Raw genomic sequence first — 72,089 nt, forward strand, 5'->3', positions numbered from 1 at the left:
TTCGAAGCTACGTTTGAATAAGATAAATTCCTTATTAGGATTTGGTTTCTTCATAAGAATTGTAGATATGGAAGTCTAGTTTCATATCGTTCAAGAATCAACCAATTTGGAGCAACCTACAGTGAGATATGAATTTTCTTCTATCAACACTCAATTCCGTCACAGCACTATATCTTGCAAAGATTAATTTATTTGACCTACTTATACTCCGAATTTGAAGTTATGTTCTTCATGAAAGTTGTAGGTAAGGATGTTGTGATTACCCAGAAATTTGAATCACCTAATTTGTACTAACCTATGAAAAGTTATGCCCAAAATACAAAGGCTGTATTATTTTTGTCGAGAATTGAAATACCGACATACAACATTTTAGGGGTTGTTACAATACGTAACAACCATCCAAACAAATTGTTAAGGAACAATAAATAAAATGATAATTTTATTATATCACCTTGTGAATATAATAAATTTAAAAATATATTAAAATATAATAATAGTTAATAATAAAGGTAAATTAGAAACTAAGTGATACATTATCTCTTAAGTCTTAATTTTGTTAACTATATAAGTGAAAATTGACATTTATTTTTACTATAATAGACGAAGGGGACACTGAAGTATGTAGCCTAGTGGTCAACAAAATGGATTGAAGGATCGAGTGTCGTGTGCTCTTAGATTCAAATTCAATCAGAGGTAAAAAAATACTAGGTAATTTCTTCTTATTTGTTCAATCTTGGTTAGTAATATTAATTATCCATTATATTACTATAATGATTTAACCTATATAAATATAAAGAGAGTTGAAATTTTGTACTACCTTTGATAAGATGTATAAAAATAATACGAAACAAAGTGCATTGGTAATGCTTGCATTAGTTTTCATGAGATTATTTTTATCCCGAATTCGATTTGGTATATTAAAAATAAAATGCATTGCATATTTTTATTAAAAAATATATATTTATTTATAAAAATACCCTCCACGCTTTTTAACTACCAACCCCGATTATGGACCTCCCGATCCCAACTTATTTTCATGGAAACATTTTCCAACTTATTTTTCATGGAAACATTTTCTTTCATATAGAACACACCTTTGTTATCAACTAATCTGTCCAATAAGTATGTTCAAATCGTAGTTGTCACTTGCATTAAGTTGTGTGATCATCCCATCAAAAAACTTAAATTATTAAAAAATTATTTATTTAATTGTATCTTCAACACAATCTCTTGTTTATGGGCTTGATTTTTTCATGAGCCAAGCATGTAATTCTTTTTTATATTTAGTGGTGGGTGAGAATTGAAACCAACGTTACTTTGGTATCACATATTGAATTGTGTAATCTATCTTATATAAAATCTTGTGTTATTAGGTAAAATATTTTTAATTACATAATTATATTTTCACTAATTTGAACACTAAATGAGTTTAAAATTTTGAGCTACCCAAATCCAACTCTAGGAGGAACATTACATTTATTCTTTGGATAGTTTGTTGAACTATTTGTAACATCCCCTAAAACGTTGTATACGATGTTTCAATTTTCGCCTAAACATAATACAGTTTCTGTATTTTGGGCATAACTTTTCATAGAAATATCCAAATTGAGGGATTCAAATTTTTGAGTAACCACAATATCATTACCTACAACTTTTATGAAGACCATATTTTAAGATTCGGAGGTTAAGTAGGTCAAATAAATTAATTTTTGTAAGGTAGGATGCTGTGACGGAAATGAGTGTTTATAGAAGAAAAATCATATCTCACTGTAGGTTTATCAAAATTGGTTGATTCTTGAACGATATGAAACTAGACTTCCATATCTACAATTCTTATGAAGACACAAAATCTTAATAAGGAATTTATCTTATTCAAACGCAGCTCCCAAAAAGAGTATTCTGTCAAAAATAACTCATTTCACCTACCATAGAAAGATCTAGATATATTTGACATCACTCATGACATAAATTGTCCTTCATTTAACATCATCCATGACATCAATATATTCCACTAAATTTTTAGATTTTTTTTATAATTATTTTATTTATTGTTAGGTCCCTCTTTCCCACCTATAAATACCCACCTTATTTCCTCATTTTATTCATCAAGCTTTCTCAAGCAAATCTTCTCTCTATACACTTCTTTACACATTCTCAAATATAGTTTTAGTTCTTAGTAGTGAAGAAATACTATTCCGGTGATTCATATACTCCGGGTAGTACACAAAACGTTCCGGCAAGGAGAAAAGCTAGGACTCAAGAGTGTTCATTAAGTCTTTCGGTACCAACTAAAGCTTCGGTTTCCAGGTAAGTAAGGTTTCAATGAGAGTATTCCTTCCACTCTCATGCCTAAATTATTTTGATTATATGATAAATTATGTTTATTTTCTTTATGCTTTACTCTAAGTCATGTGGGTGTTAATCCATGGGTTCTTCCACCCATGTAGTACAAAAATCTTTCAATTAAGTCTCTTGATTTTAAGTAATATTTTCTTATGGTAATTTTTATTTTTACTTAATAGTATGAATCATGGTTAAACTAATGATTATTGGTCTATTTTGATACAACATAATTTTATATGTATGAATTGATAAATTGCAAGTAATTTATTTATTTATATCTTTAAAGGTTCTTGAAATTCATGGTGGGTTGTCTAAAGCATGATTTTTAATTAATGAATTTTAAAGTATTTATGTATATTTATTTACATACATGTTTTCAAGTTGAAGTGATTTGAACCCACCTAGTTTTACTATGTTTTTAATAAAGTTTGACTTGAAAGCTTTGACTCCAAATGAATGTTTATAAAAAAAATATCTATGATCAAAAGGGAGTCTTATGAAATAAAAGAATGATGAAATGATATGAATGATGGATTCTTTATGCAATAATGAAAATTCTTGCATATTTGAATTACCAAATGTTTTAATGAGCTATTCTACCGAATATGATGTTTTGAATTCTCAAGCTATATGTTATGACTATTTTAAAGTATTAAACTATTCTGTGGGATTGACTTAGCACCGAATGGGTCATTGAGGTGGAATTCGGTAAGGGAATCCTAGTAGCAACCCCTTGTCTCATTAACTATGTGCCAACATAGGAGCCCTTGTAGGCTTAGGCTAATGGATCCATAAATAGCCCTTAAAGTTAAAGTTAAAGAAATGAATGAAGTTGACGGAGTTCTACCTGGCAAGTAGTCTCCCCGGCCAACGTAGGGGGTTATGTTGGATTCCATGTAATAGCTCGCATGGTCTTAAATGTCGGTTATGGTTAATTTCCCACAAAATGAATGTTTTAAAGGATATATATATGATTTATTATGCATACATTAAATTATGTTCCATATTACATAAATGTTTTAATGTTTCCTCAATGTTCATGCATCCTTACATACTTAGTACATTCAAAGTACTAACGCATACTCTTTTGCCTACATGATATCACCATGTAGGGATCAGTGCTCCTCCTCGTTCTCCTCCACGTGGCTAGTTGAGACTTCGTTTGAAGACTACTTTTGGTGAGTTCCCATGTTCCGAGAATAATACTCCTTTATCTTTCTAGCTTATGATATGTTAAGATATTTTATTATGGCATTTCTTCTATTATGATTGAGGGTGAGCTAGGAACTTGTCTTAGCCCCATTAAATCTAATAGTTAGAGGTATTGTTGGACATATGTAAGTTGAAGATTTACTATTATGATTTCCGCTTGTTTATTTATCATCATTACCTATGAAAGGCTAAAAGAATGCTAAGAGGCTTGATTGAGGTACTTTCGGGTTTCTCATTCGCCATGTCACGTCTAGGCCCTAGGCTTGGGTCGTGACACTATTACATTTTACTCATGAAAGCATACTAGCATCTATGACTAAAGAAGGATTTTCAGAGATGTGGTAACTTACATGATTCCAAGAAATTGTTCCAATGATTTAAAGTTTAAAATTTAGAACTTGCACCGTTCACCCTTCACCCTTCACCCTTTAAAGGAGAATCAATCTTAATATGATATATCTATTATACTCTAATTTCAATATTTATTATAAAAAAAATTTTGCAGAAAAATCATTAAAAAGAGAATGTTATGGAGATGTCTGAAGTGGAGCTTGTTGATCCGGATTTTTTTATGTGATGATGATTGATGTCAATAGAAATTATATGAATAAAGATTTGAGAGTCCGGGACTATGGACATATGATTTCTCATGAAATAAGACTAGAAAAAATTTAAAATTTAAGTTTAGGGTTTAATTTGATACAATTGTACTATGTTTTTCATTTGTCTTGTACACTTGTTTATCCATTTCTGTAGCACATTCATAACACTTATGCGCATTCAATTACAAACAAGCAAATATATTTGAGTCTAAAATAACAAATTTTAATAATTACATATATAGTATGACTTTCTTGAATTTTAAGAGGTAATTAAGTCATTTTAATTAGAGCACGGACTCTTTCTCACATATATCTTAAAAGATCCATCTTTAAATCTAACATGTAAGTTCTTTAGAAATGGACGGTAGATAAAGTGTCACTATAATATTCTATGTTGTCTTAAAGAATATTATGAAAACCTTGACTAGTATAATATATTAGATAAATTTTAACATATTAGGGTAGGATCTCAATTAAGCTTATCAACAAATTGGATTGAGCCCAACTCGAACCCGAGACCTGTTAGCTTCAAGCCGAATAAGCACAATAACTCTAGATTTGCTTAAGAATCTAAAGTCAGACAATAGACGTGTAATAACACCCTATGAAACACTCCACCAATCTATTTTTGATATAATAAAATTCATTGTTCTTATACATAAACTAAACTTGCATATTCAATCCGTTTAGGTGATAAACACCTTGAAACAAAATGAACACCTAAAAATAAGTTAAATAAACTGAATTAATTGTTAAAATACTATATAATATATTTTTTCTCTTTAACTCGTATCAATTAATTTGAAAATTTGAAAGCAAAGAGCTTCGAGAAAACATACTAAACTAGAATCAACGCCAAAATTCTAAAATAGATATCATCTAAAGATTTTTTTAAAACCATACAAAATTCAGAACACATGAATCGACTAGTTAAGGATAAAGAAATATACATCATTTTACGTTTTTAATCAATTTTCGAATTAGATCGATATCATAAACGCTAAAAGAACATGATATCTCATTACAGTGATCAAATCTATTGCAAACAAAGATGCTTGAATTGTATAATTATAATAGATAAATTAATAATTAAAACTTGAATATCATCTAAGCAGTACACACAACTAAATAATACGACAATCCATTAATAAGAGAAACACTAAATCTCATTCTATTCACAAATTTAATTTTTAATTTTCAAAAAAAATAAAATTATGCTTTCTAATAGAGTGTTTGCTCTTAAATCTTAGTTAAGCCATGAAATTAGAAAAATTAAATGACATATTTTTCATTAAATTTAATAATCTGAATTTTAATAAATATATAGAAGCACCAAACATGCTCAAAGATACTATATTAAACTTACCCAAACATTATGGACCATTTTTAAAAAAAAAGAATTGAGCACAAAAATAACTCGCCATCTGATTGAAACTCATCTCCCAACTTTAATTTAGATCCGAGCTTTTGACTCTAGCTGGGGATTCGAGTCCCAACCTCAAACTGAAACCTGATCCCACCACAAGAATGATAAGAACAAGGCCCCAAAAAGAGAAGAAGATTCGTATCTTTTGTCTTAACTTAAGAATCTCAAAGTTAGAGAATATTTTGCTTAGAATAATGAACGAGTATCAAAGTTAGTAAAAAAGAGTGGCTTCGGCGTAACGTACGCCGTGGTTACATGAAGGTATTCTCTCTCATTTCTGAAATGCTCTCGGCATAAGTGTTACTAACGTACGCTGCAATGAGTATGGCAGGGAGGAAACGATAATGGAGACCTAGGAAGGAGATCATCACATCGGCTGGGAGCACTGTAAGTAATAAGGAAGTTGGTTTACAACTGAAAGACCTTCCTAAGCAAGCTAGAGAAGCATCGAGCAGCAAAGGGAGTCCTGGAACGATGAGCAACGAATCCATAGGCACATCCAGGTCGATTCAAAGGAGTATTAACTGGAGCCCAAAGATCATTCAAAGCTTACCAACACCAGTTCCGGTGAAACCAGTAACAAAAACACCATCAAACACTGTTCCATTGGTTACTGTACCACCAAATCCAGCAGAAGAACAACTTGTGGGGAAACCAAAATTGGCGTAGGCTACAAAGAGAAGCATTAGGTTTAGAATTATCCAATAATTAAAACCACTTGAGATATATAGAGTCGATAATTACGGAGGTAAACTTGATTGTGATTTGTGGTAAGCTTTTATATTTAGTTTGCTCTAAAAGTTATTAATAATAAATAAATTTATATTCATGTGCTCTTATTAAATAATCGTATATTTTATTTTAGAAGTTGCCAAAACCTCTATAAATTTTTCTTAGCGACAGATTAACAACAAAGTTCATAAGTTGAATTTAATTTTTTCTACCATGTTTGTTATTAAATAAGGTTCCCACTTTGATATTGGATAAAATTATAATTATGTGTGAACTCTAATAATGTAAACCCAAATTTATTCAATTATGACAAAAATATCAACGAGCAGTGGTATCCTTTTGAATAAACAAAGAAGCATCAACGAGAACAATATCTGGTGAGTAAATTGATCTAAATGGTCTTTCATTTTTATCTTCTTTTTTTTTATTTATGAAGCATGACTTGGATTTTCTATTTCTAAAAAGAATTATGTAACGATCTATCCCCGTCATTATGAATAGGCCAATGGAGAAGGATTTCGGGCCAAAAACTTCGAGTAGTAACTTCGAAAAAATCTAGCCTACGCCAGACTTGGATGAATTCTGGGTTAGATGAGGTCTAGGGCGATCATGTCAATGGTGGGGGTTCGAATCTCTAATTTGAGTGGGTAAGCTGATAGCCAAGACGATATGGAGCATTTACGGCTTCGTGAAATCGTATTCAGGCTAGTAAAACTCCCGGAATTAGACTTGGCGTGAAGGGTATATTTTAATACGTCTTTGGAAAGGGGTATGTTGAGAAATGGGGGCTTGGACCTTAAACTCCGAGCTCACTGTTTCCGCATATCCCTCTAGAGCGGGATTTCTCCCACTAAAATGGGGCCACCAAAGCGGGATGGATCCCGTCAGAGTGGGATAGTCGCGACTTAAGTCGGGAAAAACCCTAGAAATGGTGTTTTTCTGCAAAAAAACAGTTTCTAGAACAACAGGAGGCGACCTAGGGAAATTTTTATTAATTTTCCACGGATTTTCATGCTTAAGATAAGGATTCTACTCCCTAAACTCATCAGTTGATTCCTAAAACCTAGAAACTATGGTTGGTAATCATTAGAGGAGGGTTTGAACTGAAACTAATGGTGAAAAATAGCCCTAGGATAGGGTTAGGATCATGGGTTTTGACCTATGAGGGAATTATGTTATAATTCTTGTGAATTAGGCTGTTTTATTAATCCTTGTGTATATGTGACTTGTTTTTAGACCAAGAACTAGCAGAAAGAACCCCGAAAGGGAAAGCTCTTGCACCTTAGAGTTTTTGAAGCTTGTTCAAGGTAGGTGATGGTTTTACTTTTCATACGTGTTTTATATACTTGTTAAATTACTTCATTATATGCATATGTGTATATGAATAGGAAAACATGCTATATTATATGTGAAATGATCACTTGCTGGCCTGTTTTGTGATGAACCTGTTCTTGGTAACTTGAAGTTGAATACTGAATGTAAATGTGGCTATTTGTATGTTGGGATCAAGTGTCACGTTCCGACACATAAATTGGATTGGGTGTCACATTCCGACACATATTTTGATCGGATGTCACATTTCAATACAAATCTTGAATCGAGTGTCACGTTCCGACACAAAGTTGAATTTTTGTAGGACCCATGAGAGGACCTTTATGTGAAGTTATATCATTTTGAAGTAGTGGAACTATAATCTTGCTAAATATTTTTTGAGACGACATTGGTTAACTTATTCTTTATATATGTGCTATTATGTTGAGTTTACTTGTCTATGATCCACTTACTGGCTAACCGTGTGATCTTACCAGTACACCATTGTTTTTGTGTATTGATATTACACTTGCTCTGTCTTTTGTTGAGTACAGGTCATATTCAAGCGGCTGAAAAGAGACCTCGTTTAGAGGAGTGATATTCGTTCGAGTTCAAGGGTGAGATGTTTCTTTCAAGCAGTCATGGACTCTCCTTTATTCTGGTCCTTTTTTTCAAGACTAAGATTTCAAACACTGTTTAGTTTCATAACTACGTTTTGGGAGTGCATTCCCTTTTCTTAGACTGAAATTTTGTTGGAGTTTTAGTACAGACGACTTTCAGTTTCTAGGATGTTTCTGCATTTCAGTTTGTTGTTTAGATTGTTTGCTGAGTTGATGGGGACTCAGTATTATTTCTTGATTTATTCCTGCTTCTGCAAATTTTTAACTGTTTTATCTCATAAGTCTTGATAACTTGGGTTGTATAAATGGTTCTCCCACTGGAGGGTTAGTATGTGTGTCAATCACGGCGGATCGGGATTGTGACAAATTTCTTCCGTTTGGCCATATTAATTGTGTTTATTTGAAAATAATAAAAATTTCAAAGTAAAAAAATGATAAAAATTAAAATTGTGTTTGACTATAAATATAAATTGAAGTTGTTTTGAATTTTTATGAACAATTTAAAATGGAAACAACTTTTTGGAGTGAATTTTTGAATGTACTAATTTACATAATTATTATTAAAGTTCTCATACGAACTAATGGCAACTATCTAATTTATCAAAATTAAAAGATGCCAAAGTTTTGCTAATTTACCAAAAGTTAAAGTAGCAACTTTTTAGCGGAGTTCAACCTAATCTGAACGTAAGTAAATTATTATTTATCTATCTGACTGTATATAAAAAAAAATTAAATGTAATTTGAATTATTGTCTTGAGTTTCCTTTAGTTGTTGCAGGCATATGTTTACTGTCAATTTAAGTTTACAATGAACTATATATGTTGGTACTTAAATTAATTATCATATTCTTGTGATCACCCAAAGAAAAAGCCTATGAATTGATCAATATTGTGATTGGATATGTGTTTTTCTCGCATGCGATATTTTTATTAACATAATATATACATGCAATACACGTATATTGAATTAGTTATTTTAAAATATAGAGAGATTTAATATATATGATACGATGTGTATTTAATTAGATAGTCAAACAACCTAAATTTTTCCTAAGAGCTGAAGTTGCATTACCTCTTTCATCTTTTTATTTAACAATACTTTTTCTAATTTTTCCTTCAAAGTAATTCATTGCCACATTAAAAAAAATAAAAACTAAAAATACAAAAGCAAAAAATACCACTAAAAATGTAATATTGTGACAAAAACATAGTATTATCTGGAGATCCGAATTTAAAAATCTAATACTTCCTCTAATTCAATATAAATAAATTTAACTGAATTGATGGAAATGTGGCAGATCAAGAAAAATGTACAAAAATATTAATTAAAAATGAATATTGTCCTTTCGATTTACCTCAAATTCTTCTTAAAAGTAGAAATAATTATTATTTAAGATGTAAAAATTATTAAAAACTTCACTAAATATAAATAATTTTACAATATATTCACGAACTTTGAAAATTTTATTTATATTAAATTAGAGTGGATAGTAATTTATTTATTTTGATAGGGAGCTTTATTGGAATATAAGAAAAATATATATATTTATACTATATTAAAAGCACCAAGACCCTTAAAATGTTGATTGAACTTTTTGTCCTTCATTAAAAAATTCTGCAATAGGCAAAATCGTCATTCACTATTTCTTCAAATAATTATCATTTAATTATTATCTTAATATTCGAGACTTTGAAATCAACTAAAAATCGAGTTGTTAAATTTTCCTTATTAAAAATGTGCAATGAACCATATTTATAAAAGAAAAGTAATAATTGCACAATAAACTCACGTTAGAAAAATTTCTATCACTTTGAGCTCTTTTAGATTTAAGAGTCTTTTTTTTATATATATATAGTACTATATTTAGTAATTTAAAATTAGTTAATAATGTACTAAATCCAATTTGTCTCCAAATGGGTTACGGTAGGACCGTAAAACATCCATCAAAAAGGTCTTCAATAAATTATAATATACAATTAGAAAAAATTGAAATATTTATATTTTTCTTTATATAGAACTTTGAAGGTAATTAAATAGGTGAGTTCTAACTAATACTAATAGATGAGTTCTAACTAATACTGCATATAATCTCAGTAAACTCTCATTTCAGGTGCATATATATTATATAGTTTGCAACTTCTTTGTTGTAAATTCAATTCTCGAGTGTATTATCCTTAAATTATGTGTTCTATAAAAGCATCTAAAATAAGTTTACGTCATTTTTTAGCAAATACTCTCAACCCTAAATTGGATTGTAGAGTACTACTTATATTTTTTTTATTTAACTTGAGATTATGTATAAGTTCTACAAACGTCAAATGCTCCTCTACGGCTTAATTCTCCTTTCTATCATTTTCTTTGGTAAGCATGAACTATTGATTATTAATATTTTGTGTTATTTTGAAGTTACGTGACATACATGTACAGTCTTTCTTCTTTATCTACTTCTTAGTTACGATTTAGGATATTAATTATTCAAAGTGTGTTCAATTAATCACCCTATGTTTGAAATAATTCGTTGGAAAAATAATAAAGATATTGATGAAGTTATTAAATCTTTGTGTTCTTTTGAAGTTACGTGACATACGTGTGATTCTATAATCATATATAGTCTTTCTTCTTTATCTCCTTCTTAGTTACGATTTAGGATATTAATAACTTTTCAAAGTGTGTTCAACTAATCACCCTATGTTTGAAATAATTCATTGAAAAAATAATGAAGATGTTGATGAAGTTTTTAAGGAATTGCAAAGAGAAACGAAGAATCACAATTTTATGGATGTGTTTCAAGTTAAGTTCTATTGGTTTAAATAATAATATGATTTGATATATTAGTTCAAAAAAAATCACTTTCGATTTTAGTGGCAAAATTCTAACTTTATGTTCAAACTATGTTCTCTGTGTTGACTTCTCAATTTCTTATGATGCTCTTTAACTATTTTTTTTCCTTTATATTTTTTGTTGTTTATATATATAACGTTTAATGGAGTTCAACTTAAACTTTTAAATTAAAACTAAATAAGAATACATATTTGTGTGTAATCTCACCTAAATAATAATTATTGATATTGATTAGTCGATATAATAATATTGGTGGTGATAATTGCAAATGACGGATAATGATGATGACGGTTGATTTTGATGATTGACGGTAGTAGTGGTTGTGGTTGGGCTGAGGATGGTGGTTGTGGATGATAGTTTGTGGTAATTGATGATGTTGATAGTTGTGGGAGCTAGGTGAATGTAGATGAAGTAGCGGTGAACAGTATCTTTGTAAAATATGTAATAGTGGATGTCAAAATAAATATCAGCCAATGACTTGCAACCAACAATATCGAACGAGAAGGATAAAAATATATAACTATACTTCTTTTTCAATATTCTGTACAAATTACACACAAAAGAAGATATAGATCTAGTCTAATTTAAAACATTCATAAAATTAAAATCTAATCAATTACAAAATACACAAAAAATACCATAAAACACGAGCACAAACATCAAATTTAATTAGAATAACAAAAACAAATATTAAAAAAGCATTACTCCAAATTATCACTTTAGGTTTATGCTTCAACAACTAATCTACATTGTTGGATTAAAACAATGGAAAAGAGCCAAAAATACTTTTGAACTTTGAAAAATAGTTTATCCATGCCCTTCGTTATACTTTAGAGTCAATTATACCCTTACCATTATACTTTGGGCCAAATATGCCCTTGAGTATAACGGAGTGCCACGTGTCGGTCTCTCAGTGGCCAACTTATTTTTTCTCTTTTTTTTTCTGGATCAAACAAATACAGATTCGACCCAATCAATTTAGTACCCGATCCATCAATAACATATCATACCCAAATAAACCTAAATCTAACCCATCAATAACGTTGTTCTCTCTCTCCTCTCTCTAAAAAAATGCATATCACCTCTCTCTATCGTCTTCAACCTCCATTTCATCATCAAATATTGTACATATATGCATTTATCTGCTGCTATTGTTATTCATAAGGTTCTTATTGGAAGAAGGTTCTTCATAAACTCCATAATCTTCGTTTATCTGCTAATGCTATTGTTGTATTTTCAATTTTTTATTGGTTTGGACAGGCTGGAAATTGTGGTTTTGGGGAGTGGCAAGATAATTTTGTAGACAATGCTTTATTGGAAATAAGTGATTTGAAGGATAAATTAGAAGTGTCTACGGTGAAGATGGACAATTTAAGAGAGTCGTTGAATGCGGTTAAGCTCGAAAGAGACAACTGGAAGAAAAAGGTGCATAACTTGGAGGCTATAAATAACTCGCAAGTGAACAAATCAAGAAAATTGGACGAGAAGATGTTGAAGTTGAAGATGTTGAAGTTGAAGATGTTGTTTATGATTTCATTGGCCGTATTAGTTGGATTTTTTTGTCGCTAATTTGGAATGAATTATGCTTGGTCTAGTAATAGAAGTGAAAGGCTTGTTTTGGTAGATGACGATGTTTAGGAGTAGAAGTGTTTGTTTAGGAGTTGAAGTCTTGGTATGTAAGCTAGTTTGTTGTTGTTATTGTATGTGTAAACTTACTAATTTAGTGTTGCTAATATTATGTGTAAATTTGCTTTTAGGGAGCTTTTTGTGTCTACGATTCTCTAAAGCTATGATGTTTTGTTTTTAATACTTGAATGAAATGCCTGTAACTGCTCCTATAAATGATATTATATGGGAACAAAATATATGTTTGCCTCCAATTGTACATGCTTATTTCTCTACTTCTTCTTTTTTTAATGATGAAAATTAATTGGTAGCACATGTTGGTTTTAAACAAAAACTCAAACCCCTAATTTAACAATGAAAATACAGGCACCTGTTGATATTAAACAACACAGTTTTGCACATTTTAACATAGTTTTTGCATATTTCAACACAATTTCTGCATATTCTAACACAGTTTTTACACATTCTAACACATTTTCTGCACATTTAACACAACATCTTCACATTTCAACACAGTTTCTGCATATTTCAACACAGTTTCTGCATATTCTAACATAGTTTCTTACATTCTAACACATTTTCTGCATATTTTAACATAATATCTGCACATTTCAACATAGTTTTTGCATATTTTAACACAGTTTTTGCACATTCTAGCACATTTTCTGCATATTTTAGCACAATTTATGCACATTTTAGCATAGTTTCTGCATATTTCAACACAGTTTATGCACATAACCAACATAGTTTCTGCATATTTTAACACAGTTTTGCACATTTCAATATAGTTTCTGCAGTTTTTGCATATCTCAATTTTCTACACTCCATACACATTTCAACTGCACAACTGCAGTTTTTGCACATTACAACTGCATATTTCAACTCAACAACACAACTAGACATTCATCAACATTTCAGTAAAACTAAACATAATTCAATTCGACAAAATAACTGGACATTTCAAACACCATAAATATGCTAAAGAAACTGTCAACCACAACACAAAATAAGTCAATAGTTATATGGATGCCACACTATAACCCCAAAAACTAATACACCCCAAGTCTTAAGCAGTAAATACATCACCATAATTTATAAAAAAATAATAACATTTCATAAAGCTAAATCAATTGTTAGGTCCCCTTCTTGGATTCAATTTCTCAATCCTTTCTTAAGCTTTAGCCTCCAACTGGCTGGTAGTAACTATATCATTCCCTTGTCAAGTTAAGCTTGTTAATGAGAATGGAAGATTGGTTGTCTCACTAACACCATTGTGGTCACCTCTAAAGCTTATTGCCCTTCTACCTGTTGGTTCTTGTGCTTTCTGCCTTATTTGAAGTCTTGTGGAAAATTCATAAATATCTATGGGCCTTAGAAAAGGGTCTTCATCATCTTCCTCAACTAAAGAATATTCAAAGTTAGGAAATAAGGTGCTGGTACTAGGCATAGGCTGACTGTCTTGGGTTGGTTAGGGGGCTGTTAAGTTGATTTCTTCTTCAACTTGGAAATTTTCATCTTCATCAACTAAGCCCTGAGTCTGCCTCTTTTTGCCCCTAGCAGAATGTCTTTTCTTAGCTTGTTGTTAAGAAACAGTTAATATATACTAATATTAGAAAATAATTAATTATACTAATATTAGATACACAACAGTTAATAGATGTGTTAATTTACCTTGCCACAACCCCTAACATTATGATTTGGCTCTCCACAGTTGCTGCAAGTCATCACTCTATCTTTTCTTGAAAGCTTTCATTCACCTTGCGTCTTAAGGGCCTCATCTTTCCCGATATCCCTCTTAATACTGGGTCTGCCGACAAGTTTGACCAAAGATAGTGGTTTCATGGACTGAGAAGGGTCAAGATTTCAAAACTGTACGCCCCTAACCGGTTGCAACTTGTGTTTGTATGCTAGCTTGAATGCCTCCTTGCTATGATACCAATATATCTCAGAAATAGGGTCAATTTTTTTGTGAATCATGGCCTTGATTGCATGTGGGCATGGGATTTCAGTAAGGTCCCATGTCTTACAAGTACACCGCTTTTGCCTCAAATTCACCATATGTCTATCATGCCCTTCTGTTACTCATATCCACTGTCTCCGTTGTCATTGACCTTGCACACTTGGGCTATTTTCAAATATTCATTATACAACTTTATTGTATTAGGACTGACCAAACCATACCACTTACTCACAAACTCATCATTTTCTCTCAACCTATTCATCACCTTAATCCTTATGTCATTCAATATCCCAATGATGGGCTTATACCTTGCTTCAAGAATTTAAGTGTTGAATGACTCAGTAAAATTGTTGTCCACTTCTTGATTCTTACAGACTGTATCAAAATAAATTTGCAGCAGGTTCATCCAACTGCTTCATCTTTTCAAGTTGGTCTCCAAACTCCTCAGCATAGGAGGATCATGCACCCCACCATAGAAGCTTCTTCAACTCACATTTTTTTTACCTTTTGCATCAATTTGCCTCAATGTGCTTTACACAAAATCTCTGATGTGCTTCAGGCAGTACATTCTTTACTGCATCAAGTAGTCCCTACATATAAGAAACAAACAATGCTCAATATTTATACAAATTTTAAAAAACAAATTTAAAAAGCAGATTTAAAAACAGATAAAAATAAATTTAAAAAACATATAAAAATCAGATTTTAAAAAATAGATTTAAAAAATAAATAAAAAATAGATTTTAAAAACAGATTTAAAAACAGATAAAAAGAGATTTAAAAATAAAAAAAAAATAGATTTAAAAAAAAGATTAAAAAACAGATTTAAAAAACAGATAAAAAACAGTGTAGTTTACCTTCTGCATGTCTGATGTGAAGGTTATTCCTTTGCCATTATGAAGTTCAAGTGAGTGTTGCAACTGCTGTAAGAGCCAGCTCCAAATCCTCTTGGTCTCTTTATCAACCATTGTCCATGCTACAGGGTAAAATTGATTCATACTGTCTTGACCAACAGCAATCAATACTTGACCCTTGGCTTTTTCTTTAAGGAATGTACCATCTAACCCAATGAATGGTCTTAAACCTTTCTTAAAATTCATTTTCAATGCCTCGAAACAAATATACATTCTTAGAAATTTCCTTTTATCTTGAGCTAGTGCCTCCTTGCACAAATTAATGACAACATCACTTTCTAGATTTAATTCTCTCAATTCATTTGCATAGGCCTTTATTTTTTTGTAATTATCTGTAAAACTACCTTTCAGAGTTTCTAGGACTCTCGTTTGGCTCTTTTACATTTTTCTTCACTTACATTTAAATCAAAAACTCTATGTAAGTCAGCCCACATATCTTTTACCTTGTATTTTGAGTCATCTTGTAACTTTCCCTTGAAATATTGAGCTATGATACTAGAGTTGATCAGTGGATTATCATACACTACACCACAATCACTATGAGGAATTAAAGTCTTAACAGTCACCCCAACAGTAGTGTCATCATCAGATATGTGGTATATAAATCGGCATCCTACAACATCACATGAATATCTCATCCTATGCGTATCACGTTTTTCAATAACTAACTTTTTTTTGTTTGTCAGTGCATAAAGTCTACAGAAATTTCTTGAAGGTCATGCCCTTAACTAACTCCCTAAAATCATTCAAATTTTTAGTGATAGCCCTTCTCTTGTGGGTAGCAAGTCTCTCTAATTCCTCACTATCATATTCTGGACAATCAAATGCCATAACATTATCATCCTCAGTGTTACTACAATCTGTCCCAACTTCAGTAACAAAATTAGGTACTAAAGAAAGTGATTCATCATTTTGTAAAATATTTGAAACATGCGCATCAGTCCCAACTTCATTAACAAAATTAGGTACTAAGAAAAATGATTCATCACTTTGTAGAATATTTGGAATATGCACGGCTATTTCACATTCATCAGTAGCAAAGAAATGAATGATATGATATTCTTCGGAGACAAATGATAATAATTTCCTAATACCTTCATCACCTTCTAATTCAAAGTACTTTTCAGATGGTCCAGCAATAATTAATTGTTGGACACCTACAAATTTTAAATGAAAAGTGTACTCATTTACAATGTCAATATAAGATAAGAGATCAGGATCATACTCTCTCCAATAGTGAACCCATTTTTTTTGATACAATACATGTGGTTCTCAAATTCAATCACCACCATGATGGAAGAATAAGTTGACTTTTATTATCTTAATAAGCTGTAATTAATTAGTAAGTAAAAATTAATGTAAATGAGTAGATAAAATAAGACTCTGGACAAAACTTATTTTTTAACTCCCAAAATGATCTAGCCTAAATAGCAAATGAAGTTCTCATTATTGTCTATCGCCAAAAATGAAAAAGAATTATTTTTTAAAATTGATTAAGTCAATCATAGGGTAACAACAAATGAAATTTGCGTTGCTGTCTATCCCCTTCGGAACCATATCAGAACCACAAAGAAAAGGGGGGAAAACAAACAACTGATAATAAACTAGGAATATAAAAATATTGGGCAAAATCCCAGATTTCAAAAAAAAATAAAATCAACAGCCATTAATGTTCAGACTTAACAATCCGCAACAAGCCAATAAAAAATTGAAAATACAACAATAGCAGTAGCAGATAAACGAAGATGATGAAGTTTATGAAGAACCTTCTTCCAATAAGAACCTTATGAATAACAACAGCAGCAGATAAATGCATATATGTACAATATTTGATGATGAAATGGAGGTTGAAGACGATAGAGAAATGTGGTATGCATTTTTTTAGAGAGAGAGCAGCGTTATTGATGGGTTAGGTTTAGGTTTATTTGGGTATGATATGTTATTGATGGATCGGGTACTAAATTGATTGGGTCGAATCTTTATTTGTTTGATCCGAATGAAAAAATAAGAAAAAAAATAAGTTGGTCACGGAGAGACTGACACGTGGCACTCCGTTATATTCAAGGGCATATTTGGCCCAAAATATAACGATAAGTAGGGGTGTACATGGATCGGGTTGGTTCGAATTTTTTACAAACCAAATCAAACCATTTGTGTCGGGTTATTAAATCTATAAACCAAACCAAACTAATAAAAATCGGGTTTTTCGATATCAATTTTTCTAGGATTTTTCGGGTTTCTCGAGTTTTTCATAGTATCTAATAAAAAGTACAGAGCAGTGCTTCTTAAAAAGAGTTCTAGTATAAAATATCAACATATAAGATGGAGGTAATATTGTTTGAAGTTTTAACTTTATAATATAACTTTATAAGATGGTTTTTTTTGTATATTATTTAGATGGGCTTTTCAAGTCCAAATCTAAATGTAAGAAAGAAAACAAAAATTATGAAAAAAATTTAAAAAATATTTATAAATTATATTTTAATAAATATTTTTATGTATAACATAATTTAAAAATAATATATCTATAATCGAATCGATTTGGGTTCGGTTTGACTTTTTTTAGTTAAAACCAAACAAACCCTATAATGGTCGGATTTTTTTTCCAAACACCAAACCATTAGTCGGGTTTTTTTCCCGATTTGTTTCGGTTTGTCGGTTTGGTGCGATTTATCGATTTGTCATGTACAACCCTAACGATAAGGGTATAATTGGACCTAAAGTATAACGAAAGGTATGAATAAACTATTTTTCAAAGTTTAGTGATAATTTTGATCTTTTTCCGTAAAAAAAAATAGAGTATGTTAAGATTCAACCAACAATATTACTTTGCGATTCACTAATTCAAACAACATACTAATAAGATTCAATTATTTTTCTTATTTTTGTAAATTTCATACCAAGTCAAAATCAGATAAATAAAATATAATGACTATAATACTATTTATGAGATTTTTAAAAATATGTACTCATTAAAGTAAAATATGCGTGCGAAACACATCATACACCAAAAGTATTATCTATAAAAATATTATATGAAATGCAAATAAAATAAATTGTTGTCTTAAATATTAACATATTATAAGTACAATATTTTTTTTTTATCAACGTGACACATATATACCACTAAACTAGTTATATTTAAATTTATGTGACACAATTTAATTTAATTTGATAGGGCATGAAATAATTAAAATTAGTTTAAAATGCGCAATTTGGGAGAGGCGGTTGCGTTCCGTCATGAGGAAGATTTTTGAGTACTAGTAAAAATATCAGATTGAGAAAAGTGTGGTGTGGATAAGATTAAGAAGATGATGAGGAGGTCATTCAGTAGTGGCGGCGGTGGAGGAGGAGCTAACGGCGGCGGTGGCGGCATGTTAAGAGCCGTTCAAAGAGCTGTGAGGACAGGTGGCACTATTAATGGTGCCGCCCAAGAGTCTTTCTCTCACTCAACAACCACTAAAACAGCAACAAGTAGTACTAGCGGCCACGCGTTTAACAACAACAAAGTGAGTAACGCTTCGTCCACCGCCCTTTCTCTCTCCTCTTCATCGCCCTTAGCTACTTTTCCGTTATCTGCTGCTGCCCTTGCACCGGGCACATGGGATTCTTCTTCCGAATCTGAAGAGTGGGAATGTTTAGAGGATAATAATAATAATAATAATAATAATAGTACTGGTAGTATTTTATTTGATGATTATATTCTGGGTCCTGTTCCATCAACCGAAGAGGTTCATCATGCAGTTTCTGCTCTTCATCAGTGAGTTCCTCATATACATTCCTTTCTCTTGTTTGTCCGTCCAAATGCATGTGGTGATAATTTGAAGAAATTTATTACTCCATTGGTACTATTTCTTCTTCATTTCCAGTGAAATAACACCATTAAAAACAGTTGATTGCTAATGTTTACAAGTCTATTTTTCATGGGATAATTAACGGGTAGTTAGTTATGTACGTACGTTTTCACATTTGGTATGCCTGGATATATTAGTATTTGCTGATTAAGTAACTCTCTTTCCAGGTCAATTGGAATCAAATTTATTTTTAAGTGCATCATGCGTGCTCTAGTCGTAAATGATACTTCCTCTACAAATTATGTGACAATGTTCAAATTTGGAGAGTTCAACTTTTCGAAGACTACTCCTTCATTTAATTAGTTTTCATTCAGGGACCAACTTGAATCAAATCTTAGCAAGTATTCTGATCTCTTTGTCCTTAAATTTTCTCCAAATAGACCAATTTTGAATGTTTTAGCCTTTTTACACCAAGTGGATACGGTAGACAAGAAGGGGTCAATGAAATGGTTTTTGAATTTCTCAAAGTAGATGGTTACGGTGATTTCCTAGATGAACAAGCCTTGTTAGTTAAATTGTGCCAGACTGCCAGTTACGGTCCCTTTACAACCTAATATATTAATCTGACATCGACAGATGGCTACATTAGAAGTGACTGGTGCGAACTGGTAATAGAAATCCAGAATGCCAAAACACATCAATTTGGTTGGGAAAAAAAATTATTTGATGAACTTGACCATGATTGTGTACTGTGATGCTCATCAGTTATTGATAGATATCAGGAAGTAAGAAGCTTCTATTTGCCAATTGCAAGCTGCTAGCCTTTGGTCGTAATCCTCCCAAATTTATGCAAGTGTCATTATTTATAATCAAGTTATTTAATTCGGTTTCAATTTCTTACCACCTGAAACTTACCTCATCGAGCTCTCAAACTAGAATGGAGATCTTAACTTATTTTAGAATCATGTGGAAACTCTGCTAGTTACTGCATTATTATGATCAGCTAACCTTGTCTGGCCGTAGCTCTTCCCCCTCTTTTTTTTTTGGCGGTCTAAATTACAACCTGAGAAATTCAATAATGTAGCATGTATTCCTGAGAAAGAGTAAGTGGGACATTCTGTTCACATCAAGAGAGTACAATGACTTTCTGTTTTGGATTCGACCAGGCAGTAATATCTTTAATTAGCTAAATGACTCATTGACAGACTACAAATTTGTTATGAGTGTATCTTTTTTTAAAATAAAAAAACATATATTCCAATAATTTATACTTCTCATATATTGCTGCAGATAATAATCTTTATTTTTGTCGTATTTATTGTAAATATTCACTTGCTTCTGTTTTATATTGTTGGACTTCCTAGGGTCCTTGAGCCAACCTATTTTGCCTATTCCACCAATGACGGTCTTGGTTACAAATCAAATGAGGATACAGCAGATGAACTTACTAGTTCAATTAACCTGACTCGTGAAGTACTCTCTTCCAGTGGATCTGTGTCTGATTGGATTGAACCATCTATGCATATCTGTAATTCAAAACTGTTGCAGTCATATGGATCTAACCGAGTATATGATGCTTTCCACTTGCTGCAGACTGAACCTTCTATTCAGGTACCTTAAGAGTGCACCTTCAATAATTTTTGTCTTTGAAATTTGTTAGCGGACACATGGATATCAGCAAGGATTGCTATATCACACTTTTGATTGTAATTGTTGTGTAACGACTAGTAGTCTAGACCTTTTAAAATAAAATCTTAGTCCTCTGTTTGATTTCTCTTAATAATTGAGGCATTCGGCTCAACGGACAACTCTTGGAGAGAGAGTAATTTCTCAGTGACTTTGTATTAGATTGCATGGAGCTATTGTTGTTCGTAACTTATTGAAGATACTAAGATATTGTCTGAATGGTACTAATTTTTTTGGGCATAATCCGTCATTTCATTCCATAATCAGCTCTTGATGACACAGAAATTCCCTCTTGATCTTTTTAGAAAATAGTCATTTCACTGTCATCTGACAAGGCTGTTTGGGATGCTGTTCTGAACAATGAGGCAGTTCGGGAAATCAGAGATTCACTGAAGCAAGGTTTGTACTACATACGATTTGCAGAGTAATTTATCTTTTGGAGTGCAATAGACATTTGCACACCGGTCTCCTCTGTTTATACTTCTAGCTGTTGAGTTGTCCAAGAAGATTTTCCACTTGCAACGACACCGCAGCATCTGTTTAAGCATGTTATGATGACATACTTTCTCTATTGAGATTTAAAGCATCCTATCCTTCACAAAACGTATACTAACACAATGTTCAATGATGCGTGCTGGCTATGATCTTTTACTTGCAAAATTTTGAATGAGAAAGAACCGCAAAATCTATATCAGTATTCATGGTTCAAAAAACCTAAGTACATATAACTAAATCACTGCAAGTGCTTCTGTTCGTATTTGCAGCAAATATAGCAGTCTTGGTGGCTTTTATGCTATTGAATGCAGTATGTTAGGATCTTACTAAGAAGATTAATGATTATCTATTAACACTAGCAAATTGAAAGCCCTTGATCCCTGTTTATAGCAGAGCATAATTCAGAATTGTCAATGGTGCAGTTGATTATATTTGACCACTCTACATTTTAGTTGATGCAGCTGATAATGGCTTACAAGCTGGAAGTTCTGAGGAGGGTATTGATAAGTCTGATTCAGACGGGACGGTAGACATAATCAGTTGGATTGTTGTGAACACCAAGGAAAAAGTGTTGGAAATAGTTGAGAAGATCATAGAGTTTGTGAATGAGTGGTTTCAGCCTCCTGAGGAGCAGAAACCATCAGAAGGGAATACTGATCCATTTGAGGAGAAGCTGAGAATTTCCTTCTTCCTTTCCGTCGTAATTGTGTTGGTGGTGGTTGTTGCTCGAGCACAATAATTCGACGACATTACAGTTAGTAGTCCCCCTTCTCTGTACTTTTGGAAGTGGGGAGTTGCAGCTTACTGTCTTGACACTATACTTGAGGCAAGAAACCAATGCAGGATTTTGTTGCGTACAGAATAAATGCTTTAACCCAGTTTTTTCCTTTGCTTTTGTGGTTTTTAATGATTTCTTCAATTTCACTGTTCTGAGCTAATTTGGTTAAGACAAATGAATGATTCTGTGTCACCATCCAAAACTTAAGGGTCGTGCAAGCACTTGGACAACGTCTATCAATAGGTGAACCCGTTTAAGGGATTCGTTTTGGTTTTGGGCATCTGTTGTGATTAGGTAGACGTAAGCTAAATTCAAATTTTATGGAAAACCAATTTACTTACATACATTAGGGATTACATATTGTGTCTCTACAATCTAATACTTATCTTGGCATTAGCTTACTAGTTCAATTATTTGGAACCCTAACTAAACATCCGATGTCCGAAGCCCATGAAGCCCTGAATAAATTCGGATCGCACACTGCAGGAGTTATTTGGAGGTGGCACTCCCAATAGGATTTTCTCCATACCCAAAGCTCGAACTCGAGACTTCTGGTTAAGGGTGAAGCAGTCCCACCAATGTACCACAATCCATGTTGGTAAAGTTACTATACTATATTGCTTATTATTTTGAGAAAATAGTCAAATGTTCCCCTAACCTATATTCGGATTCTCAACTACATATTTGAATTTCATGGGGGTCCTATCAACCCCCTAAAGTTTTTAAAATTAAAATTATTATCTCCGTAAATGCTTAAGTGGCAAAGTGGGTGCATTACACTCTCTTTGAGAGAGTGAAGCTCAAAAATAAATATTAAAACTTTATTTTAAATATTTTTTTTTATAAATATATGTATTTTTAAGTTTTTCCCTTATCTTCCGTATTTGTTTCTACTTTTAATTTATTTTCTTCTTCATAGCAATTAGAAGTAGATCATCAATGGCAGCCATCAAATTTCTTCACAACTCATCATTTTGAAATCGTTGCCATTAATTACTATGTTAATCTATACACCACAAATCATAAATAATAATTCCACCCATTCTCTACAATCAAGAACTATAGACCCAAAATCTTTCAAATCAAAATAAATTTAAGCTTGAATAAGCTTAATACAATGATACCCAATTGATTTTCTTCATTAAACTTTCAATACAAGGAAAATTTCTAATCCTATATTCAATTTCCAATAGACCCACGAAAACTCTAGTAATCACTAGCAATTTTGTGATTTGATTTCTCTCGGGTTGAAGCTCAAGTTCCGTCAATGGCGTTTTACATATCTTTCTCAAGTTTCAAATAATCAATTAGAGGATAAACTTAATTTCAGCTTCAAATAATATTCTTCAACTGATGTAGCAATTGATAATTTTTCTGCAAAACTAAAATGCAACTCAGTTCTTCATCTTCTTTAGAGCAATTGCTATAAATATTTGGTGCAAAACTACCTTAACTCTTCTTCAAATCGCCCCAAATTTTATATATAAACTTCTCTCAACGTTTTGATTATTTTGATATATTACACACTCAAAACGGAGATCATTTGTGGCAAGTCGAAATTAAAATTCAAGTTTTTGAACTAACTTTAATGGTGATTTAAGTTGTGCTTCACGAATTCAACCTTGAGCTTCAATTTTCAGCCACACAAAATTATTCAAACCATCAACGAAATCAGCTGCTCCCAATTCAAGAATATAGATTCAAAAAAAATCATATGGAAGCTTATCGATTTTCATGGAGTTCCGGCGTTCTTCTGAACCAAAAATCTCAGTTATGGACTCAATTAACTCAGTGTTTTTAGCTTCAAACAACTATCAACCAACATTATAATCAACAAGATTCAAATATGAAGATCCAAGACACAAATCTACAAATTTCGACCTTTTGACCTTCAACAATGTTTTTATAATGATAATCAAAAAGGAAAAAACTAAAAAAGAAAAGTTTTAAATAAAATTTTCACGTGTGCGTGTATTTCACTGATCAACATAAATGTGGGTGTGACTTTTTAAGGGTGTAATAATTTCAATTTTAAAAAATTTAGGGGGTGATAGGACCCCGTGAAATTCAAGTTTGTAGTTGAGAATCCGAATATAAGTTAGGGGGGCATTTGGCTATTTTCTCAATTATTTTCGTAGACAGGACACAGTGTTATTACTACAAAGAAAAATTCACCACTTGTCTTCTATCATAAGATGTGAGAATCCTTACAATTCTCTTTTACTAGGTTATTAATTACACCCTCTATTTCAAAATAATTAAATTGTTGAATCATTTTTCATATTTCAAATTAACTTAATTGTTCAATCTTTAAGAATAATTTTAGAATATTCTTTCATTTTTATCCTTAATTTAGATTTCTTATGTGATGAGTTCAAGAAACTTTAATTAATGTATAAATTATTTTAAAAAATAATTTGATAATAATTAATAAGGATAAAAATGGTCTAATTAATGTCTTGATATTTTTTTCAAGAGAAGGAATACTATATTTTTTTCACAAATATGACAACATTATATTCTCCTTGTGCTGATAGAATGACCACACTTTTTTTGTTTTCTTTTATGAAATGACCACATTGTGATGCTCCAATTTGTTTACAAAAAACACTATAAATAAAAGGGCCAACATATGTTAATGTATTCACATTATTATGAATAATGATGAACAATGGTGCACCCCATAGGAGTGTGCCTGAGAACACAGGTGCATTTTGGTTTTTTTTCAGTTTCTGAATTCGAAATATATTTGTGTTCTCAGGTCACCCCTTTGGGATCACCTTGCTTTTTTATTTTATTTTTCCTCCAAACTCTTTTTTTCTTGTTGACATTTGAATTATATTCCTCAATCATCATTCACTAATTATAGACCATGTGATTTCTATTCTTTTTACTATCGCCTTTGAATGCTACTCCATGGAGATAATTTTTTTAAATTTTTTTACTAATCTATTCATTTATCATATGCAGTTGAAAAATTCGTAGAGACATATTGACAAATTCTTTTTCCATCGAAGAATCACTCGAAGAGGTGGATTTCGTCAACTCCGTTACCGTCATGAAATCTTTGACATTTTTTAAGGTGATACTCCCAATAAGATTATTTTAACCCTAACTGTCTTAAATCTGAAATCTTTGATAAAAAATTAGAAGAATCTCAATCATCTTCTACCAAAACCCATATTAGATTATTTCAAAGATAATGTGTTTCAAAAGTATTTGGTGGATATTTAGGATCTTATGTAGTCAAGTTTATTTGTTTTTCTTTTCTTTGGGATGTTGAATTATATGATTGTTTCATCAGAAAATTAAATTAATGGAGAAAATGTTTTTTTTTTGTTGCCTAATTAAGTCTTCTATATGTCTGTAAGCATTAAAATTTTAATGAATTCAAATTCACAAAATAATTTGGACTACATTAAATTTAAAACAATATCCAAATAGATGTTACGCCTAAATTCATAACAGAACAACTTATTTATAATTCTAATTATATTTAATAATATATTTCAATATACTTAGTTTTGGATATACCTGATAGGAGGTGTAAATATAGGATTTCCGTAATATAAATGGGCAAGCATTTAATTTTAAAATATAGGAATGTGTATCCAAACTAAGTCACATTAATCGTTATAGAAGTGTTTTAGTGCAATTAACCCATATTGTAATTGATTAATTGTAGTGACATCAATTTTTAATTTGTGGTTGCATTATCATACAACTTTAGTCAGTGGTCTCTATTTGAGCTTTCCCCAAGAATATCAAGAAAAAGAGGAAAAGAGATTACTCTTGAAAAGAACCTTAAATACAAGTTGCCATGTTCAGTCACAAGTGCCGCTCCGCTCTGTCACTATTTATCATGTCATGACGAAATTTCTATTTGTTTTTTAAGGTAATAAAAAAGATGTGGCTCAAAAATGAGTCTATTATGATTTATGAATACAATTAACTTATTTATTCAGAAATTTCAACTATATAGTACTCGTCAATTGAGGAATACAGCAAAAAAAGAACCCAGCAAAAAATCTTGATTGCGTTCAGATGGAAAGCAAATGAAATATAACGCACAAATAATTCCAGGTTGAATCTGAATGTTCTAGGCTACCTCAAGCTGAACAATTGATCCAATTCTAATTTGAAAGACTACCCATTCATGAAACTTTTGACTCCAATTCTATTCTTCTCTTGCTTGGTGTAATTTCTTTCTATTTTGTTACGTCGTTGGCTTTCAAAAATTGTAAAAGCTTTTACAATCTATTTTACACTTGTTTAAATAAACGAAACTCACTTTTGCTTCTCCAGTTGTTCGAATCTTGGCTGCCACTTAGTTAGATGTAACTCACTACCTTTGTGAAAACATCCAACCTTCAAAGTTGATGAGCAATTAACTTTAGCTATGAAGATTTCAACGCCTCCGAAGCTGGCTATGACGCAAACTCTCTTTTTGCTCTGCTTTTTTTCTATAAAACTCCCTTCCTTTCATCTGAACTTTAAACTAACCCAACATAGCACTATCATTGAGATCAGAACAATAGGGGAACACCGTTCACAATATTACCACTGTATGTTCACAATGCTGCGCAACTAGACTTGTAGAAACAATAACCTGTCCCGCCTCCCCAGTTTTATAAGTCATCCTCTCTTTAGTTCAATTGTGTATGAAATTTTAATTTAGATGTGGGATATGACAGTACAACAAGCCCGATGCAAAATACTTAACCTGTCTTGAGAAGAATTTTGCTGCGTTATGTCAGATATTTGATCTGCAGTAGACTTTCCAGGCATGAAGAGCAAAGAACTCTATAGGACACCAACATCACTAAGCAGCACAGCAGCTAGCTTACTTACCACAGGAGAGAACTCAAGGTAGAAACAGAACTTCATTGTTTGGCCTCCAGTAGTCCTTATTTGCCATTAGGCACCCTCAAAATAAATAATAACAAAGTAGAAAATGTAGAAGAATTTTTTTGCTTCTAGAGACTTCCATTTACCACTCAGCTATACCTAGTCAAATAGATGATAACGGACATGTCATAAACATTGGCAGAATCATGCACAGAACTAACCGACAGAAAACAAATCAAATAACCAAATTAACACAAACCAGTGTTACCAGCTATTTGACAAGCTCCCACTAATTCTAGACAAAACAATGGACAAAGAGGAAATATTTTGCAATTAAGAACAAAGAAGTTTGTTCAACTACCCAAAAAAACAAAAAAAGATTAGGCATCCACCTTAAGGCTAATGAACTAGAAGCAGAGGATGTGACCACCAAAGATAAATAAGGACAATCATATTTACTCACAAACCAGTTTTGAGTAGATCCCGATTCATGAAAAGGAGGACGAAGACGAAAGAAAAAACATGCATAGTTGGGCAAAAACAACTAATAATTGGACCCGCCTCAAAAAGAAAAAATTGCAAGTTCAAATTCAACCTAAAGAATGCAAATGATTCTTTAGAACTAACAAGTGCCTAGATGAGCACTTCCTGTACGCCTAATATTAACTTGTCCACCAGTGAAAGGATGAATAATCAAGATACCTTCTGAAATGGGGAGCCATCCTGGTATCAGTACACACTACTAACAACCAACTTAAAGAAGTTAGTCTAAAACAGAAGGTTTAAAATGGAAAGAGAAACAAAACCATACAGCAATAGTAAGCCGATATCCAAAAATACCAGATGCCAAAATCAATACTCAACAGAAATACTAAGCTTCCACACATTATCCAAACATATCATACAGGGCTAAAGTTCAGCTACTCAACATCTCAACCCCAATAAAGCCCTAGGCAAAAATATGATCCACTACACGAGAAGCTTGAATGGTCCTACAATCTTAGCAAAGACATTTATCACCAAAGCAACAACTAGTAAAACTCAACCACAAGCAAAAGATAGGACACAAAGCCCAAAACTCAAATGACAAACTACCAATCACCATGACAAAAAGCTTATGATTCAAATAACATTTAAATGCTACTCATCCTCACTTCTCCCTGATGGGCTTCAGTTAATTCTCATTGCACAGAAAAATTTCTTGATAAACATCACCGAAAATCCAAAATAAAGTTCAAATTAAGATACCCAACAGAATAAGTGATTTTCAGACACAAATCAGTCCAGCACAGGATACCACATTCCAATACAAGCATTTTTTCCTGTCACAAGACATCTGGAAAATGTATCAGAACAAATAATAAAGTTAATCCATAGACATGTGAATGCAGTCATCACACTATCAAATTCACATACCCTGGGAACCTTCAAAATTTGAAGATGCATCACCTTTTGGGAGGAATAGCAGAGGCAAGCATCAGGCTGCTTTCTGAACTCTCAATAGTTAAATGACCCCAGAAAAGTAAAAGAGATGACCAAGTTAAAAGAGAAAAGCAAAGGAGATTAGTGGTGAAGAAGTCAAAGGAGAGAGAAACACACAAACTGTCAGTGATTAGTCATCAAGAAATTCCAACAAATCATTAAAATAAAAATTGAAAAACAATGCTGGAAGGCAATCCCCAGAAACGAATCCTACAAAAAGCATAATTAATATCCATAATCCACTGATTTAATGCTCCAACACAAGCTGAATGAACTGAATGTCTCATCTCTCTGCATAACAGTACAACAAGGTTAAAGATGTGAGTCTGAAACTTCCAACAACTAAGTCATGGCAAGAGGGAAGAAATCAGGTGAAATGCTCCAACGCATCAGCCTGCCAAAATATTACAATGTTAACAAAGGAGAAGCGTTAACAATGGAAATTATCAAATAACAAATAAATTATGAAATGCTCACTGCTTCAAAAAAAAAATAGTGAGCAGAAAGGGGGAAGAAAAAAAGATGAACTGAAAAGCAACCAAGTATTTGTGGGGAGGGAGGGCACACGCTTTGAATATAGATACTTGCAATCAAGAAGAATCTCATATCTTTCAAGAATTCATGAACATACAAACCAATACACACATATTTATAGAGTTAGGTCACTGGAGAACAGGGCCGGCTCTATGCCTTTGAAAATAAGGCATCCAAATTTGAGGGGCCCAATTTTTAGTAATAATAGAATTATTATAGAGTTTTTTTAAAAAAAAAACTAATATATAATTGTACTGCCCCCCCTTTTTTTTTAGAAGGGAATTGTAATTGCTCATTTTAATTTATTTGTCTTACTTTTCTTTTTAGTTCGTTAAAAAAAATGTTTTTTTCGTCAACTTTATAATTTTGACTTTCCATGTGACAAGTTTAAGATCTCGAGACATATTGGTGTATGATACATATCTTAGTTTAACCATAAGATTTGAAAATCTACTTTACCTTTTAAAATTCCGTGTTAAGTCAAAATCCAACAAACAATTGAAACGGATAGAATACTATATATAGAAAAAGTAAACCTTTTCATTAAAAAGAAAGAAATAATTTTGCATCTCAAATATAATCTTAAATCTATTAAAAAGTTAAAAAGAATCAAGGTTTTGAGTGTTCTTCACATAAAACACACTCATTGTCTTTTCTGGTAAAAAATGGAAAACTAATCATTTATGGAAGTTCAAAAAAACCCTTAAAACCCTGGTAAATTGGTTAAGAAATCTCACGTGAGGATGAGGATGTATACATGTGTAAATGCCTGAAAAGTGAACAACAAAGAGCATAGAGGAGACCAAATAGCAAATTTGGAAACAGACTTGGTAAGAATTTTCCAACCTAATAGTGCAGGGTTATACAGCAATTGCATCATGACTTCATTTCTGACATGAACTTCTCATATTCTGCATCCGCACCATAAGCAGGCTTCTCCACAGATGATGGAGGTGCATGAGTTGGTGGATTTGGAGCCCAGGGAACATTGCTCATACCCTGAGAGAAGTTCCCATTGGACTGGGATGCAGATGGAGGAGGAGGTGGTGGTGCGAAACCATAATAAGATGGATAGCTGTATGATGTTGTTGGGTATGCAGGTTGAGCATTAGGTGGCATTGCAGTAACAGAATTGCCATACACATAAGTAGGAATCGAATGAGCAGGTGCACTACTCTGAGATTGCATTCCAGGAGGATAGCTTTGCTGTGTCTCGCCAGGAGATGTATAAGTTTGTTGGTTTTCACCGGAAGAAACAGTCTGAGCAGGGGCACCAGAAGATGCTGCCGGAATTGGAGGAGGATACTGCATTCCATATGGAGGGATGGGTTGACCTGGGACAGGAGGATACATGGCTGCACCAGGAGGAGGAGGTGGGTACTGGGTATATGGCGGAGGCACAGGTGGTCCCCATGGAACTGGAGCACCAGGTGGGGGATAGCTACCAGGGGGAGCATTGCCAATGGGACCACCAGCTGCATACTGCTGGGACGGATATGCGCCCATGCCCTGATTAGGAACAGGGTATGAAGGCATTGCCGGAGCAGGTCCTGGAGGCACAGTAGGCTGAGGCGGCTTACCTGCAACTCTCACAGCAATGGTTCTTCCGTCAAGACGGTGGCCATTCATGCTAGTTATAGCACTATTAGCTTGTTGAACATCTGCAAACTTTACAAATCCGTAACCTTTACTAAGACCATTTAGACGATCCTTTATAACTTTAGCCATCACAATGGTACCAAATGGAGAGAATAAATTGATCAAACCATCATCTTCAAGAGTAGGTGGCAAGTAACCGATGTACAAGTTTGTCTCGTCAAACTCCTTCGGCTTTAGTATACTTGACCCTAAGCCAGGATGTGAAGTGGCACCAGCCCCACCATTATTATTGGTTGCCCAAGGAGGATTGCTGCCTGAGTTTCCCACGCCAAGAGCTAGCATTGCTGAGTTTTGCTTTGTTAATGATTCAGGAATGGTACCTCCCAACTCTGCCAGAAAATTCTGGTACTCATCATCCATTTTCTTGCCGGTAGTATTTTTCACTGGACAGTCGATAGTAGGATGTCCCCCATCACCACATATCTTACACAGAACTTCACTCTTAAAGGTGGTGGTGCGAGAAGGACATGCATACTGTCTATGCCCTGGTTCACCACATAGCCTACAAAACTCCTCATCTCTAATTGTTCCATTCAAAGCAGCAAGTTCCTTAAGCTGTTGCCTCTTATGTTCATTGAGCACTTCATCAACAGGCTGCAAGAGCTTCTCTACCATAGCAGCAGCAGCTTCAAGTGATTCCTGGTTCTCAGCTTCCACTAACACATGTAAATCTTCATTCTCCGCCGGGTCAGGTTTTAAATTCCCCTTTTGCTGGAACCTACCTTCCTTGATCGACCCTTTGCCTCGAATTACAATCTTTGCTCCCGTCTCCTTTTCCATCCTCTTCTGAGTATTCCCTCTTGGACCAATAATCAGCCCAATAAAATTATAACCAGGGTACTCCTTCATGGGAATGTAGAGCTTCTTTTGAAGCTTAGGAGGCCTATAATCAGCAGGAGGCTTAAAGGCGGGGTTCTTCTTAATGATTTGTGATATAATCTCTTGTCTCTCCCTATTCAATTTTTCCCGGGCGCGATACTCCCTGGTGTTTATACGAATTCCCATATTATCATATATAGGTTCAGGCGAAGGGGACCTAGCACCTTCAGGTCTATCATCCAAGGGCATACCCGATTGCAATTTCCTACTAATTTCAAGTAATCTACTATTAAGAGCTTGGATTTCTGGATCAAACTCAATACCTCCAGTGAAATCTTTCATGAAATCCGGCAATTGAATCACGGGTTTGGGCTCATCGTCGGCCCACCTCGACTTCCTCTTTCTTCCAGTCCCACTTCTATCACCGCCGCCTGTCCCATCATTGGTTGATTCAGTGGGAGGTGGGTCCCAACGGCTCCTCCGTCTCCTTCTACTGCTGGTTTCTTCCTCACCGCCTGATTGGTCCCTGTCGGTGCCGCTGTGAGTGTTTGTCAATCCGTTTTCCGACAATAACGGTCTCTGAATCTCGCGCTTCAGAGTGGATTCACCGACTTTTTGCTCCTCTGATGCTTGATTTGGACCGGAATTGTCCGACGCCTGAAGTTGGGCATCATGGTTATGGTTTTCCTGAGAGTTCTGATTCGTTGAATCATGCGAAGCTGGAGCTTGAGAAGGGTTTTGCAAATCTGAATGATTTTGATCATAGGAAGCTAGGTTTTGTGATGAGTCGTGATCTAGGGTTTCTGAGGAAACAACAGAGGGAGATTGAGATCGGGAATCCATTGCGTGACAAGAATAGAGATGCCAATTGTGGAACAGGGCATTTATTTATAGACTGATTCTGTGGTCATACAAGTAGGTTTAGGTTTGGATAGTATTCTATTTGAAAAGAAAAAAAGAATTGAAAAAAATCAAACATTATTTATTTTACGGGAAAAAGGCTGAATATACCCATAAATTTTCAAAAACGATATCTATATGACCTCTGTTGTACTTTACGATCGTATATACTCTTTGCCTTTATATTTTTGGACCCTTAAACCAAACAAACAAACATATGATACCATCTCAACAATTTATCAAATTTTATTTTATTTTTATCTAAAATTAAAAAAAATCACCCAACTATCCACCAAAATACCTGATTAAGATTCAAATAAAAAATTCAAACCTCAATTATACTCCAAAATGAGCATGTCCACCATACTCAAAAGATCGCTTCATTCTTCCTCTCACTAGCACTCCAAATCCTAGATTCAATTTGATCTTCTCATTTGAGAGCTTTGTATTTATGTTTTTTCTCCATCTACGATCTTTTTTTTTTAGGTGTTTATTGGTCTAATTTTATTTTTATTTGAATGAAAAGTTTTAAAGAATTATTTGTATGCCCAAATTTAGATGGTATTGTTAATTGAAGTGTGCTATTGAAGAATTTTTATTTATTGTTGATTTTACATTTGGGTGATATCATTTTTTTAGGGTTTACTTTGAGAAACTTGTTAGGGATTTTTGCACTTTTATATTAAAGAAATATTCTATTTTTCTAGGGTTTATTTTATTGCGTTTTTCATACATTTGTTAGGAGTTTGTAAATTTTAGATTTAAAAAAATATTTTGATGCATGAATCATGGATATGTTATACAATACTAGGTTTAAGTTTATTGTCTATTTAAATGGCCTATTCATATATATTCTTTTCGTTTTTGTTAAACTGACGAAAAAATGCTTTATTGTTACTGATAAAAATATAACGATCAAATATAAAATTGAATTAAAAATTTGAAATGTAACTTGTCGACAATGCCACCATCATTATCTCGCGACTAGAGATGTCAATAATAAATTTTTCACATTTCTTTACTCTACAATATTGATGCATCACTATTTTTTTTAGCTAATGAATTTTCATTTCTCTATCTTTTTGTTGTGAATTAATTTTTATTTTCAAGTAATTAAATTCCTCAAATTATTGTTAGAAATTTGTGCACATTGTTAAACAAATATTTTGATTCATTATCTTATATGCTAAGTACTGAAATATGTTCCCTTTTGTTTGTTCTTTATGGTGTAGTCAGAGCTTTTATTGTATAATATTTATCTTTTGTTTGATTGTATGTAAATATGTGGGGGTTTTTTGTTTTTTTTTGCATGTAGAAAATATAAAAATGATATCTTTTTCATGTGTTTGTAACTTGTCCTTAGGAAGAAACCCATTAACTTTTTTCTATAAAGAGCCCGTTTGGATTGGCTTTAAGTTGGTCAAAATTAACTTAAAGCCTCTTTTTAGCTTTTGGACATATTTGCCTAATGCTGACTTTAAGCCATAAAGTTCTTAAAGTCAGTCAAAAATAAAAAGTTAGGATTCCTAACTTTTTTTTTCCAAAGTGCTTAAAGTCATTTTCTTTGACCATGAAAATTACTTTTATATCCCTTATATTTTAACTAAATTCCCAAACTACTTTTTTTTATTCTTTTAACCCTAAAATTCACATCATAAGCACTTTTATCCAAACACTCAACTGCTTATTTATAAAAATAACTTTCAGCACTTCAAAGTTCTAAAAGCACTTCATACATAAAAGTTACTTTTTTTAAGCCCATCCAAACGGGCTCAAAATCCCCAAATGAGGAGGGCTCCCCTAAAGCTGTCTAGAAGTTCTACAACCTCACTAGCCACGTGTCTGAGAACGAGCACTAAAATCTACATCATAAAAAATACATCATAGAGAAAAATATGTGTCAGTAAATAGAATATACTGAGTATGTAAGGGACACAAACATACTCGTATAAAATAACATTTATAGGAATAGTGAGACAAGGTTTCCAAAAATCATAATTATAAAAAGAAACATTTGAGTACACCAATATATCATTTATAAACACTATCACGAATGAATCCAAGAACGGCTTGAACACCCCATTCATTAAACTCATGAAAGCTTCAGGTGCATTAGTTAACCCAAAGAACATTACTAAAAATTCATAGTGCTCATACCTGGTCCTAAAAGCTGTTTTGGGCACATCCTTAGGACTAATTTTCAACTGATGATACCTAGACCTGAGATCAATCTTTGAGAAGACTGAAGCACCTTGTAACTGGTCAAACAGGTCACTAATACGAGGCAAAGGGTATTTATTTTTGAAAGTGAAATTATTCAATTATCAGTAGTCAATGCATATTCTCATAGTACCATTATTTTTCTTGACAAACAATACCAGAGCAACCCAAGGGGAAGCATAAGGACGAATGAACCCCTTGTCAAGAAGCTCCTAAATTTAAGCCTTAAGCTCTCTCAACTCTATCGGAGCCATACAGTATGGAGGAATGGAAATTAGACGGGTAACCGACTCTAGGTCAATACAGAAATTTATTTCTCAGGCAGGAGGCATGCCAGGCAAGTCTAAAGGGAAAACATTCAAAAATGCACACATTACTAGGATAGATTCAATAGTAGGAGACTCTACCTCCGCATCCTGGATATGGCCGAGTAAGCCAAATAACCCTGTCCCACCATTTTTTTAGCTTGGAGAAATAATATGATCATAGCTGGCTTAGGCTTGTACACTCCTTCTCACTCTAACCTTTCCCTTCCCGGGATTCTAAAACCACAGTTTTTGCATTACAATTAAGTATAGAAAAGTAGGGGGACAATCAAGTCATGCCTAAGATCACATCAAAATCTGTCATGTCTAGGATCACTAAGTCAACCCAAGTCTGGTATCCTATAAACACAATAGAACAAGCACGATACACATGGGTAACTATGACTGACTTTCCACAGGGGTAGAAACATGAATAGGGGAATCCAATATATCACACAGTGCATCAAAACCCAAGGCATATTTCACAGACACATAAGAATAAGTGAAACCCGGATAAAAAAAATAGTAGTCATTCGGTCATAGACAAGAATAGTACCTGTGATAACTACGTCAGACACCTCTACCTCAATCTTATTAGGAAATGCATAAAACTGAACCCGATGATGGGATACCTCCCTGCCTGGCTGGGCTTCTCTTCTACCTGCACTACCATTACCTTGTCCCCCACAGTCTTTCGAATTGCCTCCTCGCATAATCTGTGGACGTCCTCTACTATTGCTCTCTCCAGCTGTTGGGACCACTGCTCTGTCCTGCTGGGGTGCTGAAAATGTCCCGCAGAGGTGAGGGCACTCCTTCTGTATATGGCCCGGCTCTTCACAATTAAAACAATTACGATCAAAAGATGAGCGGCTACCTAGGAATGATACTCTCTGACCCTCATGGGTCGGATGGTGCAGTGGAGTACCTAAAAAACTGCCAGTAGAAGCGGGAAGTGCTGACTGAATTGGCCGGGGTGCAATCACCGGCCTGTCTGACCCTCTGGAATATGATCCCTGAAAGTTACATGTACTCTTGGGCTTCTTAGCCAAAGCTTTGGCTTGCCCATCATTCCTCATACCTTTCACCTTCTTACAAAAGTCTGTGACTTCATTGAAACTCCTACCAGACAAAGTCATATGGACAGATAGTACTTGCAACTCGGGGTTCAACCCTTTCACGAACAATTTGATCATCTCCTTCTATGTAGTGACCACCTGAGTAGCGTACCTAGACAATACATGAAACTTAGCCTCATAAGCAATCATTGATAAGCCTCCCTGCTCAAGGGCCATAAACTCATTCTTCTTTCTATCCCTCAAAGTACAGGGCACATACTTTTCTAGGAATAGAGCGTGGAACTGAACCCAAGTAAGTAGGGGAAACACAAACGAACGACACTCTACATAAGCCCTCCACCACTGCTTAGCCTCACCCTGCAGCTGAAAAGTCACAAATTACACTCCATATTGATGCACTATACCTAGCTTGTGCAACCTCTCATAGCAATCAAACATAAATTCATAGGCATCTTCATTTTTAGTACCATGGAAGACTGGAAGTTTGAGCTTGAGGAATTTGGTAAGCATGTCATGCTCAGTACCAGTCATCATAGGACCCATTAGTGGCCTGAAAAATGCATATGTTCCTACCACATCATTTGTTAGCTAAACTGCAATAACAAACGGATGAGTAACAGGAGTAAGTGCTGCAGGTATGGTGGGAATGGCGCCAGTGCCAGCCATCCCACTCAAAAAGGTCACGATCTTCTAAGCTAATATTGGATCCAGAGGGAGAATACCAACAACCCTAGTTTGGGTGTACTCCTCATGTTTTTAGCTTGCTCTTGCTCTTCTCCAACTTTCATCTCTCTCTCGAACTCATTCTAGGGAGCAGGAGGGGCCTCATCTACCAGCACCTCCTCAATAAGGATCTCCACTCTAGCAAGTGCTACTTTCCCCATGCCCCTACCTTGCCTCCCTCTCCTACTTTTTCCTCTGCCACTCCCTCGAATGACTGACTCTTCTTCTGGCTCTACTGTAGCTATGGGATTGACACCATTATAGCGATTGTTTATCATTTGTGGACAAGAGTGTGAAAGAGGTTAGATATCAATTTGGATCGCCAGATACCAATTGGAATCAAGTTATAGCATAAAGGAAAGAAGGCGATGAAACTTTTCCTAAAATCTTATAGCCACTCGAAGCGTTCTGCAAGACTCTCCTAGAATCATTTTGTTACGAAGAGATCAATAAACCTAGGCTCTGATACCAACTTTGTAACGACCCCAAATCGATGTGACTGGCACCCACAATAACGCTTCAGTAGGAGAACCATTTCCTTCAGCCCAACTTATCAAACTTACGAGATAAATAGTTAAAGACTTGCGGAAGCATGAATAAAAATCAAAATAAGACTGAGTTCCCATAAACTCAGCTAGCAAATTAACTATCAAAAGAACTGCAGAAACATCTTAGGAACTGAAAGTCGTCCGTACCAAAACTCTAACAAAATATTTGAATAAAAAAAGGGAAACACTCCCAAAAGAAGTCTTAATATTAAAACAATGTCAGAATATCTGAGTTCCGAAAGAAGGACTGAGACTAATGAGAAAGTCCACAACAGCACAACAGAATAGCTCATCGTTGGACTTTGAACAAGCTTTCAATCTTCCAATTGAGATCTCTCTGCAGCCGGCTGAGTATGCCTTATACTCAACACAATGGCAGAGCAAGAGTAGTATCAGTACACAAAAACAATGGCGGTTAGTCAGTAAGCAGATCATAGACAAGTAAATTTCACACAATAGGCATATACATATACAAAATAAGTCAACTAATCTCAAGTTCAACTATATTTTGCAATATCACAACTCAATATCTTCCACATGATATAATTTCACAGAAGGGTCCTCTCAAGGGACCTACAATGATTAACTTTGTGTCGGAACATACTCCTGATCCAATATATGTGTCGAAATACGACACCTGATATGCATATGTGTCGAAAAGTGACACCCAATATAAATATGTATCAAAACATGACACTAAATCCAAGCATACCACAAGCATAAATACATTCAGTAGTTATAATATTTATATCACCAAGAACAGGTTCATCACAAAAATAGGCCAGCAAGTGATCATTTCACATATAATCTAGCATGTTTCCCTATTCATATACACATATGCATATGATAAATCAATTTAACAAGTATATGAAACACATACGGAAAATTAGACTATCACCTACCTCAAATTCATGTTTCAACAACCTTACAATGCAAGAGCCTTCCTTTTTTGGGTTTGTTCTTCTCGTTCTTTATCTAGAAAACATAAAATACATATAAAGGATGAACACAGTGACCTAACTATCATGAAATATAACACAATTCACACCCTAGGCCAAACACCTTATCCTAACCCCATCCTAGAGCTATTTCCCACCATTAATTTTTAGTTCAAACCCTCCCTCAATGATTACCAACCACACTTTCTAGGTTCGAAGAATAAAAGTATGAATTTAGGGAGTAAAATTCTTACCTTAAGCATGAAAATCCGTGAAAAATTCATAGAATTCGTCATAGATCGCCTCTCAAAGTCTAGAAACTAATTTTGCAGAAAAAAGACCATTTCTGGGGGATTTCACGACTGAAGTCGCGACTGCCCCGCTAGCTCTGGTGGGATATGTAAAAATAGTGAGCTCGGAGTTTGTGCTCCAAACCCCTATTTCACAACACACCCCTTTCAAAGACGTATTAAAATATACCCTTCACACCAATTTTGATTTCAAGAGTTTTACTGTCCGAATGCGATTCCGCGAAGCTATAAATGCTCCGTATCATCCTGACTATCAGCCTATCCAAACAAATTAGAAGTTTGACCTACTATCATTCACATGATCATCCTAGACTTCACTTGACTCAAAATTCGTCTAAGTCTGGCTTAAGCTAAGTTTTTCTGAAGTTACTAGCCGAAGTTTTCTAGCCTGAAATCCTTCCTCATTGGCCTATTCCTAACGACGAGGACATGTCGTTACAATAGTAAACATATGTAATAATAAAGTCACAATGTAAAGGTTCAAAAGTCTTTTTTTAAGAAATCAGTGTTTGCATAGAGGATCGTACTCCTACAAAAGATAAAGAAAATTAAAACAAAAAATAATATTTTCAACTTAATACAATAGATTATTATTTCAAAATGTAACCTCTAATTATTTCATTTACTTCACCACTCATATATTCTAATTTTTTATTTTATTATGTACATATGAAAGGTTTGTACTTAAAAAAAATCAAAAATTTCTATTTTGCAAATTAAGAAAAATGAATGAACTATCATATCCAGAATGAAGACAAAGATCTATATTGTATTATCTGCCACTAATCTCTCTCTCTCTCTCTCTATATATATATATATATATATATATATTTAAAAAATAAAATAAAATAAAATAAAATAATAATAATAATTTTTTTTCTGATAATCACACGAAGCGCGGATAGTTTCAGTAATTTGAATACATATTTACTTAAATCGTGAATACTGCTAATATGACAATAATGTCGATTTGCTCATCCTCCTCGAATTCTTAAGTAAATTATGTTCAGATTGGGTAGGTAGGTGAACAATTAACTAGTTTTTAAGTAAAGTCCAAATAAATCTGCCGACGTGTGACTCTTTATGGAAAGCAAGTGAAAAATTGTCACGCTCAAATGAAGGAAAAATTACTCCCCATATATATTTAAGATACTATATTACCTCCTATAAACCTATTAATCAATAATTAATAATATAACAAAATTATTACGACTGATAACAAATATGATTTGATCAATATTAAAAAAAATATATATTTAATAAAAACTTAAGAGAAAAGATAGGTGTGCCTGTTAGAAGGAGTTACGGAAATGTAGGGATTGAGTATTATCCCCAAAAGGAAAAGATCACAACCAATTTCTTTATCCAATTTTCAAACCTCTTCCATTATCTTCTTCAAAAAGGATTTTCATTCTACTTCATGATCATCAACCAATTTTTCTTCTCCAATTTTCACTCGTAGTGTGCTTCGTTTTCATCAAGATTATTTTCTTCTTTTTTTGTTTGTGTTTTTTGATTCAATTTTAAATCATGAACAACAGATCGGATTCTCACTGTACTTTCAGAAAAAGTCTTAGATTTGCGAATAATTATGATCCAATTGTTCCACCCAGCTTTAATAGATTCACCCAAACTCCTGAGGAAGATATTAAGAATGGTATAAAAAGTGGAAATACTTCCATAGAGATCAATTCTACAAAATAATGTGACAAAAAGAAGGTTCAAGAATATCACATCTTTTCCGTTTGAAGATTCCAATTCAGATTTTGTTCATGACAAAAGTAACATAAGGAGAAAAACTGTTATGAAGGCTGATACTTCAAAAGTGAATAATTCAAAGGCTAATGTGTGTGTGAAGGAATCAAATTTTAAAAGAGGAAAAGTTTTTTTGAAGGTATTAAAAGTTCCATCTTTCTCATATTAAGTTGATTTTAATTTTCTAAACTTTGCCTATTTTTTTTAGTTTTTATTTTTGAGTGATATTTATCCCACATAAAACATTTGTTGTAAGTATTAGTTATGAACTCGAAATATGTTTATTTTTCTGCAAATTTTGACATAAAGTATATTCTTATTATTTTTATCAAAAAAAGCTGATTTTGTACCAAACTAATACATCAATAATATTTATGATTGTTGTACACGAATATGAAGGAGGTTTAAAGAGTATATATTTTTTAAGTTCAGAACCCTTCCTGAATAAGTTTTAAATAACCCTAAATTCATTAAATTTGAACTTGTTACCATTTTTTATACCAAAATTCTATAGTTAGTGAATATATTAAAATTTACTTAACAACTTAATAATTTGTTGGGGTTTGTGTGATTTCTGAAAGATATATTAAAAGATGTTTCTATCCCTTCCGCAAATTGATTTATATACCAGTTCATCGGTTGTTATCAACTTATGTACCAAATGCATATAATCAGTTTATATTCACATATTATATACAAATAGTTATGTCACTAGCATTGTCTTATTTTAATTTCTTTAAATTTGCTTTGTCTAAAAGTAACTTTTTGTTAATTCAGAAAGGAAAAAAAAGACATATACCCACTGGTGTTCCTACATCAATATTGAAGTTTATGATTAACTTAGGGAATGCCTCAACGACCAACAATTTCAACAGTTCTAGAAGTCTTCGTTTGGATTTTTTTCAATAATTGTGACTTATACACATGGGTCTTTGCTGAATACCAGGTCAAAATTTCAATTGAAAATTTCACTATGGTGCATTATTTTGGGAGTATGCAACATCAAAATAAAGTGACGGTGCAATCAACGAAAGCAAGGTGATCGGCACTTTTGCAAGCAAATTTGGTGAACCAAGTATTAAAAGAAAAGTTATTTCTAATACGCAAAAGTATCAGAGGCCCAATCCAAGATCAAGAATAAACAAATAGATGTTGAAGACTGTTAAAATTACCTCAGAGATAGTTAATTTTTTGAATACTTTAACTTATTAAGTATGCAATTATTTGAATTGGTATTGATTTTGATATGACATTGGGGAGAAGTGATTAGACAAGACATGACGCAATTACAGCTTATCGAGGACATGACCTTAGATAGGAGTGTGTGGAGGACCCGCATTCGGGTAGAAGGCTAGTACATAGTCGCGTTATCCTACCCTATTAGTAGGCGCATTAGCGCACTATAATTTCCTTTGTGGAGGACTCAGATTAGGATAAAAGGCTAAGTGATTCATCATTTGCACCATAGTAGTTGTAGTTCTGCTCATTGTTTATTGTCTTTTGACTAATGCATTGTATTGCTGTTTATAGTTGTGGCGCCGATGTACTTTGACTGTCTTACCTATCTTATCTTATCTTATTTATTTATTTATTTATTTATTGTAGTTATGCCTCTTTCTTCCCGTACCACTCTACCACGACTTTCCCTTTTGCTATTCCTGTTTCATCTTGTTTTCTATATGTTTGCCCCTATCTGACCTTTTATCTTGTCCTCTCTTAAAGCCGAGGGTCTTTCGTAAAACAGCCGCCCTACCTTTCAAGGTGGAGATTAGGTCTGCGTACACTCTACCCTCCCAAGACTCCACATTATGGGATTATTCTGGGTTTGTTGTTGTTGTTGTTATATTTAGGCACTGCATTATTTTTGGGTATGACATTGATATGTAATCTGTTTTTAGGTATAATATGACATTGATATTGAACTCTATTTTTTGGGGGTATGACAATGGTATAAAATCTATTTTTACGTATACTATTGGTATGAAACTTATTTAATAATGTTCTTTGGTATTTAATTCTGTCTTTTGAGTATGACATTAGGATTAATTCTGTTTTTAATTATGTTTATTTAGGTACAATATTATTTTTGGGTATGACATTGATATGAAATCAGTATGGGTATAATATGACATTATTATTGAATTTTCTTTTTTGTTTTGGTATTGGTACAAAATCAGTTTTTATGTATGTTATTGGTATGAAACTTATTTGATTATGTTCTTTGATATTTAATTATGTTTTTTGAGTATGACATTGGTATTAATTATGTTTTAATTATATCTATTTAGGTACGATATTACTTTTGGGTATGACAGTGGTATGAAATCTGTTTCTACGTATACTATGAAATTGACATTGAACTCTATTTTTTTGGGTGTGACATTGGTGTAAAATCTTTTTTTACGTATGATATTGGTATGAAACTTACTTAATTATATTTTTTTTGTATTTAATTCAGTTTTTTGAGTATGACATTGATATAAAAAAAAATCAGATATGATATTAGCATGAAACTTATTTAATTATGTTTTTATGAACGATATTTGTATTAATTATGTTATGACTCTTATTTTTAAAGTTATTATACATGATGAATCCCAACGATCTTCGTGTTGAATCAAAATCTAACATAAACTACTTTTCATGTTGAAATTAACAACAATAAAAAATTATGCAGGTTGCGAAAAAAAATAAATTATGATACCAATTTGAATTAATATTTCATGTTATCTATTTCTGTATTGAATTAAGATTGAATGAACGCTACCATCTTTCATACTGAAAAAAAGAATAAACTTTGTTATTATTCAAGATTTATATAAAAATAAATAAATTAAAACTCATGTATAGAAGACAAATAGGGAAGAAGAAGAATGAAAAAAAAATCCATATGAAAAAACTAAGAAAAAAATCATGTGGATGTATTTAAAGGAGAAAATTGTGTGAGAGTATCAAGGAAGATATTTTAGGAAAAAGAGAAAGATTTTTATTATTTTTTTGCATGAATTATGGAAAAAGATTAGGAAGAGAATATTGGAGAGAGATAATTTAGGAAGGAGAGATCTTTTTGACCAATTGACTAGGAGAAAATTAGGGAATCAGTACATCTGCAAGTTATAAAATATTATATCTATGGATAGTATTTTAGTTAATTAAATACATTAGGAATTTTTTTTAAAAAAATATTTTCATTTTTATTTTTAATTCATTATTAATTGGTTAGATATTGATAGAAATATAATGTTTTATACTGAAAACTGGAAAGTCCTGTTAGGACTAATAATTTATAATCTTTAATATGCCATTTATTCAATTTACTCATTCGAATAATTATCACTTTGGTCTTATTTGTTTTCAAGGTCTGAATTTTAATCATTCATATTTCATTCATTAAGTCTGTTTGTTTCAAGGTCTAAATCTTAATCATTCAAATTGTAATCATTAAGTGCATTTTTTTTTTAATTTTACAACCACTTAATGGGTCTGAATAGGTACATACAATCATCATCATTAGTCATCACCACCAATAATTGTCATATAAGAATATTAAAATTTTTTATTGATATAATATTAGATTAATTCAGCATTTTATTTGAATTTTATATTTATTATTTTTTAAATAAAGACAATTTTTATGCATTCAGATATTTAGAAAACAAACAATCTTAACTATTTAATATTCAGATCTTAATGTAACATCTTAATATTCAGATGTGTATTCAGATTCAGACTTTTAAATCTTAATACACGTCTTAATATTCAGATGTGCATTCAGATTCAGACGTCTTAATCTTAATACACATCTTAATATTTAGATGTGTATTCAGATTGAAGCGTCTTAATTTTAATGAAAACAAATGAGGTTTGTCTCTCGTGTTGTATTCTCTAACATGCATTAGAAACTAGACTGTCACAAAATAGCCTAATTTTCAGAAATTATTCTAAACATCAGAGTATACACCCTCATAATTTATAAATGTACTCCCTCCGTCTCATATTAGGTGGATATTTTACTAAAAATATTTTTCTCATAATACACTTACTAAATCAAGATAGAATTAATTAAATTTTTCCTATTTTACCCCTACAATTAATATGTCATTTTGAATGTAAATAATTTCTACTACTAGCTATTTCTATACTCTATATATATTTTATTAATATAAATAAAGGGCAAAATGGTAAAGTTTTTCAATATATTAATAATTTTTTAATCACCGTGTAAAGCTGGAAGTGTTCCTAAATAAGAATGCGGCCCCCTCAACTATGGAATATAGAGCAAAATTGCTTTTATTTTAATTTTAGTCCCAAAGATACACATGTCACAGGTGAATTGGTTCAAATCTGTTCCTCAAATCTCAACTATGAGAAATAGAATAAGTTTGTCCAAATTGTGCTAATTATAAGTGAATTAGTTCATATTTACCTCTCAAAATTAATAGTTTTTAAAACTCAACCCTTTTTTACAAAGAAAATGATGTGAATTAAAAGGAGAAGAGAGAGAAAAAAGGAAAAAGCCTATTGATTTTTTCGTACAAGCAGCTATAGAGCCCGTTTGGATTGGTTTTAAGTTGGTCAAAATCAACTTAAAGCCCCTTTTTAGCTTTTGGACGTGTTTGCCTAATGCTGACTTTAAGCCATAAAGTTCTTAAAGTCAGTCAAAAATGAAAAGTTAGGATTCCTAACTTTTTTTTTCTAGAGTGCTTAAATCATTTTCTTTTAAAGTCATTTTCTTTGACCATGAAAATTACTTTTATATCCCTTATATTTTAACTAAATTCCAAACTACCTTTTTTTATTCTTTTAACCCTAAAAAAATTCACATCATAAGCAATTTTATCCAAACACTCAACTGCTTATTTATAAAAATAACTTTCAGCACTTCAAAATTCTAAATTCACTTCATACATAAAAGTTACTTTTTTTAAGCCCATCCAAACGGGCTCATAATGATACGGCCCCAATATTGGGTTTATAATGGAGTGTGCTACCACTCAAGTCTTAATTTGGAGATCAAAGAAAAATGACGAGTCGCCACTTCTTCTTTGATGTTGTTTTCACTTTCTTCCTTTCAGCTCATATTGTTGCTGGTTCATCTGTAAGTCTTACTTAATTCCCTCTTCCTGTTTAACTAATTTAATTCTTTTACATCTCAACTCCATCTCTCTCGATTGATCGAGTTTCATTTTTTGAGTTCACTGTAATATTTATTGTCGCCTTTTTGCTTTTCACTTATATATTCGCTATTTTTTGTTTCTCTTTTTCTTCATTTTAGATCAACACGTACCTATTTACCTGCTCCTTCAGATCTGAATCTGTACTATTCATGCAACTATTTCCCTAATATTGGATTTTTGGATGCTTTTCACATTTTCTCCTTCTACCTAGTAATTATTATTCTCTCTGTTGTTTCAAACTAATTTGAGTTTAAAATAATTTGTCTTGATTTACCTATTACATTTTCGTTTATAACTAAAATAGTACTCCTGTCACAAAATAAGTGTCATTTAGCTTAAAAAGAAAAAAAATTATTCCAAAATATTTTTCCTATAAGAATTCAAGACAACAATTAGTAATTAAAATCATTTATACTCTTGTATCAAAAAACCACTTCTTCTTAATAGAAACATCTAATAAATATGAGCAATTTAGTAAATCATGCTTGTATTTTATTTTTATTTTACTTGATGGACTTGAAAAGAACTAAAATGACACATATTTTGGGACGGAATATTTATAGATGTCTTGGTGATGAAGGAAGAGTGTGTGTATACTCTGTATGTTCGAACTGGCTCAATCTTTAAGGGTGGAACTGACTCCAAAATCAGCGCTACACTTGGCGATGCTACCGGAAGATCAGTATGGATTCCAGATCTTGAGAAGTGGGGTTTAATGGGTCCAAATTATGATTACTACGAAAGGGGTAATGTGGATATCTTTACTGGTAGAGGCCAATGTCTTAACCCACCAATTTGCAGACTTAATGTTACTTCTGACGGATCTGGAGACCACCATGGATGGTTCCTAGATTTCGTTGAGACCACTTTCACTGGGCCTCACAAACAGTGTAGTAAGACCATATTCTTTGTGGAACAATGGTTGGCTTCTGATGCCCCTCCTTATGAGTTATCTGTTTCTCTTGATGGCTGTAGAAAGATGAAGAATAATGGGCTTGGTGGACATGCTAGGCGTTTTGTTGTGGGTAAGCCCGCTAGGTCTGCTTCAGAATAGTTTGGTTTGTTGGAATTTATCATGGAAGATGGTCAAGGTCAACTGAGAACTATCATGTGTCTCTTTTAATTTTGTCATAACAAGTATCCACGAGTTATAATATTGTGTGTTCCTTACAACTTGATTGAAATAAAGGTTCTTGTTTGAGCCTTCCTTTCTTGTTTGTTTAAATTAAGCCATCTTTGATTTGTTCTTTGGTAATTGCAGTCTTTTAAACTTAAGTTGAGAAGGATGTTCAAAATTCTGGAATACTAAATAATTATGGCAGCGTAACGTCACAACCTTAAACTTCGACCAAGCACACCGTACCATACTTGGCAACTCGCTCAAGGCTTGCATGACTTACTCATTCTTCTTGATATGTCAAATCAGTCCAACTACACTCGAATTTTTTAAGAGAATGTTAGATAAAAAAAGACGAGTGATTTAACAAAGGGCACTTTTATATTAGGCAAAACTGCCTAATTAAACATATATTCATACTATATCTATTAATTTAATTTATACTATCAAATAATTACTTATTATTCCATTATTTATTAATTATGTACTACATTAGGATGAGATACATCAGTTATTAAAAATAGCCAAAAATAGATTAATTATCTCCCTAAGTTACTCTTTCACTCCAAATAGCATTTTTGAGGAGTTTCTCTAACCGACATGGTCAGAGTTATCCAGTATCTTATCATGGTAAAGGACGAACTTAACTAATGGATCCAATCTCTGAGCCCTTATCAAGGGCTTTCTGAGGAGTCGTTCGAATCAACGACACGATCCTATCCTATATTGACGATGCAATTTTGGGGTTTGGATTATTTGAACCCTCGCCCAACTTGGTGCTCAATACTACTCCAAAAAATATAAATTGTGCTCAATAACTGTAAAGATATCCCACTTGAGAGAAAAATTGAAAATCTGATACTTTGAGTCTATGCTCAATTATACTTCTTTAAAACTAAACTAAACAGAACTTTAAAAACTTGACTATGCTTATCTGAAAATCTTACTATGCTTTCTCAAATTTGAGATATGCTTTCATTAAAGATGAACATGCTTTTCTTAAGAAACTGTCTGTACTTTCTTTCTAAAAATATGCATCTGGATGCAAAAATATACTTTCTTGAAACTCTTCTAAAATAATGCACTTAAAACAGAATGTACTTTCTTGAGATCTTCTAAAATAATGCACTTAAAGCAAAATATAATTTCTTGAAATTCTCCAAAATAATACACCTGAAACTAAATATACTTTCTTGAACTCTTTCTCAAAAGACTTCTTTAAAATCTTGAAACTTACTTTATTCATGAAAACGATGCATATGAAATACAATGACAAGATTTTTAAATAACTTTAGCTAGAAAGGAGTCCATGTGGTATAATAAGCATGAACTACAAATTCAAAAAATAAACATGAACTATGAATTAAAGATCATTAATGATATGAATTACCATAACTTTGATTAAAAAAATCAAGAATCAACTATAGGAGATAGAGAGAATTTGAAATCATAAAATTTGGGGATAAGAAAATCTAGCTTTGATCTTACTAACTGATATCACATGAGATGTAGGACAAGAGGAAGAACTTGATTCATCAGTATTATAGGCTTGCATACCTTAATTGCTCCACAAATCTTGAAAAAGAACACTAACATGATGAAGAACGGTCAAGAAACCCTTTCTTGAAATTCTTGGATTCATTTCTTGAAAACCCTATGTTTTGATGGTAGATTCTTGCATAGGATACATAAATATATGTTATAATCACTAGAAAATTGTGAGAGTACGCTACCTTGATTTGGAAGGAAGAATTGAGTTCTTGATTTCACTAGATATAGGAAGAAAATTTGATGTTGGAATCTTGTAGAAATTCTAGGATTTATATGGTAAGATCATAGAGAATACTTACCAAGACTTAGTAGGGTTGAAGAGAAATCTTGGGGCTGTTGGGATCAACCAAGGGGTGAAAAGCGAGAAGAGAAACTCAAAATAGCATTTTTATGAAATCTAAAAAACCAATATATGCCTGATATATGAGTCATATACATGATATATGGACCTTCTACGACCCATGAAATGATCCACGACCTGTGGAATGCTTCTGTGAATCAGGTGAAAATCTCAAGTGTCTGAACCTATTCCACAAGTTGAAATCACAGTCCATAGACACTTTCACGGCCGATAGTTTCCAGTCGTAGAACCTGGAACAAAATTTCAACTCGGAGTGTATTTAGTAAAACGGTCATAACTTGTTACTACGAACTTGGATTAACAACCGATCGATGGCGTTGGAATGAATACTCATAGACCTTTAATTTTATAGGTTATAGGTCATCTAACTCTTCATATTCTTCCAAGAGATATGATCATTTGAAGTTGTCTCTTGCATGATCTCATGGAAAAACTTAATCGGTAGAAAAACTTTGAACTCGACTTAGTGTTAGAGGTTTCTTATGACCCTAATTCACATCTAATTACACTTATAATACTTAGGAATTGATCTTATCACATATATACAATTAGAAATTGTCAATTTTGAACCTATACGCACACGAAGAATGGTTCGGATCTTAATTTAGAAATTTTGGGGTGTTGCATCTACCTCTACCACGCCCTCTGCCTCTAAAAGATCCTCTGCCACATCCTTGTACTTCTTGTTCTAGTGACTTCTCATTCTGAATTGAAGGCTCTTCCTTCACTTGAAAAGCTTGTTCTTTAGTCCTCTCTATTGACTTATTGATCACCGACTCATGAGATTGCAAAAAACCCATTAGTTGATCAAATGAAAATACAGATAAGTCTTTTGATTCCTCTACGACTGTAACTGCATGATCAAACTTTGAAGGTAAAATTGTTAAAACTTTTGAGACTACAATTTAATCACCTACCTCTTCATCATATGATTTCATTTGACTTACAATTCCGCTAAAATATTGATATAAAAAAATCTTACACAGATTCATTGTTTTTCATGAACAATGTTTTAAAATCTCGATGAAAAAAATTGTAGTTTCATAGTGATTATCTTTGAGGAACCTTGAAACTGTGTTTTCAAAATCTTCCAAGCATCTCTTGAGGTATTAGTCGGTGCAATTGTTGAGAAAATTGTCTCATGAATGTCTTGCTGAATAAAGAACAACGCTTTGATGTCATTCTTTCTGATTTCTTTCAATCTCCTTTCTTCCTCTGTATCCGGCTCTTTCACATCAACGACCCATCTTCGACTATGTCCCACAATTCTTGAGACCTAAAAACGATCTTCATCTTGATACTCCAAAACTCATACTTCTGGCCATTGAAGACGGGTATGAGAGGTTGTGAAGAAGAGGACATACCATTTGCTGCCATAACTCCTTTTTTTCTCTTCTTGTATTTCACTCATTATTTATTAATCGCTTTATCGTCCAGTCAGAGACCGAATAGTTGCTATGATACCACAATATAGGAAAAAGAGAGTTTATTCAACTAGAATAGTTATAGTTAAGCGAAGAAGATGAAGGAAATTTCTTTTACAAGAGCATACTTTTATTAACTGCAAGTCTCCGCCTTTTATAGGCTTACAAATACCGAAAGATCATAGACTCCACATGACTAAAAACTAGGAAACATACCAAAAAATAGCAAGACTCTTACAGCTTTAGTAAAACTTATCCTAAGCAGTAAACTTAAAATACAGATTTTGAATCAATTCTCAACACTATCTTTTAATGTTCGTATCATTGAAAGGAAAATTAAGCAGGTTTTATTTTTCGTACAATTAATGAAAATGATGCCTTCTTCAGTAAGTGAAGTTGTGCATTTATTAACATGGTTTTTGCCCCTTCTGAAGATGAAATCTAGCAGTTAATTAAATTCAATTACTACTGCTACTTTGGCACTGAAGGGTACTTGTTGGTTTAAATGACAAATTTATTGCCATAAAATCATTACGTATTCAATTTTGTCAAAGTGTTATTTGGATTCGAATCAGCTATTTCTTCTACTGTAACTCAAGGATAGATATGAAATGCTCGACTTTTTTTTTCTCACTTCCATGCAGCTTTACATGCCTCATCTACCTGTTCAACCCAGCAAAAAAAAAAAAAAGATGCCTTGAATACCTTGTTTTCGTTATTTCCGTTAATAATAATCTCATCATAAAACAGTTGAGACGTAGTGTACTAGATAGCTGTGTATTTTCACCAATTCAAACTTTGGAAAGAAAAAAACATCAGATCAATTTTTCCTATTACTCGGGATAGGGAGCACGAATATACTGAGATTTAAACATACACTTAACGTGTGATATTGATTCCTACCGATACCATTAGAAGGTATGCAAGCATCCACTGGAAAAGCAACTCAACAAAAAGTAGCATCTTCAACTTATGCTTAGAAACAAAGACCTAATAGTCTTAGTTACTGCTACTAGTACTCTGTTTAGTTCCTCTAAATGATGGACTCATCTGAGGCTGTGTTTCTTGGAGTAGCCAGAACTAACCAACTTGCAGATCCCTGGGGCAAGGATGTGGCAGATGAAGAGCAGCATTTGCTTGCTTGTTGCTGACCGTACTCCTTCTCACTGATGCTAACCTGGCTAGCGGTGTCATTCCCTGAATCTTGCCGTGCTTTACTCATCTTGACTCCCTTCACCGGAGAGGACAATGTCTTGAGTACATATATACATACAGAATTAAGGCGGCAATCAATTATCAAGAACATAATTACTATTAACTAGATGGAGTGCAAGGGGTTAAATGATACTCACATGAGGCATGACAGTAGTTGTTGTGGTTATAGTTTGTCTTGATGTTGGGGTTTGGCGAAATCCTTCACCAGTGTTATGAGGGACATCATTTAAGTTGATGAGAGTAGTTGTCTTGTTTTCAGTTGAGTAATTCATCATGTTATCCCCAGCTTCATAGCAAGTTTCACTAGAGATGGTGGAGACAGTAACAGTGACTGCTCGTCTTTCAGGGACAGGCTTGACAGGGGAAGCTGGGTGGCTGTTATGAAAATTATTAGTGTAAGGCAGCAATGAAGGAGGAGCTATGGCAGTTGAAGAAGAGACTGAGGGTGGTGTTTGGACCATATGAAGATCTTCAACCTGGACCACAACCTGAGGGGACATGTTACAACCACTACTCTTGCGGACCATGTTTGGCCAAAGGAAGCTACCCTGGGGTTTGCACAATCTGAAGCCACTCTTAAGCCTTTGTATCTTTGCAGCTTTTCCCTCAGCAGCTGGGGCAGTAGTTTTTGCTTTTCTGGGGTTAATTATTGAAAGCTCCTTGCTCTGATCATTTGATCTCTCCATTGCTACGTCCACTGCTTGCACTCCCTGTTTGTCACTTCCTTGTTCCAATTCCTTTTTCTTAACTTCAGCTAATTGCTCAGCCGACAACATTAGTGTCGTGATCGACCTTTCTTTTTCTTCCAGTTTAGACATCAGGTTCAGAAACTTTTCCTGTATTCAACACCCAATTAAAATTTAACAGTCCACAGAAATTATTAGTACTAAAAATATAACGACTCCTACAGCAACATGCATATCCTACAGTACCATGCATCTCTACTTCCTCACCTAATCAAACATAATTAAGCCCCACCTCTCCCTTTTCCCTTCAACCTAAACCAGAAACAAAAACTCAGAGAACCAGAGAGGGGAAGTAGTGCATTTTTTATGGATTTAGGAGACATCAGAAATGATTGAGTTGGGTATCTCAAATGTGAGTTACAGAATAATATGAAACTATGGAAGTGTGAGCTGCATCTAATTCCACATGCAAAGCAATATATAGGCTAATTAATTAAAATACCTCCATTTTTGCCATAAAATCTGAATTAGCTATCATTAATTGTTTCTTGCACTTTTCCTGCCACAAAAACAGAACATGAAGTATAATTACCAAACGGGTTTATTAATTCGGAAACCATTCAAATGACAAACTTTTGGCTTTTAGAAATAAATACCATTGATGGAATAGCTGTCCTTGAAGTCTCAATAGCTTTGGTTTCTTGTTGCTTCTTCTTCAATTCAAGCTCCTCAATCTTTCTGCACAAATAAAAACACAGCCATAGATATTTATACATCACCAATGTAAAAGCTTAAAATTACAGTATAGAATCATCAGTACATTCACCTTTTCAGCTTTCTAACTTCTACTTCCAACTGTTTCTTGGAAAGCACCATCTCCTCCCAGTCTCTGTTTTACGACCAACATTAACAGATATAACAAAATCATCAGAGCTCGACAAGAACAACCATAAACAAACTTTTTTTTTCTGGGACATGGACATGCACTTTGAAAAACTAGTGTATTAATTAATAGCATTTTCAGCTAACCTTTTGAGTACAAAAATCTCATTTTTCAGGTGCTTAAATTCCTGGGTACAGACGGGGTGTTGAGTGGGGGAGTCTCCGAGCTCCCAACCAGGTGGGGGAATCCAATAAGGATCATTAACACCGGCCTCCTTCCTGATGTTAACTAGGTCAGCACTCTCCAGCCAATACTCCATTGCACCCTCAGCATTGTGGCGGCGACGAAAACGTTCATTTCCTCCAGGTGCAATATTACCGGCCATGTGCTTGAGCAAATGATCCAACAGGCCGGTATCTCCAATGTTCTTCCGTGCCTCTGCTCTCAACTCTGGCCGGAGAATTGGGTTATTAGCTGTTGCACCCTTTGCCTTCATCACCTCCATTAAGTTCTTCTCCGCCGACTTGTACCTTCAGTGAAGGCATTAGAAGTTAAAGAGAGAATTGTTTTATTCCTGAAACTACAATACATAAGAGGGATAACGCAATGGATTATAGCTTTACTTACCTCTCTGTAGACCAACGGTCTTTGGGGTCTTTGTATACTGTCAACTGCCTGCATTTGTTTTTCTTGGCAACTTTGTTTTTCTGCCTTTGAGTCTCAACCCTTGTTTTCTTTGCCTGTTTTGCTGTAGTTGCTCTTAAGATATATCTTTTTCTCTTCAGGTTCCTGTTAGTCTTCTCTGTTACAGCTTCCTCCTCCTCATCGTTCTCCTCTGTTTCTTCATCTTCTTCCTGCTTTAATGATTCAGCGCCGACTTCATCCTCTTCTTCACCTCCTTCCTCTTCATCCTCCTCCTCCTCATCTTCTTCAGATTTTGCAGGTACTTCCACCTTTGGAATTTCATCTCCTTGAACGAAACTGGAAGAAGACTTGGTGTTGTTGCTTTCTTCGTGTCTCCCCAGAAACTTGACTTGCCTGCGTATCCCCCAGGTAACCATTCCATTGACCTTGAGCTGAGAGAAGCAGGTTCCACTCTTTGGAGGAACAGCCAAATTAATGGAGTTGAGCAACCAGAAGCTATGAAGATGCTTCTTCTCGGCAAAGTCGTGTGAAGGAACTTGACGGAGAAGCACTTTATTAGCGAGAGCTGTTCCCATGACGAATTTTTCGTCAAAAGCTGGATACATCTCCCGGGTGCTATTGCTGAAGTATGTTTGTAGTGACTCCATGCTCGGGAATCTGACTGCCACATTCAATGCAGTTGTCTCGCTCACCTCATCATGAAAAAAAAATTCAAAAAAATGAATATATAGCTGTTTATAATTCGGGACGTACCATAAATTACATATATATTTTTTGTAAATAGATAACATGATCAGGGATTGATTAATTAATTAATATTCTCCTCACCATAGCTACACGGATGGACTTGAGTTGAACTGGAGTCCTGGGAGGCAAAAATATATGATCAATCTCGTAAATAGAACCTATCTCAATGTTCATCTTGGCACCCAGACTTTCATGGTCGTCTGCTGAAAAGTGGAAAAAGGGATAATCATGAGAATACATTTTCCGAGAAGTCAGTTAACTTTTGAAAACCCAAAGTCGTCTAATTTATTTGAAAGATGAGTAAAATGGGGTATAAGAGGTTGATTCAGATGCGGCTAAAAATATAGTACTCCACTACTAGTGCTGCAGAAAGGGAAAAGAAAAGAGAGAGAGAGAGAGTACCGTGGCTTTTTAGGGTACAGTGATTATCTGATGTGGGCAGAAGTGGTTGGTTTTCATGTCTGGCCAAAGCTGGTACTGTAGTCTCTGCGCCAGCGACACTGCTTTGCTTTTGCCCTTTTAGGTAATCCATTTCCTGTGCGTACATATAATAAAGCTTGTATTACAAAATATGAACACCACCACCATTATCCTTCATTCTCTACAATATAATAAAATATAGCACGTACTCTCAATTTCACTCTCTTTCTACATATATATTATGATCGATCCTTGGAAATATTAGTATTATATTAACATGCATAAGATATAAACTAATTGTATTTTAAGTGTTTCTTTATGCGGGTTATTTAAAATCACCATCATCATCAAGAAGATTTCTTTTTGTCTTTTTGCCGTCACAATAAGCAGGAGAAAGAAATACACACAATATTACATGCACGCACTCGCATTGAAAGCTACTTTTTTAATTGGCGCGTGTAAGTTACTCACATCACATAAAGCCAAAGAACTAATTAATGGCATAACAGATAAAGGAAATATTAGATACTGATTGCATTGTCTAATACAGAAACCATTTCGTCCCTGATCCGAAGTGCGCAACTATTTAGAGAGAGAAAATGTGTAAGTAGAGAGAGAAAGCTTACGAGGTTAGCTTGAACGATTTTTCTGGATCTTTTTCTGTAGTAAGTTTCCATTGCCATTATCTGTAAGCAAAAAACTGTGAGTAATTAACGCTAATTAATGATATGCCTAAAAATTTGGGGGGAGTTTTTGGGGTTCAAACTCAAAAAGTTGATCGGCTTCTGTTATTAGGGTTTCCAGAAATGAAGAGTTCCATGTATAGTAATGCATTAAACATAGCGGCTGAAAAGCAAAAAGATCAAAAAACTCAAAATAGATATATACCCAGACATGAACTGGGCTACCCGCAGTCTTCACAGCATGCTTTCTCTCCTATACGCCAACTTAATTTATGTATATTCATCCAACACAAACATATTACTGATAAAAAGTGGGGAAAATCCAGTGCTTTTTGACTAAACTGATCGATCAGAAAAAGCTGTAAACTTACGGAAAAATTTGCAGATTAATGATTCATTGAGTTCATATTCATATCAAAACAAGAAGTATTCATCTTTTTGTATTTATTTTTTTGGAGATTGTAGCTTACAAAGAAAATAAACACATGAAAACAGTTGTGATTACTAAAATAACTTGATCGACCCAGTTTCTAGAACTTGACTTCATATGTTTTCTTATTTAGCCCTAGATCGACACCATTTTTTTTCCTGAGAAAACAACAAGCTAAGATGGTATAATTTCTTGGAAAATAATTTCCAGCATGAAAATAAAGAAACCCTAACTGTCATCCCTCATACACAGACGACTCAGAGAGATCACATGCATGTGAAACAGAAAAAAGAAGAAGATGAAAACAAGTAGAGAAAATGAAAAGCTTGTTCATACCTGTGTGTCTGAAAAGGAATAGCTAGGAACCCTAGTTATGGAGGAAATGCGTGCTGTGTGGGTTTTTGATGGATATATATAGTTGAAAACTGCGAGAATGAATGGGAAAGTGTAGATCTTTATGATTTTTCCAACTATATTTCTGAGGCTAGCTAGCTTGTGGAAGAAGAACGTATTGTAGCAAAGGGCAAAAATGGAGTTGAATGAAAGGGTGTTATTAGGAGCAGTACTGAAATTGAGCTGAGAGAGAGATGATAAAAGTAACTGATAATTGCAACGGCGAACACCGGTGCGTGTTGCTGCTCACGTGCCCTTGCACAATGCTGCAAGCTTTGGTCCCCCCATTCTCTTAAAATTACTTTCTTACCCCTACGCGCTAACATGTTCATCAGTTTCTTCCGGATCTTTCTATTCAGTATTCGCTATTAGTAAAAAAAAAAGGCTTAACTTTTCGACGGTCTCTTAAATCGTCTGCATAATTCGTTTAGGTATTTTAACTGAGATTTATACTTATTGAACATTTAAATTATTTAAAATATGTGTTAATTAAACACAAAATATTGATGTGGCAATATAAATATACCCCACTTGATATTAGGCGCGTAAATAGGTCCCAAAAATATATCTTGTTTTTATTTTTTTAAAAAACTTGTCCTTTTTTATTCTAACATCGACACTTGACACTAAAATAATTAAAAATAAAATTTATTTCTGGATAAACAAAAGAAATCAGTACCACCCTCTATTCCAGCCATGTCTTCTTCGCCCCCAACTCTCTGCACTTTTTTTTTTGTTTCTTCATTATTTCATTACTTTTCATTCTTGATATATATATATATATATCTGAATTTACTATATTGATTTGATTTTGTAAGAAGAAAGAAGATTTTCAGTCATGGGCCGATCTCTGTTCATTTCTATTAGCCACTTCGAGAAGATATCACCAATCAAATTAAAATGTAAACTAATTAAGTTTCTTAAAAATGATATCATAAAATTTCATAGAATTAATTTGAGTATTCTCGATTTTTCTGCACCGTCAATTTCAAAATGATTCACATTGGTTTATTTTTCACAAATATCTCAACAATCACTTTGTTAAGCCATGGATTCTTCACCGATAGACCTAATCCCCATAGTTTGTAGTAGTAATAAGAAGAAAAAGTGAAGTTGATCCGTTTGGGGAGTCGAGAATGGCGAGTGACTACGGAAGAAGAAGAATAGGCAAAGGGTTCAGTCAATGGGTTTGGAGGGGGTGGATTATTTAGGGTTGAAAATTATTTTTTATCTTTGAAAAATGAAAATTCATTTTCTTATAGTTAGATTGGACCCATGGCCACGTGTCATAATATTAGTGGTGACTTTTTCAAGATATTGAGTGTGAATTACTTTTTATGCTGGTTGCCATTTTGTGTTCAACAGATAAATATTCATTAATATTAAAGTGTCTAATAGGCACCCGTCCTAGTTAAAGTGTCTAAGTGAATTATACAGATAATTTTAAGAGGCCGTCGATGACTTAAGCCCAAAAAAAATGCAAAAACTTATAGTAATAAGATTGCTTATAATTTAACTCACATTTCCAACTCGCATAAACCAAAACTTTAACTTTGATAAAGTGATTGGTTTCGAAAAATGAACTATATTATATTGTCCTAATTTATATGTTATTGTTCAATTGCGCACAAAGTTTTAAAAAAATCATGTTTTTAAATTTTGTGATCTAAATAAATTTTAAATATTTATATGACTATAAATCATTTCATGAAATATGAAATTTTTTGAAATTAAATTATTTTTAAATATAAAAATATAATATTTCTTTTTTGGAACAACTGAAAAAAATGTGAAACATAAATTAAATTGAAACGAAGGTAAATGATTTAGCTCCTTCCCCCTGAGGGATACAAAATGTTATATAGAAATAATTTGGACTTGACAGTTGGACGAATCAGAAGATGATACATGGTAAATAAATTAGATCGGGCATGGAGGGATTAGGAAATTTTTCGTATATATCCATTCAAAAATATCTTAATTATGCTTCATAGCTATAGTTTGCTAATTACAATTCGTAGCTATAGTTATAGCAACGTTTGTATAATTCGCGCAACATTTGTATACGTTTGTATAATTCACTATACAATTCACAATTTTTATATAACGTTTGTATATTTCACTATACAATTCATGCACAACATTTGTATAATTTGTTATACAATTTGTAGTGTTTGTATATTTCGCTATACAATTCGATTCGCGCATAGCGTTTGTATAAATCATGCGAATTATACAAAACTCAACTGTATAATCGCACGAATTATACAAGACTCAAACTGTAATTACACCTAAATGTTTGTCACGAGCCATAATTATATTAGCTATAGCTATATTAGCTAATTAACTAGTATATGTTTCCTTATCCGCGTAATTTTCTCATTAGAAAAGCTCGTAGAAAGTGTCACGACCCCAACCCGCCGTGATTGACACCCACTCTAACTCTCCGCTATAAGAACCATTCTAACATCCCAACAATAAAAATTGAAATATGTACACAAGCTTAGATGTGCTAAATCAGGATATAAACTAGAATAATGACTAAGTCCCCATAAACTCAGCAAAAAAGATCAAATATCAAGAAGTGCGGAAATACCCTAGAAAACTGAAAGTCGTCCGTACCAAAACTCTAACAATGTCTGAAGAGGAAAGAAAAACACTCCCACAAGAAAATATAATAATAAAACAGTGTCTAAAGTCTTAGTTCTGGAAAAGGGGACTGGAACATGTAAGAGTCCATGACAGCTTGAAACAAACAACTCACCCTTGAACTCGAACAAGCTTAATCTTCTAACCGAGGTCTCTCCGCATTCGGCTGAATATGCTTTGTACTAAACAAAATCGGAGCAAGAGTAGTATCCATTACCAAAAAGCGACAGAATAAAAAGCGACGGACATTGTCGCTGTAGCGACCCTCCAGGGAGGATGCTACTACTTACAAAAACATATATAAAACTCGTGACATTTAAAAAAAAAACTTCCCTTAAATCATTTTTATATAATCTAGTTTTAAAAAAAATAGTTAAAGGTGTAAGTTGTTAGCCAGTTTAAAATCTTTTGATCTCAAATAAATCAAATAAAAGTTCCAATTTAGGATAAGATGACTTTTCAAAATAATTTAAGAAACTAACTTACGAGACATTCATGTATTATTCCTTATCAGTACAATTCATGCTATAAACTATTAACAACTTATAAGTACCCAAGGTTAGCTAATTCATGCTTCATCCAAATATTTCAACTCCAAAAGAAAATTTAGTGTATCATAAGACTTGAAAATTTACATGCCCCAAAATAACAAAACAAGCAACCAACTTTAAGTTACAAACCATGGCGTCATGAATGGATCAACCCTCACAAATAAATACATAAATACATATACCAAGAACCATATTAAAAATGGCTTCCTAATTCATACTTAAAATGGACAACTTCCATACTTAAGACGAACTAAAAATAAATAATCAAGATGGCAAAGGGTCCGAAACAAGAGGCATGCCAATAGTGACAAAGTTACAGCCACAAGAAGGACAAAGTCCACAAGAATGTCAAGTGATTGAGCAATCTGTACAAATGGGCGAGTTAAACAAGTGTCTTACAAATTTCCAAAGATACCAACATGACAATACAAATTTCAAGAAATAGCAAACATACCAAGATAGGCTTTCAAATATACTAGCAGGTAACAAGAGTTTATACACAAACCTCAGCCTTTTAGCATACAATAATCTAACACGACTTCAAGAGTTAAAATCGTAGACAAACTCATGTCTCAAGTTCCTCAACTTGTACACGATATAAAAAACCTTGAAAATACCATTAAATATCCTCTTTAATTTCCAGAAGAACTATAATATTGATAATAAACAAGATTTATTATTAAAAATAAGCCTAGAATGTTTTCACTCGAATTATGTTACCAAAACAGAAAATTTGAAAAGCCAAGTATCTCAGGTTGTATCTAAATTTTGAAATTGAAAATGGTAAAACTGGACTTTATGCCCTTCACAAAACTTTTAGATCTATGTATTAAGTTTTCAATCCAAAAGAAATCAACACAAAACTCATTTTGTACAAAATGATATCATTAAAACACTATCAGTTATACATGAGGGATGTTTAACTCAAGAATCTGGACAAAACTCATCCGATTGTATCTAAATTTTGAAAACAAAATCGGCAAAACTAGATTTTATTTCCTTCATGACATTTTTATATATATGTCTTAAGTTTGTAATCCAAAAGAAATAACCCCAAAACTCCTTGTGTACAAAGAGATCTCATCAGAACACTAACCGTTATACATGAGGGATTTTTAAATCAAGAATCTTGACAGAACTTATCTTATATTTCATCCTCTTTTTTAGACTTAATAACAACAAATCTAGTGTCACGCCCCGAGAGGGTACCCTAGGCGTGGCCGGCACTCAGAAACTATTTCTGGCTTCCGAGAGAACCACTTGGTCTCATTACTCATTTGTTCATCAGCTGAAGACTTAAGAATACTAATGTGGGCTTGTCATAATCAAAGGAAAAATAGATAATTCTTAGAAGAAGTAGTTTCTAAGGAGAACTACTCCGATTACATCATCAAACTCTGTCTATGAAGCCTCTAATACTCTTAGATGGTGCCAATGACATGTCCATGGCTACCTTAAAAGAAATATAATACTCAACAATAATTAAAGGATAAAGAGTTCCTCCGAATATAAGAAGGACTCACTAAATAGCTGAAAAATAATGATCTTCAACGAAACGCCTGTTGAGGATCTCTAACACCTGTATCTGCATCATAAAATGATGCAGGTCGAATGACGTCAGTACGTGGAATGTACGAGTATGTAAAATGGCAGGAAGGTAAGGACAGATATCAATAAACTCCTCTCGAGAAAACTCAGCTCAAAACTCAACATTATCTCAACATCAATATGTAATGCAAGTTTAAAATATAAAAATAATAATAATAAGAAATGCTTACTCAGTTGGGAGTTTCTCTAACCGACAACCATCACTTATGATCTAGCGATGATACAACGAAGCGATGTCGTTGCCACATCCATCCAATACCCTGCCAGGGTAAAGGACATCACCATCTTGAATCCACTCATCAAAGTCCTCTTTTTGGGACTTAAGAGGCATAGCCTCCATCTTACGCTGGCTACGTAGTTCTGGGATTTGAGTCAATTAAACTTTTACCCAACTTGGTGCTCAATACTACTCCCAAAATATGTGCTCATATTAAACTCATCATCTAGTCTCATTGGACTTTAATTTAAATCATCAAACTCATCTCATTTCATGTTCATCAATCATTATACTTCCAAAAACATCATTTACATCTCATCAAAACATCTTTCTCAAAATATCATTTGCTCAAATTCATTCAAACTCAATTCTTTTGCTTTTTCAAAACTCAATAAAATACATATATAGTATTAATTCATATAACTTTCTTTTTATCAATAAAAATAATAAAAAGCCAACATCTTTACTCAAAACATAGGGGCAGCCCGGTGCACTAAAGCTCCCGCTATGCGCGGGGTCCGGGGAAGGTCCTGACCACAAGGGTCTATTGTAAGCAGCCTTGCCTTGCATTTCTGCCAGAGGCTGTTTCCAAGGCTTGAACCCCTGACCTCCTGGTCACATGGCAACAACTTTACCAGTTACTCCAAGGCTCCCCTTCCATCTTTACTCAAAACATGTGTAAAAATATTCATGAACATCAAATCAATTAGGATTCATGGGAAAGTAGCCATGAACAATAATTCCAATAATATGAGAGATAACAATAATAATAATATTAATGCATAAATATATCAAACTCAATAGAAGAAGAATTAATTCATTTAGAATTCAAGATTTGGATAAAACTCAACTATAACTCAATTATAATAAATTAAAATATTGGGCGCATGGAAGAACTCAATCCAATGCTATGAAAGTCTTACATACCTTAAATCCGAAGGTTTACTCCGAATTGGAACACTCTTGGACCCCTAGCCTTTTCTTCTCGCCGGAGCGTTTTGTGTACTACCCGGAGTATAAGAATAATCGGAGTAGTATTTTTATACTACTAAAACTAAAACTATATTTGAGAAGAAGTATATAGAGAGAAGAAATGCTTAAGAAAGCTTGATGAATAAAATAAGGTGGGTATTTATAGGTGGTAAAGAGTGTCCTAACAATAAATAAAATAATTATAAAGAAAAATCTGAAAATTTAATGGAATATATTGATGTCATGGATGATGTTAAATGGAGGACAATTTATGTCATGAATGATGTCAAATGTATCTAGATCTTTTCATGGTAAGTAAGATGAGTTCTTTTTAACAGAATACTCTTTTTCGAAGCTGCGTTTGAATAAGATAAATTCCTTATTAGGATTTGGTGTCTTCATAAGAATTGTAGATATGGAAGTCTAGTTTCATATCGTTTAAGAATCAACCAATTTGGAGCAAACTACAGTGAGATATGAATTTTCTTCTATAAACACTCAATTCCGTCACAGTACTATATCTTGCAAAGATTAATTTATTTTACCTACTTATACTCCGAATCTTAAGATATGTTCTTCATGAAAGTTGTAGGTAAGGATGTTGTGGTTACCCAGAAATTTGAATCACCTAATTTGGACCAACCTATGAAAAGTTATGCCCAAAATACAGAGGCTATATTATTTTCGTCGAGAATTGAAATACCGACATACAACATTTTAGGGGTTGTTACATCTAGACTCCACCATAAATATAGTAGTTGTAGGTGCGTGTTTTATCTTTCCAAAATATATTATAAACACTCAATTCTGTCACAGTATTATATCTTACAAAGATTAATTTATTTGACCTACTTATACTCCGAATATTAAGATATGTTCTTCATGAAAGTTGTAGGTAAGGATGCTGTGGTTACCCAGAAATTTGAATCACCTAATTTGGACCAACCTATGAAAAGTTATGCCCAAAATACAGAGGATATATTATTTTCGTCGAGAATTGAAATACCGACATACAACATTTTAGGGGTTGTTACATCTAGACTCCACCATAAATATAGTAGTTGTAGGTGCGTGTTTTATCTTTCCAAAATATATTTATTTACTAAAATCAAAGATCTACACAATGATATATTCAACAATTACTACTAGCTACACAATTCCAAAAATGGATTTGAACACTTACCACAAGAGAGGGGCTTCTTTGAGTTCTAATTGAAAGGACAAGTGTTCTTGGTGAACTTTGTGAGGGATTATGCTGGAGAAAGGGTTCAAAGTGTCTCCTTGGCTTTAGAAATCCGAATTTGAGAGAGAAAGTGTAATAAAAAGTCTTCCAAGGTGATACTTATCACCTAGCACTTACTTGGAAGGTTCTTGCCCAAAAAGTAAATATGGGCAGCCCAAATGCATATATATATATATATATATAGAGAGAGAGAAATTCTAATTAGTAGTTTACGTAAATACCCCAATATGATCTCCTAAACTACAATCGCAAATCTATGGTAAGTAAATTTTAAAATATCTCAAAATGTCAAGTTCATAAAAAGTGAGCAAAACATAATGTATTTACTAAGAAGTGTCCCATTGAAGTGTGAATACTATCTTATATAATTAGGGGCGTTACAGTCGCAAATAAACTATGATGGATAAAACGACTCTGTCCGTCATTTTTTTTATTTTTTATTTTTTACTAAGAGCGAAGGACAGGGACGCCTAGGCCGTCGCTTATTTTGATGGGTTTTTCCGCTAAAAATAAATATTATTTTTATATAAATATTTTATATATTTTATTAAAAAGTAATTATTTTTAAATTAAATATTACGACGCCGTCCGTCGCAAGTATTTATTTTTTATTTATTAATATTTTTTTAACATAGCGACGGACAGGGTCGCTAAATCCGTCACTATTAGTTAAACGATTTGGTCAAAAAATTTAAAATAGCGACGGACTGGATTGCTTTGTCCGTCGCTTTTTGATCAAAATAGTGGTCAAATATTTTTAAAAAAGCGACGGACTTAGAGACGTTGTCCGTCGCTTTTATTAAAATATGTGGGAGGCAGAACGTATTTTTTCTGTTTTGTATCTCTCTTCTCTCTCCCCTCTTTCTACAAATCCACCACCTCCGTCGCCGCCCAGCCTCCCACCGCCGTCCCCCCAGCCTCGTCGTTGTCCCCCGTCAGTCCCCCTTCTCCACCGCTGTGCCGCCGCCGTCCTATGGTGTTTTAGGAGTATTATTCATCTTTAAGAGGTTAGGGCTTAAATCTTATAAAAAAAATTATTTTATTTTATTTGTCGTTTGTTAGTTAGTTAATTAGTTGATTACATTTAGTTTGTTGTAGTTCATTTGTGTATTGGATTATGAAATTAGTGAATGTAGTTATAGTTTTGATTTTAGGGCTTAAGTTAGATTTGGATTGTTGAATTAGATTGTAAATTTTTTAGTAATTTGTGGTGTTAGTTAGTTAATTAGTTTATGCCATTTAGTTTGTTGTAGTTTATTTGTATATTGAATTGTAAAATTAGTGAATCTAGTTATAGTTTTGATTTAAAGCTTTAAGTTAGATTTGAGATTTTGTATTAGATTGTAAATTGGATAGTAATTTGTGATTTAGTAGTTACTTAATTAGTTTATTCCATGTAGTTTGTTATAGTTTGTTTGTATATTGGATTGTAACTTAGGAAGTTTTGAAGTTTAAAACTTAGAGAAAAATATTGGAACTTAATTAGAGGCTTGAGTTTTAGGACTTTAGAACTTATAATTAGAATAATTTAGATACTTGAATTTTAGGATACTTAAATTTAGAAGTTGAACTTAATTAGACTTTTGAAGTTGAATTTTTTGTTAACTTTAGAAATCTTGTTGAAGTTAAGCTTCCTTTTGAACTAATTAAGCTAATGTTGAACTTTAGAATAACTTAGATACTTGAATATAGGAAATTTTGAAGTTTGAAACTTCGAAAAATATTGGAAATTAGATACTTGAATTATAAGACTTTAATTTAGAACTTATAATTAGAATAACTTAGATACTAATTTTGAACTTTAGGTTTGTATAATTTTTGAAATCTTTAGACTTTAGAATTAATTAAGCTAAGTAAAGTTAGATATTTAAAGTCATGAAGTTGAACTTTAGGACTTTTGAAGTTAAACTTAGAATATTTTTAGGTGTGTTTGAATTTTGAACTCTTTAGACTTTTTAGCTAATTTGAATAACTTAGATACTTGAATTTTAGGATATTTTAATTTAGAACTTCAACTTGAATGTCATGAGGTTTGAAACTTAATTTTTACTTGAATTAATTATAATATGAACTTCATTATAAGTTGAATTAATTAGAAATTGAAATTAATTATAACTTGAATTAATTAGAACATGAAATTAATGATAACTTGAATTAATTAGAATATGAACTTAATTATAACTTCAATTAATTATAACTTGAACTTAATTATAACTTGAATTAATTAGGACTTGAACTTAATTATAACTTGAATTAATTAGAATTTGAACTTAATTATTATATGAATTAATTAATTATAACTTGAATTAATGACAGTTATAGTCTTGATGAGTTGTAGTCTTTATGAACTAATTAAGCTTGAATATATATAATTTTGTAGATGGATCATCGTTTGTGGGTGTATAACATGTATTATGAAGTTGGTGGCAGTTTGAAACCTGAATTTATTGACAGTGTAAGAAGTTTTATCAATCATGCAATGACACTTGATATTTTTAAGAGAAATAGATTGGTTAGGTGTCCTTGTCGTGAATGTAGATGGTTGAAATTTTTTAATGCAGATATAGTTATGGTTCATTTGTATGGTAATGGATTTAAGCCTAGATATTTTATATGGGTTGATCATGTAGAAATAGATGGATTGAATAATATATTTTATAATTTGTTGCCCATGGATGAATATAATATGCTTGCTCCATATGGTCAAATTAGAGTTGAACATGATAGGGTTCTACATGATAGAGTTCAACATGATACATTTTAGCATGATAGAGTTAATGAAATGGTTAATGATGCTTTCGGGGTTCAAGGTGGGATGAAATTCGAACAATATTTTGATGAAACTCCAAATGAAGAAGCAAGACGCTTCTATCAACAATTAGAAGAGGCTAGTCGTCCACTATGTGATGAGAGTCCGCATTCTGCTTTGTCAGTTGCAGTTAGGTTAATGAATATTAAATCAGATTGGAGTGTTCCTCATGCAGCTATGGATTCAATGGTTGATCTTTTGGGCGAACTAGTTAATACTGAGTTTAACATACCTAAGAACTTCTATCAGGCAAAGAGATTGGTTTTCAAGTTAGGATTGTCTTATGGTAGAATTCATTTTTATGTTAATGGCTGCATGTTGTTCTACAAGACTGATCGTGAATTAGAAAATTATAAGTTTTATGGACAAGCTCGTTATAAGAGGACTTCTACCGGAAAGATGATCCCAATTAAGGTAATGCATTATTTACCTCTTATTCCTAGATTAAAGAGGTTGTATGCATCAATGAGCTTTGCCCTGCATATGAGATGACATCGTGAATATAGAAGGCCGCTAGGTGTCTTGTCTCATCCATTTGACGGAGAAGCATGTAAATATTTTGATAACATGTATCTTGATTTTGCTAGTGAACCAAGAAATGTAAGATTGGGGTTGTGTGAAGATGGCTTCACACCATTCTCTAATGCTGCCTCACCTTATTCTTACTGGCCTGAATTTCTTACCCCGTACAACCTTCTCCTAAAATGTGCATGACAAGTCCGTACATCTTTCTAAGCTGTGTTATTCCAGATCTTCGTAATACTAAAAGTTTGATTGATGTCTATCTACAACCATTGATAGAAGAGCTTAAACAATTGTGGTTTGAAGGCGTAGTGACTTATGATATATTAACTAAGAAGAATTTTGTTATGCGTGCTACTTTAATGTGGACTATTAATGAATTTCCTACATACGGGATGTTGTCTGGTTGGATGACTGCTGGAAAGCTTACTCTTCCTCATTGCATAGAAAATAGTAAGGCATTCACCTTAAAGCATGACAGAAAAAATTCATGATTTGATTGTCATAGTTAGTTCTTGCCAATAAACCATGAGTTTAGAAAGATGAAACATGCATTCAAAAAAATAGGGTTGAAAATGACCCTCCACCTCCATTACTGTCAGGACATCAAATTTGGGAGAGAGTTTCTCAATTGCACTGAAGTTAGGCTTGGTGACCAGGCCATCCTAAAGAAAAGTAGTTTCAAGTATCTTGGGTCTATTATGCAAGGCAGCGAGGAGATTGACGATGATGTCACACATCGTATTGGAGTAGGGTGGATGAAATGGAGGCTCGCTTCTGGTGTGCTATGTGACAAGCAGGTGCCACCACAACTTAAAGGCAAGTTCTACAAAGTGGTGGTTAGACCGGCTATATTATATAGGGCAGAATGTTGGCCAGTTAAGGTAGCTCACGTTCAAAAGATGAAAGTTGCTGAAATGAGAATGTTAAGATGGATGTGTGGTCATACCAAAAGCGACAAGATAAGGAATGAGGCTATTCGGGATAAAGTAGGAGTGGCCTCGGTGGAAGACAAGATGTGAGAAATACGATTGAGATGGTTTGGGCACGTGAAGAGGAGAGACACAGATGCCCCAGTGTGGAGGTGTGAGAGGTTGGCCATGGATGATTTTAGAAGAGGTAGGAGTAGGCCGAAGAAGTATTGGGGAGAGGTGATTAGACAGGACATGGCGCAGTTACAACTTACTAAGGACATGACCTTAGATAGGAGAGTGTGGAGGACCCACATTAGGGTAGAAGGCAAGTTCATAGTCTCTTTGTTCTTCCATATTAGTAGGCATATTAGCGCATTATAATTCCTTACAGTCTGTTTTCTGTTATAATCTGTTACAATCTATTACTTTTTGTACGTTGATTTCTCTATTGTATCTAGGTTGCTTTCGTTATTTGCTTAGCTTTAACTTTGTATCTTTATCTGAATTCTTTTATGATTTTACTGAGCCGAGGATTCGGAAATAGTCGTCCTACTTTGGTAGGAGTCAGGCCTACGTACACTTTACCCTCCCCAGATCCCACGTGTGAGATTTCACTAGGTTGTTGTTGTTGTTGTTGTTGTTGTTGTAGTTTCTTAATTGCCTAAAGTTACAAAAACTCCACCATCTAGACTTCCTGGATATGGTGTTGAACATAATTGGAGCAAACAGAGCACTGGGAGTTGTCGTATTGAAAGGATAATCTCCTACGACATAATCTTGATGTGATGCACATTGAGAAAAATTATTTTGACAATTTATTTAACACATTGATGGATGTTAAGGGTAAGACAAAAGACAACACAAGAGCTATAATGGACTTAAAAAAATACTATAGGAGAAAATAATTGTGATTGCAAGAACTACAAAATGGTAAATTTGTCAAGCCTAAAGCTAGTTATTCATTCACATTGGATGAGAAACGTGACATATGTGAGTGGATTAAAAATTTGAGAATGCCAGAGGGATATGATTTGAATTTGGGTAAGCGGGCAGATCTGAATGAAGGAAAGTTGATAGGTATGAAAAGCCATGATTGTCATGTATTCATGGAAACTTTGATTCATATCGCTTTTAGTTATCTACCTGACAGGATATGGAAGCCAATCACATAGTAAATCTTTTTCTTAGAGATTTATGTTCTGGAAAGTTGTTGGAAAGTACTCTAGACAAGGTAGAGGAAAATATTTCTGTTATTACTACAAAGTTGGAGAAGATTTTTCCATGTGGTTTTTTTGATGTGATGGAGCATATTCTGATTCATCTTGTAAAAGAAGCCCGCCTTGGAGGTCCACTTCAAACAAGGTGGATGTTGTAACAACCCCTAAAATATTGTATGTCGGTATTTCAATTCTCGATGAAAATAATATAGCCTCTGTATTTTGGGCATAACTTTTCATAGGTTGGTCCAAATTAGGTGATTCAAATTTCTGGGTAACCACAACATCCTTACCTACAACTTTCATGAAGAACATATCTTAAGATTCGGAGTATAAGTAGGTCAAATAAATTAATCTTTGCAAGATATAGTACTGTGACGGAATTGAGTGTTTATAGAAGAAAATTCATATCTCACTGTAGTTTGCTCCAAATTGGTTGATTCTTAAACGATATGAAACTAGACTTCCATATCTACAATTCTTATGAAGACACCAAATCCTAATAAGGAATTTATCTTATTCAAACGCAGCTTCGAAAAAGAGTATTCTGTTAAAAAGAACTCATCTTACTTACCATGGAAAGATCTAGATACATTTGACATTATTCATGACATAAATTGTCCTCCATTTAACATCATCCATGACATCAATATATTGCATTAAATTTTCAGATTTTTCTTTATAATTATTTTATTTATTGTTAGGACACTCTTTACCACCTATAAATACCCACCTTATTTCCTTATTTTATTCATCAAGCTTTCTTAAGCATTTCTTCTCTCTATATACTTCTTCTCAAATATAGTTTTAGTTTTAGTAGTATAAAAATACTACTCCGATTATTCTTATACTCCGGGTAGTACACAAAACGCTCCGGCGAGAAGAAAAGGCTAGGGGTCCAAGAGTGTTCCAATTCGGAGTAAACCTTCGGATTTAAGGTATGTAAGACTTTCATAGCATTGGATTGAGTTCTTCCATGCGCCCAATATTTTAATTTATTATAATTGAGTTATAGTTGAGTTTTATCCAAATCTTGAATTCTAAATGAATTAATTCTTCTTCTATTGAGTTTGATATATTTATGCATTAATATTATTATTATTGTTATCTCTCATATTATTGGAATTATTGTTCATGGCTACTTTCCCATGAATCCTAATTGATTTGATGTTCATGAATATTTTTACACATGTTTTGAGTAAAGATGTTGACTTTTTCTTATTTTCATTGATAAAAATAAAGTTATATGAATTAATACTATATATGTATTTTATTGAGTTTTAAAAGAACAAAAGAGTTGAGTTTGAATGAATTTGAGCAAATGATATTTTGAGCAAAATATTTTGATGAGATGTAAATGATGTTTTTGAAAGTACAATGATTGATGAACATGAAATGAGATGAGTTTGATGATTTAAATTAAAGTCCAATGAGACTAGATGATGAGTTTAATATGAGCACATATTTTGGGAGTAGTATTGAGCACCGAGTTGGGTAAGAGTTTAATTGACTCAAACCTCAGAACTACGTAGCCAGCGTAGGATGGAGGCTATGCCTCTTAAGTCCCAAAAAGAGGACTTTGATGAGTGGATCCAAGATGGTGATGTCCTTTACCCTGGCAAGGTATTGGATGGATGTGGCAACGACATCGCTTCGTTGTATCATTGCTAGCTCATAAGTGATGGTTGTCGGTTAGAGAAACTCCCAACTGAGTAAGCATTGCTTATTACTATTATTTTTATTATTATATTTTAAACTTGCATTACATATTGATGTTGAGATGATGTTGGGTTCTAAGCTGAATTTTCTTGAGAGGAGTTTCTTGATATCTGTCCTTACCTTCCTGCCATTTTACATACTCGTACATTCCACGTACTGACGTCATTCGACCTGCATCGTTTTATGATGCAGATACAAGTGTTAGAGATCCTCAATAGGTGCATCGTTGAAGATCATTTCTTTTCGGCTATTTGGTGAGTCCTTCTTGTATTCGAAGGAACTCCTTATCCTTTTAGTATTGTTGAGTGTGATGTTTCTTTTGAGGTAGACATGGACATGTCATTGGCACCTTCTAAGAGTGTTAGAGGCTTCATAGACAGAGTCTGATGATATAATCGGAGTAGTTCTTCTTAGAAACTACTTCTTATAAGAATTATCTATTTTTCCTTTGATTATGACAAGCCCACATTAGTATTCTTAAGTCTTCCGCTGATGAATAAATAAGAAATGAGACCAAGTGGTTCTCTCGGAAGCCAGAAATGGTTTCTGAGTGCCGGCCACGCCTAGGGTACCCTCTCGGGGCGTGACAAACTTGGTATCAGAGCACAGAGTTCAAGAATACTAGGGTGTCTATGAAGCCGTGTCTAGTAGAGTCTTGCTTATGGGTGTGTTGTGCACCACACTTATAATCAGGAAGCTATAGAACATTAGGAATTATTTCACTTCTTTCATAATCTGAGTTCGTGCGATAGAGTTTAACTCTATAAAATCTTTCTTTCTAATTCGTGCGTTTACACATTTCAGACATGCCTCCTAAACGTTCAGCTAGTCAGAGGAACGCTGCCAGCACTGAGGTTCCACAGTCAGTGATGCCTCCACGGAGAACTAGGGTCCGACCTGCAAGGTCTACTGAGGTACCCCAAGTACCTACTGTTCAGACCACTCCTACTTCTGAGGAAGATTTTCGAGGAGCAATTGCTATGCTCACCCAGTTAGTGGCTGCTCGAAATAGTAGCCAAAGTTCACCAACTCCTAGCTCTAGTTATCAAGAGCCGTCTGCTGCCACGAGGATCAGAGATTTTCTGAGAATGAATCCGCCGGTCTTCACGGGTTCCAACGTTGATGAAGACCCCCAAAATTTCATTGATGAGATGTGGAAGATACTAAAAGCGATGCATGCTACAGAGATCGAGGGGGTTGAGTTGGTGTCTTATCAACTCAAGGATGTGGCAAATGTCTGGTATAACCATTGGGAAGAAAGTAGAGGTGAGGATGCAGAGCCAACTCTTTGGGATGAGTTTGAAAGAGCATTTCTTGATAACTTCTTTCCCCAAAAGCTACGTGAAGCAAAAATTGAGGAGTTTGTGAACCTCAAGCAAGAGAGTATGACTGTGAAAGAGTATAGTTTGAAGTTTATTCAATTGTCCAAATATGCCCCAGAAATGATTCCTCATATGAGGTCTAAGATGAGGAAGTTT

General features: G+C 33.4%; 4 protein-coding genes across 6 annotated transcripts; 2 read left to right on the plus strand and 2 right to left on the minus strand.

Moving 5' to 3' along the window:
* The first annotated feature begins 18,806 nt into the window (after positions 1-18,806).
* Positions 18,807-22,453, plus strand: LOC129895130 (uncharacterized). Of its 2 annotated transcripts, none has more exons than XM_055970788.1 (4): positions 18,807-19,347; positions 20,746-20,992; positions 21,373-21,466; positions 22,024-22,453. In XM_055970788.1, exons 1-4 carry the CDS (start codon positions 18,899-18,901, stop codon positions 22,299-22,301), a joined length of 1,068 nt encoding a protein of 355 aa, XP_055826763.1. In that variant the 5' UTR covers positions 18,807-18,898; the 3' UTR covers positions 22,302-22,453. The 2 variants fall into 2 exon arrangements, with proteins under 2 accessions (XP_055826763.1, XP_055826762.1); XM_055970787.1 differs by having other exon boundaries at positions 18,808-19,347; positions 22,015-22,453.
* A 3,928-nt stretch (positions 22,454-26,381) lies between these two features.
* On the minus strand, positions 26,382-32,605 carry LOC129895534 (splicing factor-like protein 1). The gene is made up of 2 exons (XM_055971256.1): positions 30,051-32,605; positions 26,382-29,064 (listed from the first exon to the last, which is right to left on the minus strand). Exon 1 carries the CDS (start codon positions 32,523-32,525, stop codon positions 30,081-30,083), a length of 2,445 nt encoding a protein of 814 aa, XP_055827231.1. The 5' UTR covers positions 32,526-32,605; the 3' UTR covers positions 26,382-29,064; positions 30,051-30,080.
* Positions 32,606-45,476: 12,871 nt separating this feature from the next.
* LOC129895758 (PLAT domain-containing protein 3-like) lies at positions 45,477-46,839 on the plus strand. Its single transcript, XM_055971520.1, has 2 exons — positions 45,477-45,556; positions 46,216-46,839. The coding sequence occupies exons 1-2, from the start codon at positions 45,482-45,484 to the stop codon at positions 46,687-46,689; spliced, it is 549 nt and encodes a 182-aa protein (XP_055827495.1). The 5' UTR covers positions 45,477-45,481; the 3' UTR covers positions 46,690-46,839.
* A 4,046-nt stretch (positions 46,840-50,885) lies between these two features.
* On the minus strand, positions 50,886-56,441 carry LOC129895817 (protein DYAD-like). Of its 2 annotated transcripts, XM_055971591.1 has the most exons (11): positions 56,134-56,441; positions 55,311-55,370; positions 54,667-54,799; positions 54,346-54,464; positions 53,500-54,209; positions 53,019-53,402; positions 52,816-52,878; positions 52,646-52,727; positions 52,492-52,548; positions 51,441-52,139; positions 50,886-51,340 (listed from the first exon to the last, which is right to left on the minus strand). In XM_055971591.1, exons 2-11 carry the CDS (start codon positions 55,365-55,367, stop codon positions 51,122-51,124), a joined length of 2,523 nt encoding a protein of 840 aa, XP_055827566.1. In that variant the 5' UTR covers positions 55,368-55,370; positions 56,134-56,441; the 3' UTR covers positions 50,886-51,121. The 2 variants fall into 2 exon arrangements, with proteins under 2 accessions (XP_055827566.1, XP_055827565.1); XM_055971590.1 differs by lacking the exons at positions 54,667-54,799; positions 55,311-55,370; positions 56,134-56,441 and having other exon boundaries at positions 50,886-51,319; positions 54,346-54,529.
* Between the last annotated feature and the right edge of the window lie 15,648 nt (positions 56,442-72,089).

Source organism: Solanum dulcamara, chromosome 7, assembly GCF_947179165.1.
Source record: "Solanum dulcamara chromosome 7, daSolDulc1.2, whole genome shotgun sequence".
NCBI lineage: Eukaryota > Viridiplantae > Streptophyta > Magnoliopsida > Solanales > Solanaceae > Solanum > Solanum dulcamara.

What these genes read in the sequence shown, in the direction of transcription:
- LOC129895130 (XM_055970787.1), top strand. Translation starts at nt 18,899, where the DNA reads ATGATGAGGAGGTCATTCAGTAGTGGCGGCGGTGGAGGAGGAGCTAAC. An exon ending in GCAGTTTCTGCTCTTCATCA is followed by an intron (nt 19,348 to 20,745) that starts GTGAGTTCCTCA and finishes TGGACTTCCTAG; the next exon opens with GGTCCTTGAGCCAACCTATT. An exon ending in CAGAGATTCACTGAAGCAAG is followed by an intron (nt 21,467 to 22,014) that starts GTTTGTACTACA and finishes TCTACATTTTAG; the next exon opens with TTGATGCAGCTGATAATGGC.
- LOC129895534 (XM_055971256.1), bottom strand. Translation starts at nt 32,525, where the DNA reads ATGGATTCCCGATCTCAATCTCCCTCTGTTGTTTCCTCAGAAACCCTA.
- LOC129895817 (XM_055971591.1), bottom strand. Translation starts at nt 55,367, where the DNA reads ATGGCAATGGAAACTTACTACAGAAAAAGATCCAGAAAAATCGTTCAA. An exon ending in ATTTTATGGCAAAAATGGAG is followed by an intron (nt 52,140 to 52,491) that starts GTATTTTAATTA and finishes TGTTGAATACAG; the next exon opens with GAAAAGTTTCTGAACCTGAT. An exon ending in CAACTACTGTCATGCCTCAT is followed by an intron (nt 51,341 to 51,440) that starts GTGAGTATCATT and finishes TATGTACTCAAG; the next exon opens with ACATTGTCCTCTCCGGTGAA.
- LOC129895758 (XM_055971520.1), top strand. Translation starts at nt 45,482, where the DNA reads ATGACGAGTCGCCACTTCTTCTTTGATGTTGTTTTCACTTTCTTCCTT. An exon ending in ATATTGTTGCTGGTTCATCT is followed by an intron (nt 45,557 to 46,215) that starts GTAAGTCTTACT and finishes TTGGTGATGAAG; the next exon opens with GAAGAGTGTGTGTATACTCT.